Genomic DNA, 72,089 nt, shown 5'->3' with positions numbered 1-72,089 from the left:
AAATTGAATTCTCAGATTTATTAAAATCAGTATCTACAATGCACATTGAACCACTACACTAATCTAACTTTAGGTTTCTATTTTTGATTTATAATATTTTTAGGCTGCTTTTCTGTGCAAAGGCCCATCCAAAGCAACTTACAAGAAAAGAGAAAGACTATATTTATTTATTTATTACATTTATATACCGTCCCATAGCCAAAGCTCTCTGGGCAGTTTACAGAAAAACATTAAAAACAAATATACAAATTTTAAAACACAAAAAACAATTTAAAAACATGATTTTAAAAAAATTAAAAACAAATTATAAGCTTCAAAATACTACATATCAGCACTTAAAATAAAAAGTACAGAATATAATTGCATCAGACTCTCACCCAGTACTCGGAATTTGACCTGGAAAAACACTGTAACCAGCGCAGCTCAATCTGATTTAATAAAGGTGCTGCAGCTACTGACCACCTTGCTGACAATAAGTTTCTGGCAGTCGCATTCTAAATCAGCTGATGTTTCTATAGTTTTCAAAGGCAGTTCCTCATAAAGTGTGTTGCAGTAGTCTAATCTAGAGTGACCAGAGCATGGATCACTGTGACAAGATCAACCCTCTGTAGTTAGAGACACAGTTAGCATATCAGCCACAGCTGGTAAAAAGCACACCTGGTTGCTGATGCCTCCTGAGCTTCCCCAATCAGCGTCAAATTCAGGAGCTCTCTCAAGCTTTGTATGTTTTCTGTCAGGGGGAGTGCTACTCCATCCAACACCAGCTATAAACCATTTTCTGAAGCTGGGGATCTCCTACCCACAGCACATCCATCTTGCTGGATTCTGCCTCAGCTTATTTACTCACATCCATCCCAGAACTACCACCATGCACCAGTTTAGGATTTTGACAGCCTCCTTGAGATCTGAGGATAGAAGGAAAAGATAGAGCTGAATCTCATCAGCAAACTGATGAATTGCAGCCCAAACCTGATGACTTTTCCTAGTAGTCATATAGATGCGGAAAGCATGGCCAGATAGGGATCTGACCATGCCCACAGAATCATTTCTGGCTCTTTTCCCCTATATCCATGCAAAAGACCAGATCCAGAGTATGTCTTGCCATGCATTGGACCGATAATTATTTGAGACGGGCCTATGGTGAACACGGTGGGCATGAAGGCCGAAGATGCTCCAAACAAGGAAATTGTCCTGGCTCACCCCATCAGAATCAGACTTGGGATCACTGGTGTGCTTTTCTCCATTATTTTTATTGCAAAATTTAACTCTACAGTGGTACATAGATTAGATTACAGCTTACACGGGTCTCTGGTTCTCTACAAGACATCTCTAGGCATGGCTACTCAAGCAAAGACATTGCTGCCACAATGTGACATGCCTCCTGAGACCACTTAAGGAGAATTGGGGTGGGCATACTACTTGTGTGAGAACTGTCTCCCATATCGGGACTGGGACAGCAAGTGACGACTCCTAAAGATGGGCTGATGAATGGGCTCAGTCTGTTCACTGACTGTGCAGACGGCAGCACATCCTTGGTGGTGGAAGAGGAGACGCTTCAACCAGTTCTTCTGCAATCTCCTCCTCCACTCGCATCTCTGATTCCAGCTCCGGCCCATTCTTGGGGGCTGATTGGGAGGCAGCTTGGGAGGCAAAGCAAGTTGTTCCTCTTTATCTGGCCCACACTGCCAGGAGTTCTCTTGCAGGGCGCATGACAGAAACCCAGGCCCGGTGCTAGCGGGCAGCCAGGTTGGGCACTGGCCGAGGGCCTCTGTGACTGAGAGGGGCTCCTGCTGCTGGGGATGAGCATGTGTACTTCCCGTTCCATGATCTGCACTAGGATGGATTGCGTAGTATGCATCTTGTAACCTGATGTTGGCGCAGATCATGGAGTGAGAGCCACACTCCCTGGCAACACCCCTTCTGCTACTGCTGGCATGGGCTGGCCATGCCACTTCCCACATCGCACTACCACCACTGGGAGCTTAAATAGGACCGGCCACGTCAGCACACTGCATGAGCGTGCTTGCCATCTTGAGTAATGGCAGGCGTGAATGCACAGCAAGTTAACATGGCCAGGCCTACTGCTCATGGGAGCAGTAGTGCTGCTGCGGTGCACAGCTGCTGCCTTTGAGGGCCTGCTGCAGACTGGGCCCAGCCCTGCAGAAACCTCAGTGTAGATGTTGAAGTCCCCCAAGACCAAACGTCCTGCAGTAATTAACACCACACATGACACTACTTACATCAGCTCAGGTAGTGAGAGTAGGCTTGCCAGATCAGAAGCATCCCAAACCCTGAGATTTCTGGGGCAGGCACGAGTGACATCATGGGGTGGGTCCAAGTGATGTCATGGGGTGGGTCCAAGTGATGTCATGGGGCCGGTCCAAGTGATGTCATTAAGCCGATACATTAAGCATCAACTACAGTTACTTGGTGCATACAGTTCATACAAAAACATTTATCTGATTGGAAATTAAGATCCTTGGTGTATGCTGCATGAGCTAGAGGGAGCCCCCAGCTGACAAAGAGTCAAGGCCCCAGCTGGCAAAGTGTCAAGGCGAGTTAAGCAGCAGAGCAAGTTCGGCACCAGGGCGAGGAGGGCAGGGCCCCCCACTCTGCCTGTCTGTTCCCTAACCTCAACTAAACCACAGTCCCCAACCCATTAATGTAATAAACCTTAAAACTATGCAGGTAAGAAGCCAGCAGGGGTGTGGGGGCTTTCCAGTGTTCTGCACTGCCTGCAGCATGTACGACTATCTGCCTGTTGGACAGAAGTCGTGGGTGTGCTCTTGGTGCAATGAGCTCCTGGCTCTCCGGGAACGACTTCATTTCCTTGAGGCCAAGGTGGCTGACCTGGAAAAGCTGAGAGAGGCAGAGAGGTGTGTGGATGAGGCCTTCAGGAACACTATAGCTGTGTCCCACTCCAAGGATGATAGCTCTCCTGCTATCATGGAGAATGATGGTCTCGGGGAAGGACAGCATCCAGGCGAGGAAGAGGGAAACGATCCCTTAGAAGGGACCCATTCCTTGGGGGATGAGCAGCTATCCTCTTGTGCCGAGGATATATCTCTGGGGGGTGGAGGGATCCTTGTAGTGGGTGATTCGATCATTAGGAACATAGACAGTGGGGTGTGTGATGGGCGTGTAGGCCGCAAGATGATTTGCCTGCCTGGTGCGAAGATTGCGGATATCACCCATCATTTAGATAGTTTGGTAGACAGTGCTGGGGAGGAGTCAGTGGTCATGGTGCACGTTGGCACCAATGACATGGGGAAATGCAGCCGTGAGGTCCTGAAAGCAAAATTTAGGTTGCTAGGTAGGATGCTGAAAGCCAGGACCTCCAAGGTGGCTTTCTCTGAAATGCTACCGGTTCCATGCACAGGACCAGCCAGACAGGCACAGCTTTGTAGTCTCAATGCGTGGATGAGATGATGGTGTCGAGAGGAGGAGTTTGGATTTGTTAGGCACTGGGGAACATTTTGGGACAAGCCGGGCCTGTACAAAAGGGATGGGCTCCACTTGAACCAGAATGGAACCAGACTGCTGGCACTTAAAATTAAAAAGGTGGCATAGCAGTTTTTAAACTGACTGAGGGAGGAAACCTGACAGGAGCTGAGAAAGGTCCAGTTCAGAATAAACCTGCCCCCTGGGATAAAGACCAAAGAAATGATGAAATTTTATAAGGGGTAGGCCTAGAAGTAGGCATTGTGAGAGCAGGGGCACAGGATATCAATTCAGAAGGGCAAAATTACCACAGGCCAAACCACAAGTGCCAAAGACACTTGAAGAGAGACACTGCTTACAAGTGCCTGTATGCTAATGCTAGAAGCCTCCGAACCAAGATGGGAGAACTGGAGTGCTTGGTCTTAGAGGAGAGCATTGATATAGTCAGCATAACGGAGACCTGGTGGAATGGAGAAAACCAGTGGGATACGGTTATCCCTGGATATAAACTATATCGGAAGGACAGGGAAGGAAGTATTGGTGGCGGAGTCGCTCTATACGTGAAAGAAGGCATTGAATCCAGCAAGCTCGAAACCCCAAAAGAGGCAGACTCCTCCACAGAATCGCTGTGGGTAGTGATACCATGCCCCAGGAGCGATTTAATACTGGGAACTATCTATCGTCCCTCTAATCAAAATGCTCAGGGAGACCTGGAGATGAGATATGAAATTGAGGAAGCATCCAAACTAGGAAATGTGGTAGTAATGGGTGACTTCAACTACCCAGACATAGATTGGCTGCATATGTGTTCCAGTCACGACAAAGAAGCAAAATTTCTAGATATTCTAAATGACTATGCCCTAGACCAGTTGGTCATGGAACCAACCAGAGGGACGGCAACCCTGGACTTAATCCTCAGTGTGGACCGGGACCTGGTGCGAGATGTAAGTGTTGTCGAACTGATTGGGAGCAGTGACCATAGTGCTATTAAATTGAACATACATTTAATAAACAATTAAATGGCCAATTGCCAAGAAAATCCAACACGGTCACCTTTGACTTCAAAAGAGGAAACTTCACAAAAATGAGGGGATTGGTAAAAGGAAAGCTGAAAAACAAAGTCCAGAGGATCACATCACTCGAAAATGCTTGGAAGTTGTTTAAAAACACTATATTATAAGCTCAACGGGAGTGCATACCGCAGATCAGAAAAGGTACCGCCAGGGCCAAGAAGATGCCAGCATGGTTAACGAGCAAAGTCAAGGAAGCTCTTAGAGGCAAAAAGTCTTCCTTCAAAAAATGGAAGTCTTGTCCGAATGAAGAAAATAAAAAGGAACACAAACTCTGGCAAAAGAAATGCAAGAAGACAATAAGGGATGCTAAAAAAGAATTTGAGGAGCACATTGCTAAGAACATAAAAACCAACAACAAAAAATTCTATCAATATATTCAAAGCAGGAGACCATCTAGGGAGGCGATTGGACCCTTGGATGATAAGGGAGTCAAAGGTGTACTGAAGAACGATAAGGTGATTGCAGAGAAGCTAAATGAATTTTTTGCATCTGTCTTCACAGTGGAAGATATAGGGCAGATCCCTGAACCTGAACTAACATTTGCAGGAAGGGATTCTGAGGAACTGAGACAAATAGTGGTAACAAGAGAGGAAGTTCTAGGCTTAATAGACAATATAAAAACTGACAAATCACTGGGCCTGGATGGCATCCACCCGAGAGTTCTCAAAGAACTCAAATGTGCAATTGCTGATCTGCTAACTAAAATATGTAACTTGTCCCTCGGGTCCTCCTCCGTGCCTGAGGACTGCAAAGTGGCAAATGTAACGCCAATCTTCAAAAAGGGATCCAGGGGGGATCTCGGAAATTACAGGCCAGTTAGCTTAACCTCTGTCCCTGGAAAACTGGTAGAAAGTATTATTAAAGCTAGATTAGCTAAGCACATAGAAGAACAAGCCTTGCTGAAGCAGAGCCAGCATGGCTTCTGCAAGGGAAAGTCCTGTTTCGGTAACCTATCAGAATTCTTTGAGAGTGTCAACAAGCATATAGATAGAGGTGATCTAGTGGACATAGTGTGCTTACACTTTCAAAAAGCTTTTGACAAGGTACCTCACCAAAGACTTCTGAGGAAGCTTAGCAGTCATTGAATAAGAGTAGAGGTCCTCTTGTGGATAAGGAATTGGTTAAGAAGCAGAAAGCAGAGAGTAGGAATAAATGGACAGTTCTCCCAATGCAGGGCTGTAGAAAGTGGAGTCCCTCAAGGATCGGTATTGGGACCTGTACTTTTCAACTTGTTTGTTAATGACCTAGAATTAGGAGTGAGCAGTGAAGTGGCCAAGTTTGCTGATGATACTAAATTGTTCAGGGTTGTTAAAACAAAAAGGGATTGCGAAGAGCTCCAAAAAGGCCTCTCCAAACTGAGCGAATGGGCGGAAAAATGGCAAATGCAATTCAATATAAACAAGTGTAAAATTATGCATATTGGAGCAAAAAATGTCAATTTTACATATACGCTCATGGGGTCTGAACTGGCGGTGACCGACCAGGAGAGAGACCTCGGGGTTGTAGTGGACAGCACGATGAAAATGTCGACCCAGTGTGCGGCAGCTGTGAAAAAGGCAAATTCCATGCTAGGGATTAGGAAAGGTATTGAAAATAAAACAACCAATATCATAATGCCGTTGTATAAATCTATGGTGCGGCTGCATTTGGAATACTGTGTACAGTTCTGGTCGCCTCATCTCAAAAAGGATATTATAGAGTTGGAAAAGGTTCAGAAGAGGGCAACCAGAATGATCAAGGGGATGGAGCGACTCCCTTATAAGAAAAGGTTGCAGCATTTGGGGCTTTTTAGTTTAGAGAGAAGGCGGGTCAGAGGAGACATGATAGAAGTGTATAAAATTATGCATGGCATTGAGAAAGTGGATAGAGAAAAGTTTTTCTCCCTCTCTCATAATACTAGACCTCGTGGACATTCAAAGAAGCTGAATGTTGGAAGATTCAGGACAGACAAAAGGAAGTACTTCTTTACTCAGCGCATAGTTAAACTATGGAATTTGCTCCCACAAGATGCAGTAATGGCCACCAGCTTGGATGGCTTTAAAAGAAAATTAGACAAATTCATGGAGGACAGGGCTATCAATGGCTACTAGCCGTGATGGCTGTGCTCTGCCACCCTAGTCAAGGCAGTATGCTTCTGAAAACCAGTTGCCAGAAGCCTCAGGAGGGGAGAGTGTTCTTGCACTCGGGTCCTGCTTGCGGGCTTCCCCCAGGCACCTGGTTGGCCACTGTGAGAACAGGATGCTGGACTAGATGGGCCACTGGCCTGATCCAGCAGGCTCTTCTTATGTTTTTATGTTCTTAAGATACAAATCTCAGCTAAAAGATGGAGCCTGGGTAGGGAACATTTAATCTAGCCAATTCGCTTCTGACAAAAAGGGTTCAAGTGCCCCCAGGTCAGGCCAGTCACCAGAAGGCCATTGTAGGAAGAAAAAAGCCTAGTGTTGTGGAGATGTTAGATGGGAGCACTCAGGAGTAAAGATGGATGCCCCCAAAGAGCTGCAATTCTAAACACACTAAGGGACTGAGCCTCATAGAACTCAATAGGACTTACTTCTCAGTAGATATGGTTTAGATTGTGTTGTTGGTAAAGTTTGACTAGGGATCCTCTGCAAAGATACTCATATCCAAGTAGGGTTGGCAACCCCCTGCCTGGAATGTTCTGCCCCTACCTTTTAACATCCAAATTTCTTTACAGATTTGACCCTTCACTTCAGAAAGAGTTCTGAGTAATGAGTAAGAAGATTCTCTATCCTTTTCTGTCTCCCCTGTGGGCTGCTATAAACTCATTTCATCAGCCAACCCAATTGCAATAAATATAATTGACAGAGAGAAAGCACACATGATTTGTCTACTTTCATAGGCAGCAGCTTGGGAACAACAACAACTGCAGCCATGCTGCCTGGTATGTGAATTCTCTTTTACCACTATTGGACAAGAAACAAACAACAAGGTGCATCATCAGTGGATTTAAAAAGGTTGAGCAGAGCGCATGGAACCACTGTTGTTGCTTCTATGGATGAAAGGGAGTGAGGATAAAGGTAAATAAAATGCAAATAGAAAAACAAAAACAAAAGATAATTTCTTAAATGCAATACCAACCACAACAAGATTCCTACAAGTAAGGCAGAAAACTAAGCATCTCACAACCAGTCAGGATTCCTAACCAAAAACCAAAAATATGACAAATGAAGAAATATTTGTATAAGCATGACTATCAAATATGTTTATTATTTACACAACCTGTAAAGATATTTATAGTGCAATCCTACGTTTATTTATTCAGAAGCAAGTCCCAATGTATTCAGTGGGGCTTACTCAAACAGGGACAGAACTGCAACCTCAAGTGATAAGCAACTTCATTCACGCAACCCAAAATGCCACTTTACGCTGTTTTGCAACTGTTTATACTAGTTTTTATGGTTCTTGGATTTTGAAGGGATTTATTTCTTATTGTGAGCTGCCTTGGTTTCCAGACTGCAACCCTATCTCACAGGGTTGTTGGAAAGATTCCCATATATACACACACACTGGAGATGTAAAAATACATACAGCCCAAATAATAGTTTATTGTCAACATCAGTTGATCATTGCAGAACATTAAAAAAAAATCAGGATTAGTTTCCTACATAATAAAAACAGTGATATCTAAGTAAGCCCTGCCTAATTGCTTTAAAATAGGATTAGAGAGGGAGAGAAAGATATACAGCACAAACACAATTTCCCCCTACGTTCACTCAAAAGTCCCATCAATTTACAGTGCAATCCTAACCATGTCTACTCAAAAGGAAGTCCTATTGAATTCAATGGGGTTTACTCTGGGTATGTTTACTCTGGAAAAGCAAGTACTGGATTAAAGGTTCATATTGGGAAGTTTGCAAAACACTGCCCTCTTCAAGATTTAAACCTGTCTGACTCCTACACACAAGAGAGAAAAAGACTAAAAGCTTACTTATTCAATCTGTGAGATGTAAAGAAAAGCAAGAAAAAGCACATTTTCTGAGCCTTGGGCCAGTCACTGCCTCTCAGCCTTAGAGGGAGGCAATGGTAAACCCCCTCTGAATACCACTTAACATGAAAACCCTGTTCATAGGGTCGCCATAAATTGGAATAGACTTGAAGGCAGATAATTCAATTTGACTCTTTTGTTTTTTTTGGTTCTATAATCCCTTGTCAATCACAACCCTGACTTCTTATTGGCTAAAAACCTGAAAGGGCGGGGATTAGAGCAAAACTTAAAGCAACTAAGAAGTTGTTGGGGGGGGGGTCTGACATTTTGGTGTATATCTCTGGGATCAGACCACCTAGAAACTTTTTTTAAAAATGAAAGCTGAAAATCCGGGGATTAAGGTGAGTCAGCCGGGGGGGACCCCCAAAAACCTGAGTCTCTGCCTGAAAAACAGAGATCTGATAACCCTAAGTGAGAGGCAATGGGGTGGCCGGTACATTAGCAGAACTCAGGTGGGCATGATGTTCCAGTAACAAGTCTGATGATTAGCAGCCTTGCCACATGTCAACTTCACTTTTATTTCACTTGCAGGTTCATTCAAGGCTCATAGGAAGAACAATGGTAATGATGCATTTTTACTCAACAAGACAACCATTGCTAACTTAGTAGTACTCCAATTTTTATCCAGGCTGTACCATTTCATACTGTAGGTGGAAACTTAAATGGCTGTATGATCTTCAATTTTAAACAAAATCCATCCAGGGAAGCTAGGCTAGAACCCTTGTAATAACAAGTGGTACAGACAAGACATATATTGACTACTTCCATGAGATGTAGGCCTCTTGATGAACTAACCTCTCTTTCAATTGGATCCTTGACAGGACTAGCTGAAGGAAAGCCCCACCCAACATATAACCTGACAGTGCAGACGTTGTTGGCTACATGAATTGGAACCAAGAATTTTTCCCTGTTTACTCCAAATTGGCCCAAGAGGAAAACAGTTTTTTTCTACTCCTCTGTACTGCCTTCTTCTTGGTCTGCCACACCTCAACACAAGATAATTCAAGAGGGCCCAGCCCAAGGATTGTTGAAAAACAGAACTTATCATCCTAGTTTAAAGTAGTTTTGTTGTTGCCATGTTTTTTTCCTTGGGCTTGTTGTTTCCTCCTCAGTTTTGAGGCCAGTCTGTTTTGTAGTAAATGTTTATTATTGTAGGACTAAAACCATTGAAATTAAGTTAACTGCAACTTAGGCCCCATCTGCACTATACATTTAAAGCAGAATAGTACCACTTTAAACAGTTATGGCTTCCTCCAAAGAATCCTGGGAACCAGGGCTGGAGCCAGGCATGCCGGGGCCCTTGGACACCAGCCCGCCCTGGGCCCCGGCACATGCATGCACACACACCCATCCTTCCTCTCCCTAAAGGGCCACTCCTTAGGGTGGGTAGGTAGCTCTCCCCTTCCACGATCCGCAATGCAGATTGTGGGAGGGAGCTCCCATGCACCCCCCCCCACTGCCATGCAGGCCTGTGACAGCCGCCTGCAACATGCTCCACCTACCTCTCTCTCCATGTCAATGCTGGTTGCCAGGGCTGGCGCCAGGCATGCCAGGGACTGTTGTGCTGTGGGCGCAAGCCTGCCATCAACCAAGATGGCGGCTGAGGCATCAAACCCTTAGGGAAACCTCAGCTGCCATCTTGGTTGATGGCAGGCTTGCGCCCACAGTGCAACAGTCCCTCGTATGCCTGGCGCGGGCCCTGGCGACCAGCATTGATGTGAAGGGAGAGATAGGCAGCCGTCATGGTCCTGTGTGGCAGTGGGGGTGCATGGAAGCTCCCTCCTGCAATCTGAACTGTGGATTGCAAAAGGGGAGCGCTACCCACCCACCCTAAGGAGGGGCCCTTGAGGGGCCCTTGGCCAGGGCCCGACCTCACCGCCCTCTGGCCTCAGCCCTGCTGGGCACTGTAGTTTGTTAAGGGTGAGAAGAGTGATTAGGAACTCCTGTTCCCATCACAGAGCTACAATTCCCAGAGTTCCATGGCATGAGGGATTGATTGTTAAACAGCTCTAGTAATTGTAACTATATGAAGGGAATAGAGCCCCCCTAACAATTCTCAACACCTTAAAAGTTTTGGTTTTAAATTTAGCAAACAAAGACAGTGAATGCAAAGAACAATTTGTACATAGGTCAAAACAGCGACTGTCAAATTTATGAACAAATAAAATACATGTCACTAGTGAAAACAGCTTCACTAGCACAGGAATATTGGAAGTCCAACTTCTCCAGTGCTGTTGGATAATACAGCTTACCATTTTAATTTTGATGTAAGTTATCCCCTATTGCCCCTGCTATAAGATAATGTGACCATATACTTATTAGCTATGTATATGTTATCTATGTATATGTTGATGTTAACTCTCTTGATCTGAAAACCTTACATCTAAAACCATTGCCAATGAAGGGTAGAGTTATATGCATTAGTGCTGGTTTTTAATAAATTCTTCCAGTCAACAGTAGCATACAAATTTGGGAACACACCTTCATAATAACTCTTCTAGAAGCAGAAGAGGAGTCCCATAATCATAGGGTTTCATTCCAATATTTATTTTAATTGTTCTCTGGTCTTAAATCTCCAGATTTACTCAATGGTCTGCTAGTTTCCATAACTGCATATCAATTATGAGGAATCCCTAGTATTGTGTTATAATAATGTATTCTTTATATAGATTTATGCAAATATAAAATGATGTTTTCCTTGAGGATGTTGCCAGGTATGAGTTAGGGTGGATAATTATTATGGTTATGTATTGTTAGGAAACAGCACTTATGTCAGATTTAACACTTCGAGGAAAACCTACAACTGTGAGCATTTTACATTTATTTTTAGTTTGCTTTTCACATAGAATTGAAAATGAATGAATGAATGTTGGTTGGTTGGTTAATGAAAAATGGCTGCAGGTGATAACAGCAGATGGTGTTTATAACAATTTGCTTTTTAATTAAGCAAAATATAGGATCCTGTAAAATATTGTGAGCCTGAAAAAAAAAATCTCATGCACAACAGAGATCCCCCGTCACACACATAGATTGTTCTCACATAGGGCTTGATATTCCTACAAAGTAATTGCTAAAATCTGATTTAAATAAAGCAACAGAATTAATAATTTATTATTTATTTGATTTATATTGTGCCCTTTCTCCCAGTAGGAGCCCAAGGCGGCAGACAAAAGCACTAAAAACACTTTAAAACATCATAAAACAGACTTTAAAATATATCAAAACACAACAGTCATTAAAAACATTAAAACAAAACATCTTTTAAAACATTTTTTAAAAGCTTTAAAAAACATTTTAAAAGGGTTAAAAATACATTAAAAAGCAATTCCAACACAGATGCAGACTGGGATAAGGTCTCTGCTTAAAAGGCTTGTTGAAACAGGAAGGTCTTCAGTAGGTGCCAAAAAGATAACAGAGATGGTGCCTGTCTAATAGTTAAGAGGAAGGAATTCCAAAGGGTTGGTGCCACTACACTAAAGGTCCATTTCCTATGTTGTGTGGAATGGACCTCCTGATAAGATGGTATCTGCAGGAGGCCCTCACCTGCAGAGAGCAGAGATCAACTGGGTATATAAGGGATACCAGGTATCCTGGTCCTAAGCTGTATAGGGCTCTGTACACCAAAACTAGAACCTTGAAGTTAGCCTGGTAGCTAATAAGTAGCCAGACCAATTATTTCAGTAGCAGAGTGACGTATTGGCGATAACCTACTCCAGTGAGCAGTCTCTCTGCCACATTTTGCATCAGATGCAGCTGTCAGAGCAATCTCTAGGGTAGCCCCACATAGAGCACATTATAGTAATCCAGCCTGGAGGTTACCAGTGCATGGACAACAGTGGTCAGGCAGAAACAGCCGCAGCTGTCTTACCAGCCGAAGCTGGTAAAAGGCACTCCTATCCATTGAGGTCATCTGGGCCTCTAGCAACAAAGATGGATCCAGGAGCACCCGGAGACTACAGACCTGCTGTTTCAGAAGGAGTACAACCCCATCCAAAGTAGGCAACTGACCAATTATCTGAACTTGGGAACCACCAACCCACAGCATCTCTGTCTTGCTGGGATTGAGAATCCAGTTTATTGGCACTCAACCAGCCCAGCACACAGTCCAGGGTTTGCATGGCCTCTCCTGATTCAGATGTTACAGAGAAATAGAGCTGGGTATGATCAGCATACTGCTGACACCTTGCCTCAAATCTTGTGATGACAGCTCCAAAGGGCTTCATATTGTTGCGCACCTCCCCAATCTCCGAGCGGTGAAATTTCAGGGGTCCCTGCGCTCATCCAGGGTTTGGTTTCATTTAGGAAGGTCAGCGGAGACTGTGATGTCTTTATGAATCATGATTTATTTACACACATTCCAACGTGAGCTTAGGATGGAGGGGTTCAAGGCATCAGCAGTCCGATATCCAGCTTTCCCATCGGGGTTGCAGGAGGCATCCTATAGCCATGATGCAGACAGCCAGCATCTCTGCCTGCCTCCAGTTCCCAGGCATTCTCAGACCACCCTAAAAACACTCAAAGCACAAACCTCTGCTAGCCGCCAGGAGGGGGGAGAAGGCTCTCCTGCAAAGTTTAAATGACAAAAGGCTCTTCCTTGCTCATTCACCAGTTGCTGGGCACCTGAAAGACCCATTAGCAACTTGGCCACACTATTAGCTTAACAAAAGAAATTCATCTGGTCAGCAGAGCCAGCTCCAAGGCACAGGATTCCAAAACAAAGGCTGGAAAGGGACTCAAAGGGATACTCCATTCCAACCCTCATACTCATAACACTATAGATGCTATGAGCATGGGGGACAAGATGGTACCCTGTGGCATCCCACAGCACAACTGCCAGAGGGCCGAGAGATAATCGCCCAATACTATTATCTGAAAACGACCCTGGAGATAGGATCGGAACCACTGTAAAACAGTGCCGGCAATACCCATCTCACCAAGTTGGTTCAGAAGGATACCATGGTCAATAGTATCAAAAGCCGCAGAGAGATCAAGTAAGAATAATACAGTCGCACTCCCCTGTCCTCCTGATAAAGGTCATCCATCAGGGTGACCAAGGTCGATTCAGTCCCATAGCCAGGCTTGAACCCAGACTGGGTCAGGATAATCTGTTTCATCCAAGAGTACTTGTAATTGCTGCGCCACAACCCTCTCAGTCACCTTCCCTAAGAAGGGGATATTTGCGACTGGGAGGTAGTTGTCGCAAACCAATGGGTACGGGGTGGACTTTTTCAGGAGCGGTAGAATCACTGCCTCTTTCAGGGCAGCTGGAAGTTCTCCCTCCCACAATGATGCATTGATCACACCCTGGATTCACTCGGTCACACACCCTCGGCAAGTTTTAATAAGCCAAGAAGGGCAAGGGGCGAGAGGACACGTTGCTAGCCGCATTGTTGTAAGCACCTTGTCCACGTCATCAGGCCGCATCAACTGAAACTGTTCCCAAGAAGTTGCAGCAGATGTTGCACTGGACACCTCACTGGGAACTACAGTAAATGTGGATGAGGCAACAAGATTAATCATGTGAGTAGTCTTCGCTACAGTAAAGCTAATTGTTAATATGTTTGTAATTTATCATTCTGAAAGGCTTTCCTATGTCAGTTTGTAGTATGCTTAACAGAAGAAACATTTATCTTGATTTTTAAGTTTTCAATTATGTTTTTATTCTTTGGTAATGAATCACTATTTGGCAGGGGATAAAAAAAGGAATAAAATAAATAAATAATATTGCATGAATTACTGAAGTCAGTGTCTACAGTCACATTTATCTTCTGCTGCTACCAAGCTGCTTGATGACGTAGATGGGATGCTATAATCAGGATTCACTGTTTCTTCTGCAATTACAGCATTCTCACTCTCCACAACTTGGCTTTTTGAAGTAGGAACTAATAGGTACTCTTTTCACTATGATTGGCTCCACTCAGCAGGAAATAACAAGGAAGCAAGTTAGCCACTGAGAAGAGTCTTCTAACACTCCCCTTTCATTCTGATTTGCTCATAGGATGCTGGAAACTTAGGAACCCTGCTGGGACCTGACTCCCAAAAAAGGAAAGGGTCCCAGACTCCCTGAGACCCTGGATGACTATACACCAGCCCTTACTTCTTTCAATCAGCATTCTTCTCCCATCTGGACCTTTTTTCTGTGTAGAATCATTTTATTACAGCAATACTGCTCTTGGAAACAAACATTAATTAATTACAATTATTTGTGCTCTGGTATGTTAGGAAATCTCTGCTACTAAATTTTGTCTTCCGTCCAGAATATGAAACTTAAGGAGCCACAGTCCTTCTAAGAAGATAAGTGAAGGTACCTGCAATGCATCTATGCATACCTTAATGTTGTCTGGTGAAGGATCATCCCCCAGTTAGCATAATAATTAATAAAAGGTTTAAAACTGAGTGAGTATTGGTCTTATTTTGCATAAATACTTTTTTTGATTGATTTTATACAGTTGAAATCCCCGTCTTCCCTTTTCCGCATAGCTTTTTGTAATCTAAAAGCTAATTTTTGGTTGGCTTTTCTCTTGGTTTCTGATAGCTTTTAGAAATTTGAGTGAAGCTATGTGCGTGGCTTCATACTTAAACTTCAAGAAATGATGGAAACAGATCATTCTAATAATACAATGTTATTAATTGCTATTTTAACATAAGGAATTCCTTGGCCTTTCATGAGAAGTACAAGTTAACAACTCTGTGAAGCTTCCATACTGCAGTTTAATTGTGGATTCGATGCTGCTCAGCTTGCAAATATGCATAGCATCCATGCAACATTTCATAAATGGGGAAAATAAGGGATGACATTTTGATAAGGACAGTGTCATGTGGACACCACATGAATATGTGAGCAGTGCCAAGCCCACACTGAACTGTTTTGTGGAAGTGTCCACAATCTGTAAAGGAATCCCATATCGTCAAGAAAGTGGCGTTAAGGTTTTATGTACTTTAGCAATCTGAATAAGAGCAGAAAAAAGGCTTTAACTACTACTGAAAATGCAATCTTTTCTCCACTGAGGTTAAAAGTCTCAAATGGAGACACAGTCAAAAATGTCCAGTTTGGCATATCAGGATTCTGTCCACAGGTGTTTTACCAATTAGTCAGTAATCTAACCCCAAAGAATCCTTTCAATCTGGATGAAAAAAAGTGTAGTACCTGACATGTGTTTAAAAAGCCTCCAGTTATTTAACGGGGGGGGGGTGCTTTTCTATAATGCAAAGCAGTGCCTGTCTGGCTTTGGAAGAGTTGTCGGGATATAGAAAGTATTTAAGATGTTTATAAAATCCCCGTGAAGAACAATGAAAGATGCAAAACCGACCTTTACTTGAACTTCTAACATAATCTGGAACAGGAACCTGTGACTCTTGCTTTGCCACTATATCAATCTTACTGAAGCCAGAGAAGGATTCATATCACTGAGCAGGTAATAGATCTATATAACACATAAATGTTGATGTAAAACTTCTTTCAATGGCCTGCACTACCAGATTTCAAGATACCTTGCATTTTGTGATACACCCAGACCAAGAGTTTCATATGAGAGAGAGAGAGAGAGAGAGAGAGGCTGATCTTGTTGCTGCTCTTGAGGTGCAAGAACCCCCTGCTGGCATACTCATTGGATACAGATAAAGCATTCAACAGACTCCAGTGGCGCTATCCCTATGAAGGCCTGTATGAAGGTGCAGAGGCTTGCAAAATCTCTATAAGAAGGCATACATATATCTGTATAGGTCAGTTTTGTAGCTCACAACACACTTTGATTTGGGGGGGCTGAGGGAGAAGATTAAAAGGATATAAAAATACATGTTTGGTCACAAACTGAGTGTCCGTTGTTCAACACTGTGTAAGTGTTCCCCAAGGAGATAGGGTTTCCAGTCCACTCACAGAACTATAAATACATGCTCAGTGGATGTTGGCCCATAAAGGTGAGTCGGGCACTGCCCCACCAACTTCAAGTCTGCCTTCAGCCATCCCCCACCTGTCTGCCTTCCCACTTACAACCAGCCCAGGGGGTGGCCCTGGCTGTCAACTTCCTCCTCCTCAGTCTCAATTTTGCCCTTGTGGAACTCGGAGGAAGTTGAGAACAAAACTAGAATGAGTTGGCTCTCCCTGTCATTGGTTCTGGCTCCACCTACTGTTGATCACTATGCCTTCAGCCCTACAAGCCAAGCCACCATTGCACATGCTTTTCTTCCGGGTTCAGAAATGCCCCTTTTTTGTTGCTCTTCTGTTATTATCCAGTGCTGTTATATCCCACCAAATAGCCTTTCTAACATTTATTCTAAATGTTCCAATAAACATTTTGCTCAATGGGCACTGTGAATACCATCCACAGTGTTGCCCTCCCTTTTGTCTTTGCCTTGTGAGGATTATTATTATCTCTGTATATCCTTTCAATGTGTGTCTAGCTTTGTATGTTAAGAACACAGGGAGGTACGCTATACTGAGGCAGACCCTTGGTCCATCGAGCTCAGTATTGTGTACACCAGCCTTTCCCAACCGGTGTGTCTCCAGATGTTGTTGGACCACAACTCCCATCAGCCTCAGCCATTGGCAATGCTGGCTGAGGCTGATGGGAGTTGTGGTCCAACAACATCTGGAGGCATACCGGTTGGGAAAGGCCGGTCTACACTGACTGGCAACGGTTCTATAGGGTTTCAGACAGGGAGGCTCTTCCTGGGGTTGCCAGGGATTGAACCTGGGATCTTCTGCATGCTAAGCATTTGATTTACCACTGAGGTACGGCCCTTTCCCATAAAGTATGTAGAAAGGTGTTTGTACACTTTTAACACAAAGGTATATGGAAAACAATAACAGTGTGAACCGATTGTTCTGTGTGTTATTTCATCTGAGGCGCTGGAAATTTCACGCTGCTTGACATAAAGGGACTGAGCCAATCCAGAAACACTTCTCCGTGGCCAATCAAAAGCTGCCTTAGACAGCGGTCTTAGAAAAAGGAAGCTTAATAATACACAAGGATAGGTTTTGGATTTTGCCTGCGTGCTGCCTGCAGACGCTGCGTTCTGCTGCGTTCAGGGCACGCGCTATATGAAAAACTGGAATAGTTCCACAGAAAGAAAAAGTTATAGGCAAATAGGCTTTCTCTCCCCACTTCCCTCCCCCCTTTTCTCCATTGTTATTTGCTTGAAGGCTTCTTTGCTCATGTAATGCACTCGCTCACCCAGGAAATCAAATCCTTCTCCAGGACTAATCTGAGGAAACAATGCACCCGAGTAACGACTCTATCTGGGAAAAGAATTATAGAAACCTTGAAGGATGCACGGATGCAAGTGGTGGAAGTAACTGATTGTAATGACGAGAAAGCCTGCGGTTACGTGCAAGACCTGAGCCTGGATCTGCAAGTCGGTGTTGTTAAGCCCTGGCTGCTGCTGGGTATGTAGGTGGAGCCAAAGCAGCACGATCGTTAAGAAACTTGATGTATGCCGATGTTAACAAGCCTGCATTTATATATTGATCTGCTTGCTTTAATAGGCTTCAAGATATGGCAGGGTTTATTATTTATTTCTTGGCTGTATACAGCATTTTGTAAAATGTTAGAATAGGATACGTAGCCGGATGCTCTGCATATTATTCCTTTTCCACGCTGTGAAATAACATGTCTTCTCCCGTCCTCACAGGATCACAAGATGCTGCTCATGACCTGGAGACAATGAGAAAATACAGGGTAATGAAGTTTTATTGGGTTTTTAAAATGTTATGAAAAAGCTAGCCCATATTAAACAGATCAAACTTTTCAAAGGATCATATCTAAGTCATACTTGAAGTACACCCACTGTAACCAATGTAATTAAGTTACTTACACCCATTGATTTCAATGGTCTCCTAACTCATGGTGTGACTGTTGGATATCTCCAGTAGGATTTTAGGTTTCTGAGTGCTATCCATCAAAAATATGTTGCTCGCCATTTAAAGAAACTGCATAATGTATGACTGTCTGATTCCTTACTTAAGACAGAAGGTAACTGAAACGGATTCTACGCACACTTACATGGATGTAAATTCCGCTAAAATCTTAAATCCTATGCATATTTCCGCTGAGTTCAGTAAGCTGTACGGAACTCAGTGGGCTTTATTTTTGTTTAAATGTGCTTAGGATTGCCACTATAGTCTTCGAGTAGTATGCTTTGGATTGAGGTGACAATATCTACAATGGACTAAGTGTGAGCTGAAGTGGGCTGGTTATATCATTCTCTATCTCCATTAGGTAATATTCATTACATTTTGTAGGCCCTGGTTTAATATTTGTGTGCTGAAAAAAACTGTTTCTTCTCAGTCTTGACCTTGGGTGCATGAAATAATATGGAAGCAAGTTAGCCTTTCTGAAGGTTTTCTCAGCTGTTGTGCACTGAAGTCCTCAACCATACCAGAATATGGAGATTACAGAGCTGACTTTGCCGTGATGAATTTTATCTTCTGTATTTTAGGTTACCCATGTTCTAAACGTAGCCTATGGAGTAGAGAATGCCTTCACCAATGACTATATATATAAGATCATCCCTATTCTTGACCTGCCAGAGACTGACATTGTCTCCTATTTCCCTGAATGTTTTGAATTTATTGAGCAAGTCAAATTAAAGGTAAAATATTGTAATGTGTGATTACTGACTGTGGATGCATGAAAGTGGGGAGGGGAGGCGGAAATGAGCAAATGCACATTTTTAACACTACAGTGTTGAGGAATTAGGTTCTTTTAAATATATTTTTATACTAATTTTTTTATATAAATTAAAATATTTGGTCTCCCACTCTTAAATACTGAACAATATATAAATGGCATAATTCACCAATAGTAAGATTATTTGGTTATTGTAATTTCTTTGATTTAGAAGTTTAAATTATCTGTTCATTTTAATATAACCAAGCAAATAAGCAGATCTGGAGAAAATTTAGAAACTTTATTTGAAAGTTTGGGGCCTTTATTTGAACATTTTTAGTTAACAAAACAATTATTTTTAGTTAAGAGCACAGTCCTGTACCTGTCTTCTCAGAAGTAAGTTCCACTAATTACTATGAGGCTTACTCCCAGGTAAGTTGGTACAGGATTACAGCCCAAGACAAATGTCTTGCCAAGTGTTGTTAAATCTTACATTATACTCTTCAAACTAGTGTAGCATTGAAATACTTATAAGAATAATTCACTATCTATAAAGCATTACAAGTCAGGCACACTTAAGCTGATAGATTTCATTGGGTTTAAGCATACCAAACTCTGTGCTAGATTGTGGCACTGACTGTGCGATCCTATATGTGTGTACTTAGAAGTAACCTGCATTGAACTCAGTGGGATTTACTTATGGGAAAATGTGCATAGGACTGTAGCCTGAGTTGAATATGAGGGGAAAATAAGATGGTACCCAATGAGGTAGTTCAATTAGTGCAAGCAACAGAACTTTGCCTGCATCTCCTCTCACTGTTGCATCCCTGCATCCTCTCCAGATTTGCTTCAGAGATTTGGGGAAAAACCCAGAACAGATGTGTGTGTGGGGGGGGGCAGTGTTCCAGAGTGGCCAAGGAGAGGGAGGGGAAGTTCTGTTGTACAGCCAGAAGCCCTTGCACTACTAACAGAACAACTTCATTGGATACCACTGATAGGTTTTTGGCCCATTGTATGCTTGATGGGGAAAGGTAGAATAATATATAATTTAGAAAGGTACCTCTTGTATATCACTACTTCTGCAAGGAAAACAAAACTTGCTCTATTTCTCATAATCTGCTTATTTGAGCATATCTTGACTTTTCAAATCCAATTCCAGATGATTCTATGAGATTTTCATTATTTACATAGTTTGGAATTGAGGAAGACAATACTGCTCCATCAAGCTTTGTGTTATTTTAGAAGGAAAGAACCCAGCATATTGTTTACATGATACATGAACCGTGTGTTCATTCCATGCCCTCCTTGAAGTTTCAAGTTACTGTTTCCACTTCATTCCTAAATTAGATTTGCCATTCTAAGTAGCTTAGTGTCAGTGTTCTGCCTCAGAAGTTTAATTGTTCAGTTAAGTCTTTATACTCGAGAGCACTCTTATAATCTTTTCTGACTGTACTAATACTTCCTACTGCAAGATGTTTTTCTTACACTGTAGGAAAAATTAGATAATTTATTCACTTCTCTAGAAAACTCCCCAACGGATAAAGCAGGACAAATTAATAAAGATGAGAATCTGAATTACCTCAGTAAGGCAAACAAACCTATAATTTAATGCTATATGAATAAGCCTGTGTCAGCTTCAGGGTCAAGCCCCTTCCCAATCCTCTGGTGTGTGGCTGGGGAAGAGATTGGAGGAAACATTGGCTTCCAGGTTTAAACTAACTGGTTTGTTGTTACATCCAACAAAGGCAAACAGTGGTTAATTTAAACTCTGATTTACTAAAACAAGCAAAGATCAAACTGCTTTTCGTTCCTGGCTTGTTCCAGTGAACCACAGGTTAAACTAACAGCAATTCCCAGTTTGGACGTTATTACAAACTGTAGTTAGCTTAAACCTAGAAGTGAATACTCCCAGTCTCCTCATCTGTTGTGCGTCAGAGGAGAGCAGGGAGTGCTCAAGCTAGGGTTACCAACCGTACTCTTTTAAGAGTACATGCACTCTTTTTGAGATGGTGCAACAGGATACTCTTACTTTTCACTTATAGAAGCCAAATGTACTCTTTTTGAAATGACAAAATGATGGTAACCCTAGCTCAAGCCTAAAGCTTGACTTAATGTTAACAGCCAAACAGAGCCAATTGTTCTACCAAACATAGATTTAATGGTTTGTATCTACCAAAGTTGTCTTGTTAGTGCAAAGCCTTCCACCTGCACTACAAAACTTCCTTTCCCTGTATTATGCCCCCCCCATCTATTGTGAAAGTTTCCTTTCCCCAGCTACAATTATTGCAATTCTTGAGAGCCCCTCAATCCTCAGGAGTGGTTTTTCAGGGGGTGCAAGGTTCTGCAGTGGAAAAGAAGCATAGGATGTAAGAGTTCCAGTTTTGGAAAAAGGGCGGGGTAAAAATAAAGAGTAATAATAATAATAATAATAAGAGTCCTAGTGCATATCTATTTATTTGGTTATAAAATCATTTATATCCTGACTTTCAGCCCTCAAAAGGGCCTTCTCATGCGAAACACTGCACACCATGACCTTTTGATCTTGACCATTGTCTTGAAATAGCAGTATGTAATGTTTTAATTCAGTATTCTAGTGAATTAAAAAAAGTGATAGCATAAAGTTTCACAGAGATCAGTTTGGCTAGTAGTTTAATAGACAACATTTTAATATGAGGAGAACCTGTCAGTAATTCCCAGTTCAGTGTATGGTTCTTTTAAGATTAGGCTTGTCCGTCCTATCTGAAATACCTGACCTGAAATGACTAGGAGCACAATCCTATGCATGTCTACAGAAGTGAGGCTGCAATCCAATACATATCTACTCAGAAGTAATTGGGTTCAATGGGACTTACTTCCAGGTACGTGTGTATTGGATTGCAGATTAAGACTCACTAAATTTAGTGGGACTTGCTCCCAGCTAACTGTGCAGCCTAACAGGGAAATGATAAAACCATTTACTTAGAATTTAGAACAAAACTATATATTGACATGAATAGTTCTGCATCTCAGCCTTAGAATTATGTCCCACAGCTTAGTTAAGATCAGTGGGACATACAGTATTTCTAAGACTGAGATGTAGAACTCTTCATATCAATATATAATTTTGCTCTGTTTGTAACTGAAAATGTGGTGCCTTCCTAACAAACCTACTTGAAAAATATTTGTGCATTTAGAGAAGATCCCCACTTTTACATAGAAATCTACCCAATAAAAATTATAAGGTTACATGACTTGAAGTTTTGTAGCTCTGTCAGCATATGTAAACTCTGTTTATTAAGTTTGCATATTATCGGTGATCCTCAACACTGATCCTATTCAGAGTAGGCCCATTTAAACCAAGATCATGGATCTCAGTGCATCTGATCTGAATATGACTTAGTTGGAGATCCTTCTATAAGTATAGTCACATTATTTTATACGTTCACTTATGGATCTGAATGTCCCTAATTTTGTGTGGGTGATAAATGTTCATTTTAATACAGATGGGAATATGAGGGGGGATTTATCCTGGTAGTTTTGATAGTATTTATTCAATTTTTTTACACCACCCTTCAATAATGCTTTAAGGACTGCTTTCAACAGAGTAATCAAACAAAAAATAAAAATTAAAAAACATTTGTATAGATAAAACAGTAAAAAGCATCAATCATGTTACTGGGCAGATAGGATGTCTGAAATCAATCCTCCCTTCATCTGTATTCTCCCAGCGGGTGATTAGTTCAGTGGGAGGATTCTTGAGTGCATGCTGCCTACCAGGCAAGTTCAGTATATGAAACAGAAGGCAAACTTGGTAATATTATAAGACCTTCATTTGATGAAGCTATTTCTGATTACTTTGTAGAACAGCTTGCTTGGATTGGTGCTTAACGTGCCTGTACTGGAAGAAAAAATGGCATGAAATCAGTTGTTATTGGTAATGGTTTTCTAAATGTGTGTTCTCTCTCATTTTGAAGGATGGTGTGGTGCTAGTTCACTGTAATGCAGGAGTCTCCCGTGCGGCAGCTATCACTATTGGCTTCCTAATGCACTCAGAAGGACTCAATTTTGCCAGGGCTTTTTCTTTGGTGAAAAATGCAAGACCTGCTATCTGTCCAAATCCTGGCTTCATGGAGCAACTCCACAAATACCATCAGTGCAGCAATAAAAACATGGAAACTTAAACAATATATAATGATGAACCAGGAAGAATTAACCTTTGTACTTGCACTAAAATGAGAGAAGCAGTGAACTTTTTTGACTGCATTGTTAATAGGAGATGCCCAGAACTACACCTCTAAAATGGTAGTTGTAAACTTACCTTCACTCTATTTAATGTATAATTTTAAATTCACCTCACCTCAAATTAATTCTTCTGCATTTTTAATTTTCAAAACAATGAATTATAACAATAAAGAATCAACATGGATTTGCAAAGCCTCCTTTGTTTGGTGGTTGTTCCATCACTTATAATGGCGTTTTACCGATGAAAGTTTCTTTAGGATCTGTGGGGGGAAGGTGGCCATTTCTTTGCTTATTCTATTAACAAAACCCAACTTCTACTCCAATTTTTTTCTAAACCCATACTGCTACTACAATTTAATACCACTTATACATTTTGAACCCTTAACTTGCCTATAAGCCCTGTACCTGTGGGATATAGGGATAATATGAAGCCAGTCAGATATAGTTACTCTTTTCAAAAAAGATGTTAATGTTTATTACAAGATTCTCTGGTTATGTGGTGAATTTAATACAGTACTGTCTCTTTAAATAGGTATGCACTTTGTTAACTTGTTACTGTCACTTTAAATACCAACAGTTTTACACTACTATTACTAAACGAAGGCAGCTTTGAGAAGACAGTTACCTTACTAAATCTCATTTGCCAGATTGCCCTTTTATACTCCTCCCCCGCCCCCCAGTTAAGTCTAGCTAACACTATAACTGAAATGTCTGTTTCATCCCCTACTGACCTGTTGAAGCGGAGATCTGTTTTTGCTGTCTTGCCCTGGAATCTTCTTCTGGCTCCCCTACCAGATGCACGAGCCTAGCATTCCAAACTGCCTCTCACTTCTCCCAGGTTGTCTCACAGTCTTTTCTGCCTGAGCCAAGTGATTTGGCTACCCTAGCAAGTCTTTGGCCACCAAGCCACTCTGCCTTCCTTTCAAGTCTTCTTTCTCCTTCCTCTGTCTTATTCTGTCTGTCTACATGAGCACTAACCAACTAACTAACCCACTCTGCTGACCAGCACCCAGCCATATATACCTTTTTGCTAGCCCTCTAGTCCAGCTCAGCCAATCACACTGTGAAAATTGTAAACCTGCAACCACCAATCAGAATATTCATCAATTCTGTCCTCCTTTTGCATATTGAGAGTTCTAACTCACAGCTATCAGTTTAGGTCCCCCAGTGAACCAACTTTCACCTGACCAGACAGAAGACTTCTGCCATCAAATATGTTACAATGTACATTATGATTATTCATTCATTTTATTGCATTTATATACCGCCCCATAGCTGAAGCTCTCTGGGCAGTTACAATAATTAAGAACATTAAAAACAAGTATACAAATTTAAACCATTAAAACCCATAAAAACCGATAAGCAAGTTAAAAACGCATGTTATTCAAATGCTGTTAAAATGCCTGGGAGAAGAGGAAAGTCTTGACCTGGTGCCGAAAAGATAACAGGGTTGGCGCCAGGCGCACCTCATCAAAAAAATTGTTCCATAATTTGGGGGCCACCACTGAGAAGGCCCTCTCCCTTGTTGCCAGACTCCCAGCTTTCCTCAGAGTAGGCATCCGAAGGACTATGTTGAGTGTAGTGTATGGGTAGGTTCATGTCGGGAGAGGCGTTCCATCAGGTATTGTGGTCCTAAGCCGTGTAAGGCTTTTTAGGTTAAAACCTGCACCTTGAATCGGGCTCCAATGCAAGCGGGCCAGAATCGGTTTTATATGTTCGGACCGTCTGGTTCCTGTTACCAATGTGGCTGCTGCATTTTGCACACGCTGCAGTTTCCAAACCGTCTTCAAAGGCAGCCCCATGTAGAGCGCATTGCAGTAATCTAGCTTGGTGGTTACCAGACCATGGACAACTGAAGCCAGGTTATCCCTGTCCAGATAGGGGCATAGCTGGGCCACCGACTGAAGTTGGTAGAAGGGACTCGATGCCACTGAGGCTACCTGAGCCTTCTAGGAGAACCCCCAAGCTATGAACCTGCTCCTTCAGGGGGAGTGCAACCCCATCCAGGACAGGTTGGACACCTACCATCCGGTCAAAAGAACCACCCACTAGCAGCAGCTCAGTCTTGTCTGGATTGAGCCTCAGTTTATTAGCCCTCATCCAGTCCATTGTTGCAGCCAGGCACTGATTCAGCACATTGACAGCCTCACCTGAAGAGGATGAGAAGGAGAAATAGAGCTGCGTGTCATCAGCATACTGATGGCAACACACTCCAAAGCTCCGGATGACCACACCCAACGGTTTCATGTAGATGTTGAACAGTATGGGGGACAGAACTGACCACTGCGGAACCCCATACTGGAGAGTCCAGGGTGCCAAGCAATGCTCCCTGAGACCACCTTCTGCAGCTGACCCGCCAAGTAGGAGCAGAACCACTGCCATGCAGTCCCTCCCACTCCGAACTCAGCCAGTCTTCCCAGAAGGATACCATGGTTGATGGTATTGAAAGCCGCTGAGAGATCAAGGAGAATCAACAGAGTCACACTCCCCCCATCGCTCTCCCTACAAAGGTCATCATACAGGGCAACCAAGGCTGTGCCAAAACCAGGCCTGAAAACCGACAAATGGATCCAGATAATGGGTCTCTTCCAAGAGTGTCTGGAGCTGGCCTGCAACCACTCGTTCAAGGACCTTGCCCAGGAATGGAACATTTGCTACAGGTCTATAGTTATTAAGATTTTCTGGGTCCAGGGAGGGTCTCTTCAGGAGTGGTCTCACTACCGCCTCTTTCAGGCAGCCAGGGACCACCCCCTCTCGCAGAGAGGCATTAATCACTTCCCTGGCCCAGTCGGCTGTTCCATCCCTGCTAGCTTTTATTAGCCAAGAAGGGCAAGGATCCAATACAGAAGTGGTTGCACAAACCTGTCCAAGCACCTTGTCAACATCCTCAAGCTGTACCAACTGAAACGCGTTCAAGAAATCAAGACAAGGCTGTGCTCTGGATACCTCGCTTGATTCACCTGCTATAACACTGGAGTCTAAGTCGTGGCAGATGTTAAAGATTTTATCCTGGAAGTGCCTAGCAAATTCATTACAGCGGGCCTCAGATGGTTCTGCCATGTCCCTGGGGCCAGAGTGTAATAGCCCCCGGACAATTCTGAAGAGCTCTGCTGGGCGGCAGAGTGATGATTTGATAGTGGCAGCAAAGTATTTTATTTTTTTGCTGCCCTCACTGCCCCTAAATATAGTTTTCCATAGGCACTTACCAGTGTGTGATTGCATCCACTAGGAGTTCGTCTCCATCTGCACTCAAGCCGTCTCCTATATTGTTTCATCGCTCTCAGCTCTGGGGTATACTATGGAGCCGTATGAGCTCTACCCAGGAGAGGGCGCTCAGGAGCAATCATGTCAAATGCCCGGGTCATTTCTGTATTCCACAGTTCAACCAGGGTTTCGACAGGAGCGCCAGCCCTATCAGCCGGTAAACTCCCCAGAGCCCTTGGGAAACCATCCGGATCCATTAGTCTCTGGAGGCGGACCAACATGTCAGAATACATATAATACACATGTCAGAATACAATACATGACACCCATCAAAACTTAATTCAAACAAATAGGATTCCTTCACAGGTTCACAGTCAGGTGTCCCATCTGCAGTATATATTTAAAGTAGTATCATGCCACTTGTAAACAGTCATAGGTTTCCCCCCAAAATCCTGGGAACTGTAGTTTGTTAAGAGTGCTGAGAGATATTAGAAGACCCCTATTTCCCTCTCAGAGCTACAATTGTCGGAGTAGTTTAACAATCCCTCTTCCCAGGGAACTCTGGAAATTGTAGCTCTGTGAGGAAAATAGGCATCTTCTAACTATGATACTTCTTTATATGTATAGTGCAGGTGGGACCAGAATTACAACTTTCACGTTATTGGTGTTATTAAAATGTGTATAGCTGCCCATCAGTAAATATTCCCTGGGCAACTTACTAGCAAAACAATGCTAAAAACACAATATATCATAATCAAGAAAAACAAAAGACAGAGACCGCATAAAACAGGCTGGATTTAAAACAAAATATAAACGTTTAGATGAATAAAAAGGTATTTGTCTGGTGCCAATAAGACCATAGAGAAGGCACCTAGGAAGCCTCTCTAGTGAGACTATTCTGCTGCCAGGTTGCCACTACCAAAAAGGTCTTCGTATCCACCAGTCTCACTTCACTTATCTGAGGGCACCTGGAGTAGGTGGATCTTACAGCTCAAGTAGACATTGATAGGAGGAATCAAATTTTTCATGTGATCTGGCTCCTAGCCATTTTATCTGTATCACCTGTTTATAAAAGAATTTAGCCTCCTAGTAGGTCCTTCATTTTGTTCTGAATGTAGTTATCTCAAGAACTCATTTTTACCAAAATGGTCAATCATGCGGGTGGGTTAGGCCTCAGTGGGGTCAGGCTCTAGGCTCTTGGGCTCCAGAACTCAAGGTGAGGTCAGCTGGCAGTCCAAGCAGGTTAGACAGACTTGTGGTCCAAAACAGGCAGGGGCCAGGTTCCAGAACAGGCAAACAAGGATCAGTAAGGCCAGAGGCAAATGCATAGTCAAATACAGACAGAGGTCAAGATCCAAGGCACAAATCAAACAAAGAAAGTAGGAACTATTTTTTTATTTTATTTAAAATATTTCTATCCTGCCCCTCTACCCTATAATAGGGCACTCAGGGTGGCTTACAATAAAACCAAACACATACATAATAAAATTGTACACAATAAAAATCACAAAAACATTAAATTAAAATACATAAAATGCAATTAAAATGCAATTAAAACACATAAAATAATATCTATACATATATACACACATATATGCATATATAGGGAGTGGTACTGAAGGGACTACTGAGGCAAAAATTAACATAGAAGGCATGAAATCAGTGTTAGGCTCTACCTGTAAGGGAGGGAGGAGGCATGCATGTTTCAAAGATGGCTTTTACTTAGCAAATACAAGCTATATTTAAAAGAGGTGTCCCACTCACCCCTTGCCTGGATTGCAAGTATTTTGTAGGCAAAAGCCACGTTTGAAACAAGCATATGCCCTTCATAAGAGGCACAATTCATTGGGTATGTATTTGATCACTCCAGCCAAGGTCCAAACAGGAAAGAGCAAAATTTCTGTGCGGACTAATTCTTTTTACACCATTTGTCATCTTGTCTATGAAGATGGCTTTAGAAGGAAGGAGACTGTTTTCTAAATTAGCTCCCATTACATAACGGACTGACATTTTGCATCACTAGCAATGAAGACGTGGGAAGCTTCCCAGTGTGGGCATATGCCACTTCAATCTGACGTGCCTAAAGGTTGGGATCCTTGTCTTGAAGGCCCTCCGAACGCATTCCTACTTCCAAAACCACTCCCATCAATGGACCATACGACATTTTCTATCAGATGACCCAGGCTTTCTTGCAAAGCAAAGTTTCTTGAAGTCTAATTCTCCCGATCAATCAAGATTCTCCCACAATCTGCCAATAGCACGTGTAGAGTTCCCTAGACAGAGTTCTCATACTAGCGACAGGTTGTAAGGAGTATGCTCTGAGCCCTGGGCTTTATGTTAGGGGTTGGTAGATCAGAACTGGTCCTTGGAGTCAGCTGACATCCTAGATGCTGCCCTTGAATCACAGGGCTCAGTTTGCCAAGCTTGTGTTGCAGTGAGACCAGAGCACTGGTAATAAAGTGGTGGAACATGATTGCTGAAAGCCTCGGTACCATCACAGTGCCCTTACAGTAGGGATGGGAGGAGGAGGAGGTGTGACAATCCCACCTGCTGGCTCTACCTGTGATACTCCCACCAGGGCCACCACCTGTCAGGATCTGTTTTTATTTGTTCTCTCACACACTCTAGCACAGATCTCACAAGATCCCACTGCTAGGCTGCACCACCAGCCACTCCCTGTAAACAATACTGCTAGAGACTTCGCCTTAGTCTCCCTATGGCTTGTTGTTACTTTGTGTCTGGGTGCCCTTGCCGTCCACAACCCCCTTGTATCTTTGTCTATAAAGCATACAATGCTGAGTTGCTCTGGATACTTGACGATGTTACAATATCACCCTTCACCGCTGCCACCATTTATTTGATACTGTTTCCATCCAGCCTTGGTAATTACCCTGCCCTCCCTTCTGGTCTGTGTATCCCCAGCCAAGGATCAGACTTTTGGTAAACCAATAAAAGTATTTATTTGATAACACCAGGAAATAACAAGATTACTTTAGGAATGTTCAACAAGCATATGGTTTCATAGTGTCACTCTTTATGTTTCCAGTCTTATATATTCTGCCTAAATACCAGCCAAATATAATCCAAACCTCCCTCAGAACTCTGCCAATCACTCCTTTCAACAACTCTCCTCTCCAACAACTCCCCTCGAACTCAACTGTCATCCTCTCATTTATACCTTCAGCCATTCAAACGCTCAGCCAATCATCATCCAAGATTCTCCAGCATTCTAGCCCATGTACTCCCCCCTCTTACTCAGTCACTTACCATATCATGTCACCTCTTACCTTCTCTCTAAACTAAAAAGCCTCAAATGCTGCAACCCTGAACTGGTCTTTGAAATTCCTTTCAACAAATAGTTATTGAGTACTTAATAACAATTACAGTTTAGAAAGCTTCTGTTCAAGATGCCAGCCAGCCAACTACATCATTTTCCGGATACTCCATTTCCCTACCAGACACTCAGCATTCTGTGGCCACTGAACATGAGCTGTTTTGAGGATTTTTTTACCCCCTTCCCAAAAAAACTCCTTAGGATTTTTCCCCAAAAGTTTTCCCCCCTGCTTTTGCAAACGTTGGAGTTTCCTTGAGCATGCTGATAGCTCTCTTGTTTTTCAGCATCCCTGCATTGGCTACATAGCTATCGTAACTCAGCACCTCAGTTTGCTTTCAGTACATATGATGATGATCAAATGAATGATGTGTTCTCACAATGACTTAGCCTGTTTAGGATCCTTCCCTGGCATCTCAGTTTTTTATGTTCTGTCATACACTAGTTAGCCTCTTATGCAGCCACAGTAGATCCTCACACAGTCAACAGCCAGAACTGACAAGTTTAAGCAAAATTATCTTTATTTTTAAACATCAGCATCACAGGATTTGTACAATGCATTCCTGGGTTGTCCTGGCAACCTGGCCCTTGCTTCTGTGTAAGCTAGAAAGAAGACATGATGAATATTCTAGACAAACTGTTCAAATTATCATTACAAGTGAGACCTGCAACAAAATGTTGCAGTGTATTTCCATCTTCTACAAATTCTTTGGGTCAGGGTTCCAGATAGCCTGGAAGAGGAGCCATGCTAGAATCCACACCCTTAATTTTGGGTAATCCCATTTCCAAATAAATAGGCATTCAGTCACCCAAATTTACTATCAGAAGGAATAATAAAACTGATTATGAACATGATAAATGATTATGTTATGTATGCATACTAATATGTATGCAGATACCTATACTTGTGCATACATATGAACATGAATATGATGCCATGCATGGTGTTATAGCTATTATAAAAGGCACAATTAAATCCTTGCTAGGTGATTTAAAGAAAAATTTAGAGCAGGGGTCACAACCTTTTGGACCAGTGTGCACATTTCAAACTATGAGACAGTGCTGTGGACACTAGTCACAAAATGACTGCCATTGGATGCATGGCATAATACAACATGGCAGCTGTGGGGACATGGCATAACACAAAATTAGAGAGAATATGGACATGGTGAAGCTTTTCCCATAATTGTATTTCCATACTAGTCAAGGTTCAACCTGATGAATTTCTGCCTGTCATACAGCTGTTAAAGGCACAAGAATCCTGTTTTTCCCCAATGCCAACTCTAAACCAAAGCCTAGGCTGCCATCCTATACCCGTTTACCTGGAAGTAAGCCCCATTAAACACAGAGACTTGCTTCTGAGTAGAAATGTACATATTGTACTGTAAGTTAATTGTACAATGAATCGTTAATGAGTCCCTAGTCTTTAGCATTTGCTGTACATGCTTAAGTCTTTTGCAAAATTTTCACATTTGCCTTTTTTGGGAGAGGGGGATATTTTAAAATCCAGCCACTCTAATTGTGTAGCAGTGTTCGCAGAATACTTTTAGGGATTACCTGATCTTAGACGAACCAGACACAGGAAAGATACATCCTGATTGGTGGGGCGGGGGGGGGAGCTCAAACTATGAAGATTCTAAGGTTTAGAAAATAAGACAGAATCAGGAAATGTGCACTAAAGAGTGGAGAACAGAAGCTCTTTGGACCCCATGGATTCCTACTGCCTGATGTCTAAAAACTCATTTATCAATTACAGCTCTGACTTCATTCATTGGCTATAAATACTGACAGGCAGGAGCACCCAGGCTTGATCATTTCACAGAAAATGCTTACTTGCATATTTTGCTTCATAATTTTCTTTCTAAGAGACTTTATTTTTTTTAATGAAAGCTCAGAGTCTAGGGCCAATGAAGACTTTGCCTGCAGGTGCTGCATTGGTGACCCTTGAATCAGAGTATGTTTTCAGTTAAGTTGCAGATGCAGGGAGTTATCTGGGCAGCTACATCAAGTGGACAGACTCCAGGCTTGTGGGATCTATTTTTTCTTGCTATAATCCTGTCATTGTACATCTATTTTGGCTGGAGAATTGCATCACAATTTGTGAATTTTGAAGGACAGCTGTGTTTTGCTTCATGTATTCGTTCACTGTAAAGTAATAAGCCTTAATGCAAATCAAACCGAATGTCTCCATAGTGTTGTAACAGCAGTGGATGTGGTGAAATTTGTCCTCCTATAAAACTCTTGAAAGATTCTCTTTTTCCCACATTACTGTAGCTTCCCTTGCCTATTTACTTCATTAAAATTCTGCTGAATCAGACCACAAGTCTATCGAAATCTAGCAGGTGTTTATCACAGTGGCCAATCTGAGGAATAACAAGCATGGTATGAATGTCATAGGCCCTCCTAACTATTCCTGTTAGTATCCCTAACAAACTTCTCCAGCAACTATATTTAGAGGTGCACAGCTTGCTTCCCTCCAGTGTGAAAACACAATCTCAGGGCATATCTCATGTCAGATAGAAATCTATACAGCTGACAGATACTCATAAATTTGCAGCTGGCCACCTTGATTCAACCCAAGGCCTCTCAGAGATGTATCTTCAATGACTGCTGAAAAGTAAATGGTGATGGTGCCCGTCATAAATTCAAGGGAAAGGAATGCCATAAGCAAGGTGCCCCCAAATATAAGACCCTATCGCATGCTACCACACAAGAGCCTTGTCCAGCAGATCTTATTAAATAGGCAGGATAGTTTGTATAAGGAAAAGTCCTCCTTCAAACATCTGGGGATAAATATGGGTATATTGCCTGGACTACATTATAGGGCTGTCATATGGCATCATCTTTCTGTTGTCCCTCCTCCCTCAATGTGCCAAACAGCAATGCCAACACTGGACTACATTAGATAGAAAATGGGTTGCCAGAAGTCACATGGCCTAAGACCTCACATCTCCACCTCAAAATGGGGACAAATAAACCTTTAATTGTAAGTAAAGTCCCTATCTCATCAGCCTCTCCCTCCATCCCTGCTGAGCATAATTCCCAATCTCACATGACTCGACAATGATTTACTTATCACATCATTAGTGAAGAAAGTATTTACAGCTTGATTTAATCATCATTATAGAACATACGTGAAATAAAATCCCTATATATAAAAACCCGAGTTTAAAAGAGAATGACAGAACAATCCCAATAAATGGGGACGGTGTAAAAGACGGAACAGAATGGAACAGGCCGGAACGGGCCCTTTATAAAAGAAATTGATGCCAAAAACACTGGGATGTGTTAGAGACACTTGAGAACAACATTTAGGAACAAAAACCATTCTGACAGGATTTTTATTAACCGTTTAACAACCAAAATGCCCTCCGGAACGGAATGAAACAGTCCAGAATGGCGACTTCCCACCGAGCCAGACCTCCCAAATTCACCAGTCCCACATGACTACATGGGATGCATGCAATAAGACACAAAACTTCCACGAAAACCACGTTCTGATACCGGTTCCGGACTATAATACATTTTTACATCAAACAGCCTGGAACGGCGACTTCCCAATGAGCCAGACCTACCAAATTCACCAAACATATATGTTGCTGCCTCTCCTTTTGTTGGGAAATGGAAGATAACACAGGATGACCCAGGAACCTCTGGGGTGATCAGCAATACCCTTTCTTGCTGTTTGTAGGTCCACTAAGCAGCACTATTGGTGCTGCTACCAGGTTGCAAACAGCTGGTGAATTGGGGAGAGAGAGAGAAAGAGAGATTGGAGGGGCAAGTCGACTGGCTTTTACTCATGGCTTTTCTGCTGTAGGTAATGAGAGAAGACACTACTTGCTGCCACTGAGCCACCTCCACAGTATAAATATAGCATACCTGGGCTGCTGCCTTTTTGGTCTGAAAAAAGAAGGGATCATCCTGTCTCTGCAGAGACCAGCAGATCTTATAGTGCCCCTAGTGGGAAGAAGAGTAAACTGCAGCTATTCTTTAGCGCCAAAAGCTATCTGTAGTTGCATTCAGTGCTAGTATAGCTTACTACAAAAACCTTGCTAGGAAAGAAAAACAACAATGTACTATATTGTTTTCACACACATACCTCATTAATCATTACTAGAGCTGCCAACTAAGTAATAATATTTATTGGAGCAATTTGTTTTGCAGTTAAATTTGCATGCTATCAACATTTCATTCAGGATGTTTTGTGTAGATGACTGTATAATTTATAAATAAACACTACCGCTCGTTGAAATGAAAGGTCATCTTTAATATATATTACAGTAACATAAGAGAATCAAAGTATTCACAAAAATACAGAAGTGTGCCCTTAACTTTCAGCAGTACCAATTTAAATTTCACATCAAATGAAATTTGTCTCTGTTGTTAAATTAACTGAAGTTATATCATTGAAAACAATTGGAGCGCATAGCACAAATCTTTGCTTGTGTGTATGCAAGTGAAAGTGGTTGTTGTGAAAGCTTGTGGCCCAGAGCATTGACTCATACAGTTATGCATGACTGGTGCATTTGATTGACTTGGCTGGTTCAGATGTTGTTCTGGGCTATGTTCAGAAAGATGTATTATTGCATGGAACGTGGCTTATGTGGAAGTTTTGTGTCTTACTGCATGAACCCCATGTAGTCATGTGGGACTAGTGAATTTGGGAGGTCTGGCTCGCTGGGAAGTTGCTGTTCCGGGCTGTTTTACGTAAAAGCCTATTATAGCCCGGAACAGGTATCGGAACATGGTTTTTGTGGAAGTTTTGTGTCTTATTGCATGCATCCCATGTAGTCATGTGGGACTGGTGAATTTGGGAGGTCTGGCTCGCTGGGAAGTCGGCGTTCCAGGCTGTTTTATGTAAAAGTGTATTATAGCCCAGAACAAGTATCAGAACATGGTTTTCGTGGAAGTTTTGTGTCTTATTCCATGCATCCCATGTAGTCATGTGGGACTGGTGAATTTCGGAGGTCTGGCTCGCTGGGAAGTCGCCATTCCGGGCTGTCCATTCCGGAAGGCATTTTGGTTGTGAATAAAATCCTATCAGAATGGTTTTTGTTCCTAAATGTTGTTCTCAAGTGTCTCTAACACATCCCAGTGTTTTTGGCATCAATTTCTTTTATAAAGGGCCCATTCCGGCCAGCAGTTGTGTAGACACCCAATGAAACAAACGTGACAGCTGTAAGCTTTATAACATTTGCTTCGCTGGGGGCTTAGAAGTAAATCCCATTGATTTCAACGGGGCTTACTTCCACGTAAATGGGTATAGACATAAGACGCCGCTACACTGCCCCCCTCCAAACAATATTACAGCTTCGTTAAAAGCCCTTGCTTTCTTCTTTATCTTCTATTAGTAACTGTCATTCTTATCACCCAAAGGGGAGACAAGTCTTGGCATCACCACTCCTCCCCCCAATCGGGGAAATCTGATCTTCAACGTCTTACAATGCTCAGTTGACTACCACGGAGATAATGTCAATTGGGAAAAGTACCATAGAGAAGAATCGCTAGAGGAGAGCAGATAGGTCTCAACTTTATGGTGGAAGTTGAGACATTCACTCCCGGAAGGAAGTGATGTATGCCCACCACGCGGCGGGCAAAAGCGGTACTTCCGCTATATTTGAAAGTCTCGAGTTTAAGCAGAAGGAAGAAAGAGCGGTTTGGGTGCGTGTTTCTTTGCTGGATTCCTCTCGTGTGGGGTGAATGGCTGCTTTCGCTATGGAACTGTCGCTGCCGTCCTCCTCAGTGGGTGAGTTCCTTCGGCCCTGCCTGGGCCTGTTACCTGATTTTGGCTTATCGTAAGTCGGTGGGTGGTGCCCACGGTGCCCGCCCTCTCTCTGCCCTTTTTCTCTCACGCCCAACGCCACTTGTTTGAGTCCTGTGAAGTTTGCGGCCGTTAAGCGATCACTCTCGGGCCTCCGCAAGTTGTCATTGGTGGTGGAGGGGGCTTCTAGAACGCGGCAGTGCAAGGCGCGGGGGCGGTGTTGCTCAGTTCTAACTTGGGACGGGAGAGGCGGCTGTGACGTCAGTTGGAACGAGAACGCGGAATTTTTTGACTCTAGCCAAGGGGCGGGGAGAGCGAGTGAGAGAGAGAGAGACAAAAACGACTGGAAGGCTCAGAGTCCCGGTTCCTGTGTCTTGTGTAGGGGGGCGGGGAGTCATGAAACCCCAAGATGCCTCCAAGCGCATTCAGGCGCCCACGTCAACCCCTGGTCGGGAAGTCAGGTTTGCTTGTAGACCTGTTGGCTTAGGTATGCACTTTTTAAGGGGAATCAGAATCGGAGAGTTGGAAGAGGCCTATAAGGCCATCGAGTCCAACCTCCCTAAGTTACACCCCAGCCAGTACTTGCACTAACTGGGTACATAGTAGCTTTTGTTCATTCTGTTTCAAATGTCTCTCTCCCCCTTCTAAAGTATAAGAAGTGATGTTGGACTTGAACCACAGGGACTTGTGTTTAAATTCCCATTCAGTCATGAAGCTTATGAGTACTTTTGGCTTAGATCACTGTTATTTTAAGCTAAGCTACCTCGCAGGGCTGTTAGATAACATGGGATAGCCTCATTTGTGCTACTTTTGGGGTTTTTTCCCTAAAGGGTCTTGCCTGCTCCTTGTTTTTCTTCATGTGTTAATCTGTGGACACTTAGTTGAGTGCTCTGTCTAAATGCTTTTGGAGGTTTGGTTCACCTTTTGTAGTGTTTTTTTTAAGTTGTGTTGGGGCTAACTAGTGTACTCTACCTGTGGACACTTGGTAAGCCATTCTTATGTGAAATGTTTTCCAATATAGGTACTGAGCCAATGACACTGGGTTCCCCTACCTCTCCAAAGCCTGGTGCTGGTGCTCAGTTTCTCCCTGGATTTTTGATGGGTGATTTACCAACTCCTGTGACGCCACAACCTCGCTCCTTAAGTGGTCCTTCAGTTGGTGTAATGGACGTAAGGTCGCCATTGATTGCTGGTAAGTTGGCTCTGAGAAACCTCTGGTATTTGGGAGGCAGAGGAAGAGAGGAAGGGGGAGTGTAAAACACTTTATGCATTTAGCTCCAAGGATCAGAGGCAAAATGGAATGTCATCATTGCATGTTTTGTCCAGTTTTATGTACAGTGATTGACACCTCATTCTATTGCCAGCAAACCAATAAAAGCACTCGAATAGATGGAAGACTGCTGAGAAAAAAAATTAGATCCTGACTATCGTTTGGATGTGCTCCTGACCTGCAGAAGGTTGTAGATTGCATTATACAAGCTGATTTGGGGTAGCTCTTTTCCTATTGTGAACAAAGGAAGGTGTTGGAAATCCTCTAGTGATGTAGGTCTTCTGGAAAACTTTCTGATAACCTGAATCTATTTGGATCAGATTGCACATGTTTGACTTGTATTTTGTAAGCAAAACCTTAAAGTATGTCACATTAATTTCACATGCTGTATAAGTATTGTATTTTTTCCTCCATCGCCAGAAATAATTGAACTGAACTACTTGATCAGTAAAGTATCTGAATTTGGTGTAAAATGTTAAATTCAAAGCCTTATTTGGAAATTATTTTATTAAAATACTTGTGAATGTTTTCAGACATAGGTCAATAATGCATACTTCCTTATTGTTAAAATTTTAATAAAAAATAAGGCATGCGTGTGATGTCCCTGTGTATATAATACTGTAGATATGGTAAGTGCGGGTTTATTAGAGTATATGTGGTAAGTAGACTGAGTGAGAGGGGGGAGTACATGGGCTGGAATGTTGGAAAATGTTGTATTATGATTGGCTGAGCATTTGAGTGTCTGAAGGTATAAATGAGAGGATGACAGTTGAAAGGGGGTCATTGGGTCGGTTGGTTCTGTGGCTTGGTTTTGGATAGGGTGGATTGGATTAGGTGGGTAGTGAGGCAGGTAATTGGTGACTTAGAAACATAGAGTAACACATCTTATGAAACCACATGCTTGTTGACTAAACCTTTAAGTAATCTTGTTATTCCCTGTGCATATAAATACATATTTCTTGGTTTACCAAAACACCTGATCCTTGGCTGGGCTTTCACAGACCAGAAGGGTGGGCAGGGCATATACCAAGGTTGGGAAACCGTATCAGTGGTGGCAGCGGTGAAGAGATAGTGTAACATCATCAGGTATCCAGAGCAACCCAGGGCTGTGATTTTTATAGGCACAAAGATACAGGGGGGTTGAGGCCTGTAAGTGCACCCAGTCACAACATAGCAATAAGCCAGGAGGAGACGAAGGCACAGTCTCAAGGCAATATTGTTTACAGGGAGTGTCTGGTGGTTCTGCCTAGCAGGGGGATCTTGAGAGATCTTTGCTAGAGCCGGTGAGAGAACAGTTAAGAGAGCAGGACCCTGAGGCGGGACTGTGACAAGGCGGTGACCACAGGAAGGGGGCTGACAGTGCGCACTAGTGCTTTCACATTTGCAGGTATCAGTCATGTCCCCCCTTTATTCCCCGCCCTTCCCTAAGTACTGCATCTTGGGTGTTTGTTGGGGGGGGCAGCATAATGCAGCATAGAAGCATAATAGACTTGTGGTTCGCAACTGTTGCACTCTACCCAATAAACAATGGAAATTCTCTTGACGGTATGACCAGCAATTGATTACCTCATTAGCAAAGCATTATTCATTTAAATACTAATGTGTCTCTGTTGCTAATCAAGCTTTGTTTTGCAAGATTTGTAGACTTTGGGTGTAACAAGATGTTAAGGATCAGAAAGAATGACACATCAACAGTTTTTAATGTTATGCTTTATTTCACTTAGGTGGATCTCCTCCACAACCAGTAGTTCCAACACACAAAGATAAAGGTGGTGCTCCACCAGTTAGAAGTATATATGATGAAGTAGCTAGCCCAGGTATTGGATCAACGCCCCTGACTTCAAGAAGGCCCGTAAGTTACTGTTAAAGATGTTTCAAAGTTGAACGGAAACTTGCATGTGGTAACTGATACTCATTCTTCTCTAGATTGATAAATGAATGTTCCAACTATCATTAGATACATTTGCTTCAAAACACAATAACTTGGGATTCCAACAGTGAGTGATCTATGCATGTAAAGCAGTTTAGATTCTGTGGCATCTTGCATGTTTAGCAGGAAAAAAATATTGAAATGTTATTTTCTGAATTGATTGTCTAGTATAATAGACAAAGATAAGTTAACTACTCAAATCCTGAATATTAACAGAAAGACAACAATACAAATGGCTTCCTTGAAAATATAGTAGGACTGAGTATATATCTGTCATTTGTGCTCAAGTTGTACTCAAGGTATAAGCTCTCTGCCATGATGTTAATGACAACTATGTAAAGGGGTCTGCAAATGCACTTGCCAGTGGAGAATACACTTTTTATTCTGTCTAACAGTTTCTGTCTTACTCCAGACTCTGGAAAAGAAGGGTAGGATGTTCTGATACCTCACTAAGCCTTGGGGAAAAATACTGAAAAGTAGCGAGACCTCTGTACATTCTTACTGTCTCTGAGGCAAAATGTTCCTTCAGATAGAGTCCTTCCTTGGAGCTGGTGATGAGGGCAGAGCCTTGCATCTGTAGTTATGCAGGGCATTGGAGGACTTCTTAAGTTCAATTTGTTGTCGCAAACCCCTCCCCTCTCTTTTGGAGAAAGGCAGAGTTATTTGTTTGGGCTGGCTACTGGAACAAGACAAAAATTGTAGACCTCTGGCTATGTGGAAATATTGGCTTATACTGCAGTTGTGCATTTTATTGGTTTACAACAGTTTAATGCTTAACTGGAAAACTCTAAATCAAGGCAGAGAAAGGTGTACAAGCAATCACTTAAAATACCATTCATTTTTCTTGGGAGCTGGAATAGTTCTGTCAGCTGGTTACTATTCCCCAGCCTGGCAGCTGAGAAATTGATAGATGTGCTAACACTAGAATCTCCATGTTGCCTGAAAAAAACATTTTTATCCCTTGTAGCAGCTGGCAATTCTTTATTCCAATCTGATCTTCTTAATTTTTATTTATAAATAATTGGACTACCTTTTGTTTCATTACCAAAGTCAATTTTTGTATTCTGGAGTGGACAGTTCTTTGGTCAACTTACTGTGCACTTCCACATTTGTAGGTTGAAATAAGCATGTTTTACTTATGCCTGACTTTGTCCTTTACGGCTGGCAAACCTTCCCTGCATCTGTCACAGTACTGCAGAAAAGTGGTGCTTCAGTTGTGCCTATTCATGGCTCCCAGGATGCAAAATGGGTATTTGGAGGTCATGTGTAAAAGGAGTCCCAAGTACCATATTTCATGTCTTATACTTTCAGTAGATAATCCAGTTGTTATAGTTCTAGTAACTAGAAGAAACCCACTTTCATAGCAATTCAGTAGATACATACACGCATGTTCAAGATGTGCAACTATAGTACTGTCTGATTTTACTGTGGAAATATCTTACACGTTTTGAAGCACAGTTGATTCCTGACTTTGAAAACACAAATTCAAGCTAAGTTCTTTACACTTATGCAGGCCAGCTTTTCTGTAACACACAGTCCAGTTGTTGGATCTATGCTAATGACTCCTGGAACAGGTAGGAAAAACTTCAGTTATTCTGCTACATATAGTGCTCTAGCACACTAACCATATTCTGTTTCTACATATAAAGCCAGACATCTGGAACTGACAAAGGCTGCAATCACATATTCACTTCCCTTGGAGTAAACCTCATTAAAATAAAATGGACTTAGTACTTAAAAGACATATAGGATTGCACTGTAAAATGCTGCTGTAGCTCTGACATTCTAGAGTATTTCGGATGACTTTCTGCTTCTGGCATAAAACAGGCAGAGGGTAAGAAGCAAAGCTTCTGTCATGATGTCTGATACGGTTTTGTCTTATGAAGTAAAAATACTTTGTCTGAAATTCTAGTTCTGTATTAGTCACTTCGTTTCTGCTATTCTTGCTCGTGAGGACAGGCATTAACAGTATATGATCTGCTTAATAGATCATTTCACTTCCTGTGTCTTATATCTTCCACCATAAGCAGTGATCCAAGCTATTTGCATTGATGGATTTGAAATGAGAAATTATCTCATTTTTGTTGCAGCAACTCTGAGAGCCAGAGAGACTAGCTTGCTTATTAAACCCAATGCATAGTTTGTCTCCTCATGGTAGGACCTGCTGTGGGGAAATGGTCCAGAGTTCTAGATATGCCTTTGGTTCTTGTCTGCACATACATATATGTTGTTTGGATTTTGTGCCATAATCTTTTAAGGTTAATAGCAAAATGTTCACTATAAAATACAGACAGCAGTTCTTAACTCATCTTAGAGGAGATATGAGTGGTAACGGCATTCTAGCTACACAGTTTTAAATTTATAGATTCTGGAGATGTTTAAAAAATATTTAATCAGTATACTAGTTTTTTTGGGGGGGGATCTTCCCAAGGCAGTTTGCAAGCCATATACCAAACATACAATTCAAATACAATTTAAAACCATGAAATGCAACAGATCTCAAAACAATATTTCAAACATGGCTGTAAGCCAACAGGATCAACACTAATCGCTAATATAAAATTATCAAAATCAGATGAGAATTGGGAGTTCTGCAACTTGAATCAAATTGGTTGCTAAAGGGAGTGGTAAAGAAGTAAGCCTTTAAAGGCTGTTTAAAATCTGCAAGGGATGGGGCTTGTCTGATAAGCTGTGGAACTGCATTTCACAGTCATTCAATGGGATTTCTATTTAGCCAGTAAATTCCGAATTAGAGTTTGGCTCTAATTTCACAGAAAATGAAAAAGATTGGCAATCAGATAGCTACCTCTTAGAACTTTGCCTTTATAAAACACTCAGGCTGCAATCCCGTACGTATCTACTCAGAAATAAGCTCCATTGGGTTCAGTGCCCAGGAAAGTGTGTATTTGATTGCAGCCTTAGTCACAGAGGGGAGGTCAAGCTAGTTTACTGGCCTTGAGATAGCATAACAACGCCAGCTCTTCTTTCTACCATTCTAACATGTTTTGCAACTTCATTAATATGAATTCAAGCAATCTCTGGTATTTGCTTTTTTTTTCATATTATACTCTAGTTCGACTTTAACTATAGTGTTATTTAAGGTACATTTTATTACAATCTGATAGGTGCCAGTGTGTTCAGTCCAGCAAGTCTTGCACAACCCAGAAAGTCCACAATGTCTCCAGCTCAACTAGATCCGTTCTATACTCAGGGAGATGCCCTAACATCTGAAGATCATCTTGATGACACTTGGGTAACAGTGTTTGGGTAAGGGAACTGCAGTTCTGTAAGGCTGAGAGGTGGTTATGTTGCCACAGATGACCATGTGTACATATTTAAACATAGGCCTCAGCAGGCTTGCCTAAGCTTTTCAGTGCATAAGATATGAGCTCTGTAGGAGCATAGGATGAAGATATAAAATATAAAGGATAGGTTAGATAAGATATGAAGATTTCTGCAGTTTATACAACTTGGATAACCTGTGTGCAGATCCCTCTTAATCTCAGTAGTTGATCTTGGCTGTCAGTATTTTTTATCTTTATTTTCTATTTTTTAGGATATTTATTGCTTTTTAAAGTTATCAAAGTTTGTATAATATAGGCCAATTAAAACATTATAGAAATCTTAATTGTGCGGTTTTCATTACAGTTTCATCTGCCCTCTTCATTGCATTCTGGTCTATAATCAATGCTAAACAGAAGTATTTCTATTTAATATTGTAGTACCTGGGCCTGCCTAAACTGTACTGTTTTGATCTCTCTGGTCTTGTGTCATGGAGATGACTGCATAAAATGTAGGGATGGTAGATGGGTAGCAAGACTGGCAGTGTTTGAAGATACAGATGATACACTGATCTGCATTTCTGGAGACACTACCAATGGCAGTGTTGACTGAATATTGAGAAGTTTTGTTTCTGATCTTTAAATGGTGATGTAAATCTTTCCTATTGAAATTTCAGGTTTCCTCAGGCATCTGCTTCATATATCCTATTACAGTTTGCACAGTATGGAAACATATTAAAGCATGTGGTAGGTCTAGATATGTGCATTTTTGTGAAAATAAAAACCAGCCATTATGTTCATCTTGGTGTCTAAATCTTACTTCTCACTAATCTCTACAGATGTCCAATACAGGAAACTGGATGCATATTCACTATCAGTCAAAATTGCAAGCCCGGAAAGCCTTGAGCAAAGATGGGAGAATTTTTGGTGAATCTATCATGATTGGAGTGAAACCTTGTATAGATAAAGTAAGTTATATGGTGTTGTCTGTGAATATGTGGAGTAACTGTTTGGAACTCTTGTGTAATATATTGTTGAGCAAGTCATGGAATGGAGCACCCAGTTTACCACTGCTTATGAACCAATGTGTGTTAATGGCTTATGAATGGAATTGTTTTAGTAACTTTAGAGTTGTTTCAGACTAAAAATTGTGGACTTGTAATGTGATTTAGAAAGTGCCACAATAAATGAAGCATGGAATATGACTTTGGCACAAAATATGGATGTCTCTTAATCCCATGAGCCCACCATTTTTGTCCTGCTGAAATCAGCATTTTGCCTTTTACATTTCTGTCAGTATACTTTTTCTGTCAATATATGCTTCAGTAATATTAATTTGAGGTGTGACCTAATATAACTTGACGTATTATTGATACAGGACATGGTAGAAATAACAATGTGGGGAACTGGGCAGATAAGCTGACTAAAATGTTTAGGGTGCTGTATTTAGTATTATACTCCCATTCCAGGATAGCAGAATGATGGACTATCTTGATGAGGACTAGACTAAAGGAAAATCTACTTTACAGAATAAGGCTGCAATCCAATACATGTCTACTCAGAAGCAAGCTCCATTGGGTTCAGTGGGACTTACTCCCAGGTGAGTGTGTATTGGATTGCAGCCTAAGTGCCAAACACAATGTTTGGAGTAAAACAGTTGTTCCCAGCAGCATAGCAGATTTTTCATTACAAACGTAAAGGTAAAGGTGTCCCCACACTTATAGTGCAAGTCGTTTCCAACTCTTAGGGTGATGTCTTGCAACGTTTACAAAGCAGACCGTATATATGGGGTGGGTTTGCCAGTTCCTTCCCCGGCCTTTCTTTACCCCCCAGCATATGCCGGGTACTCATTTTACCGACCACAGATGGATGGAAGGCTGAGTGGACCTCAACCCCTTTTACCGGAGATTCAACTTCCTCCTTCCGTTGGAATCGAACTCCGGCCATGTCACAAAATGTGAACTGTTACACAGAAATCTAGCTTTTAGTCTGTCATCCAACATCAAAATAAATGCGAATAACCTAGCTTAGTTTTAAACATCCTGTATTCCTTTGCCTCAACAATGCCTATATTTGGTTGCATGCTCTCATGGCTTGTTAAATCATTGCTTGTCAGACTTTACTAGTGCACTCTGATAATCGGACAAGTTCTAGTAAGCAAACACTATTGTGCACTTGAAGGAATAGTTTTTCAGACTAATTCTAATGATGAAATATGGTATCTTGCACTCCTGAAAAAATGCTTGGACTTGGATAAATTTAATGTTGTGTCTGAATGGAATACTTGATCTGTTTGTAGAGTGTGATGGAAAATGCAGATAGAGGCTCTATATCATCCCCATCTTCAGCCTTCCCACCACCAATGAAAACACTAGGCACACCAGTGCAGCCTTCAAGTACTCAAAGGATCTCTACTATGAGACCGCTTGCTACAGCATATAAGGCTTCAGCTAGCGACTATCAGGTATTTAGAGATAATATAGTGAAATACTCACCTTAATGAATAAAAGGAATTGATATTTGTTTGTTCAGAAGGCAGAAATCTGCTACTTAATGTTTGTGTCAATGTTAGCGCATTGCTAAACTGTGGGATTCACTCCCCCGAGAGGCAGTGATGGCCACCAACTTGGATGGCTTTAAAAGAAGATCAGACAAATTCATGGAGGATAAGGCTATCAATGGCTACTAGCCATGATGACTGTGCTCTGCCTCTATAGTCAGAGGCCGTATACTTCTGAAAACCAGTTGCCGGAAGCAGCAAAAAGGGAGAGTGTTATTGCACTCAGGTCCTGCTTGCAGGCTTCCCATGGGCACTGGTTGGTCACTGTGAGAACAGGATGTTGGACTAGATGGGCCACTGGCCTGTTCTTGCAGGCTTTTATGTTCTTATGTGTCTTTTTTTTGTTTTAGGTAGTTTCTGACAGACAGACTCCAAGGAAAGATGAAAGCATTGTGTCCAAAGCTCTGGAATACATGTTTGGCTGGTAGCAAGCGAAACTAAACCTGGCTAGAGCTTGTAATAGACTGTCAGTGCTTCTGGTTAGTTGTATAACCATTCATGGCAGCATTTCAACATCACCTCTGCCTTCTAAAAAGAACTTGGCACATACGTAATTTGCACTTTAACCAGCAGCTGGATATACACTTGACTCGTAAGATGTTAAACTGTTGCAATCAGTGTTTAATAGTCTTCTATTGTGAATGCATGCTTCAAATAAAAATTGACTTTTACCTGGTGCACAGGTCTTGGTTTCACGGCATGGTAACACTGTTCTTAATTTCCCAGTGGTATGATTTTATTTCTTGCCTGGAAAGATGGGAAAATTTTACAGATTACTGTAGGAAATACTGGGATAGAGCTTCCCAGTCTTAAACCAAATGTTTTAATTTGAATGCTGTTTCAGACATAATCAGTGTTTATATAAAACTTTGGGCAGGTTATCTCTAAATCTGTGTCAAACTTTTAAAAATCTTTCTTAATAAAAAGTTGTGGTGCTATAGACTTGTGAGCTGTTTTTCGATTATGTAAGTTATTATTAAAAACTATAGCTTTATACAAATGCCATTACAAATTCACGTGTGAAATTTAGGGAGCACTCCTATGCTCACCTAGAGGCTGACTGAGGGTCCTTGGAAAGCATTATAAGTGCTGCTCTGTCAGTAGAGAGGGAAGATTGCTGATGAGATGACATGCCACCATAATCAAAGTCCCTTTGTTTTTCTGACATGTCCGTAGAACTGGCTAAACACTATACCCTGGAACTGGCAATGCAAATTCCTGTTAATTGAAGTTAACAGGAGGGGAAAGGTTAAGTCAGACAATTGGTCCATCTAGCTCAGGATAGCCACGTGTGGGGAGCCTTAGGTGTTGCCGAACTGCAATTCCCATTGTTTCTGGCTACTGGTCATGCTTGCTGGGGCTGATGGAAGTTGTAGTAAGTAGCATCTGTAGGGCCAAGGGTTCCCCACAGCTGGTGTATACTTGACTGGCAGCAGCTCTCCAGGATTTCGGACAGAACTCTCTCTCAGCCCTTAAGTTGAACCTGGGACCTTCTGCATGCAAAGCAGATACTTTACCACTGAACTATGGTCCTCCCTACCACCACTGAACTGTTTCTCTCTTGTCTGTGCAGCAATAAAACAGCATGGCACAGGATGTGGCAGTTCTTCCATGTAATCTCTTTTCTCCTCCCAGCCCCAGGAAACCTAGGTTTGATCTGTGTGCATATGGACTCATTAAGTTATATAGATATTTTTGAGCAGTGTACAAGGAAACAATTCCTTGTATACAAAACAATTTTGTCCGATAACTCTGGAGAATGTCTACCAGCAGGGGTGCCTAGAATTCAGTCCTGACAACTAATTCCACCTCCAGATTCTATAGCACAATATGGCCTAAATTCTACAGCTTCGGTAAACTATGTACTAAAGCTGTTCAAGGCACCCTAATTTGGTAATCCTGACTGTGCCGCAATTCTGGCTGGATTTCTCTAGACCTAAACCAGGTCCCAAACAGAACTGGGGCCTTGCACAGCCCTAGGGAGATTCCTCCTCCCTCACCTGACGGCATGCTTGATATCCTTGCCCCTACTTTTCACAGCTCTGGATCGCTTGGGGTGGACTTGATCTGGGGCTGCATTGACCCCATCTGGACGAGCCCCAATTCGGCCCAAATTGTCATGCTTTAATTTTGAAATTCACCCGGATTGGTTGCACAGCTCTATTATGTATCTCCAGTTCTGCAGTTAGAAAATGGTGTAGACTTAATTTTCTCACCTTTAATTTTTTTTATAAACTATTGCTTTAAAATAAAATACAGAGAGGTCACAAACATATTCAGAGTTAAGCAGTTTCACATCAATTTTTAAAACAATTTTAATAAATGAAAACAATAAAAAACATTTAAATTATATGAAACAATTAGCATTTATGTCGCATCTACTATTATCTTAATCTTATGGTGTCATAAATCTTATCTTCCAATATGTTACATTATATTGCTACTAGGGATGTGCTAGAATTCCATTCAATTCTGATTTGGTACTGAATTTTCCATTAAGTTGCTTATTTGCCACTGTTGTGGATCAGATTTTTATGTAGTGATTTTCTGCGGCTGTTTTCAGAAATGGATTGTTAAATAACTGCATCTAAAATATGGATAGAGAGCCAGTGTGGTGTAGTGGTTAGAGTGTTGGACTATGACCTGGGAGACCAAGGTTCGAATCCCCACACAGCCATGAAGCTCACTGGGTGACCTTGGGCCAGTCACTGCCTCTCAGCCTCAGAGAAAGGCAATGGTAAACCACCTCTGAATACCGCCTACCATGAACACCCTATTCACAGGGTTGCCATAAGTGGGAATCTACTTGAAGTCAGAATCGACTTGAAGGCAGTCTATTTCCATTTTTCAAAATATGGATATTATTTTTATTTCCTTCAATTTATATTCCTTTCAAAATATATTTTTCCTTTCAAAATACCAATATTAATATATATTTTTCTGACAAGGGGAAAAAAAACAGACCTGTAAAAGCAGTGGACAAAGGCTAGTGGACAAAGAAACTTGAATCGATACCAGTCTGTTAGGTTGACAGAATTCTTCTGCGTGGGCCAATGGATTCCTTCCCTATTATATCACAATATATGCAGCAGTGTCTGCAGTTCTGTCTGTTCCTGTACTTTGTTTGACCAGTACATCACTAACAGTGCCCACCTTTTTGTGAAGTCATTGTCTTTTTGGCACCTTGTCTTGTTCTGACGATACTAATTTAACATTGAGACATGCTCCCATAATTTTGCAATCCAGTCTTTCAGTGATAGAGGGCTCATTTTCTTCCAGTGTGTGAGGTGATTATAAGTCTAGCAACTGTTAATAAATAGGTAACCATCTTTTTGTCCTCCCTTTTTGTCCATCATATTTACTATTTCTCTATAAGATTTGAATATTCCATTACTCAGCATTTGAATATTCCATTACTCAATTATTTTGTATGAACAAGCATAGCAACCTCAAAATATTTCTGAACGCAAGGAAACACTACCACGCCACCATCCAGAGGCCCAAATAATGTTCTTTCAGAGACTGGACTTCTTTCCATGCCACAATAAATTGGTTAATAGCTTTTGATACTTTACCAGAAGATGTGATAAGTACCTACAATGAGATATTAAAGAACACAAACAATTTTTTTGCAATATTGCCCTTTGACAGTGGCAATCCATCCTAATCAGGAAATTGTTATGCATGTCCAAACTTTCAAATTTTTCATAACTTCTTGCATGAGTTTATGATGGTTATATTCTACATTTTTTTAGGTGTTATCCATACACCAAGATATCTGACTGGTGACTTTCCAAGGTATACCATACTGTTCTGCTATTTTATCTTTTTTTTGGGGGGGGGTTAGATTATCTCCCAACCATTCTGATTTCTTCAGGTTCAGTTTATATCCAAAGACTGCTAAATATTTCCAGTATAGGTAGAAGTTTTCCAACGTTCTTTTCAGGATTAGCCAACTAAATAGCTATATTATCTGCATATAAGTTCAATCTAAATGCTTTTTTGGCTCTTTTAACCCTGTTTATTATGGTAGAGGTTCTGATTATTTCAGCTAATGGTTCTGTAGATAGGGCAAACTGAAGAGGTGAAAGAGGGCAACCTTGACAAGTTCCACAGTTTAGCTTGAATAGTTCTGACATTACCCCATTTACTAATTCTGTGGCTCTTCTCACTTTTCTATCGCAGAGGATATCTAAACTATAAATGCATCATATTGAAAAGTAACTTGAGCTATTTTTGGTACAGTTGTCACTAGGTACTGGGCCAAAGAGGTTATTCTCTATGCAAGAGAGTGGAGAGCAAACATTAAAAAGTGGTAAAACAAAAACCAGTGGCAAAGCAGTTGTAGGCAAATATAGAGCGCCTGTGGCCCTCTAGATATTGTTGATTCAAACTCCCATCAGCCCCAGAGCCCATGGACGAGGGTCAGGGATAATAGGGATTGTAGACCAGCAACATTTGGTAGGCCACAGGTTTCCCATGTCCTCCCTAGGGTATTTGTATTGGATCTTTAAATTGCTATAAATGTAACTGTACTGCTCTCAAGTCAATTCCGACTTATGGTGACCCTATGAATAGGGTTTTCATGAGGCTGAGAGGCAGTGACTGGCCCAAGGTCACCCAGTGAGCTTCATGGCTATGTGGGGATTCGAACCCTAGTCTCCCGTAGTCCAGCACCTTAACCACTATACCACACTGGCTCTCATTCACCAAAAAAATGAAGTAAAATAGATTCCAGTTTGAACATGCTGATATAGAATTCCATTAGCAAATTGATATTGGGAAACTTTGACACGATAATAGCAGTGACTATCTTCTGTTGAAATAAATGTTCTTCTTTGGGGAGGTGCTTACACTATTGATCTTGCTCTATCTACTCACCGCTAGTGGTGACACCAGTGCTGACAAGATTATGTTTTCATTTGTGTCCTCCACAGCAATATGACACACTAACTTTGGCCTCATTTAATATACTAATACATTTTTCTTTGTGCTTGAGATACATATACCTACCTACTTCATGCATTGGAATTTGATTCTGGCCCATGAACACTTAATTACAAAATTAATCTTTGAGGTACAACAAGACCTTTTTTAAATTTTTATTTGGTTTTCCTACATTGTGTGTGCTGCAGCTGGCACATGCATACGTGGAATTATTAATCCCCTGATATCTAGGTGTTTGATGCAGGTTAATGTGGGAATGAAGGGGTCACATCTCCTTCTGGCTCTAATTGCTGCTTGACATTGATCTTGAGATCATAGATAAAATGTGACATCAGTTTTCACTGAAGAACTTTTCCTGTGTGCAGAGTGAAAAGCATCAGATTGACTGATGTGCCTAAGGAAAATCATCAATATTTAAAGTATTCATAAAATAGTAACATACTCTGCATAGTTAATGAACCTTTTTCTGCCATTGTAACTCACCTGCCCCTTCACTGACAGTTTTTGCAGTATGTAGTGTGCTGTTTAAGATTCCTTTCACTTCATAATAAATGGATTGCATCTACAGAGTCACAATAATTACATGTACTAAATCTGTTCAGCTTCTCTCTGTCAAAGCTGTGTGTAACATGTAGGTTTAAAGCAGTTTTGTGCTCATCCTATAAATCCTAGTATTGTTGAAATGGAACTTAAGATGGTCGCAAAAATACTGAAGCACTGGTAACAAGGAAGCAAGTAAAAATATACTACTTGACATGCTGCATGTGTGTATGCATGCTTACACACATAGACAGGCTTCATTTGGTTTCTTCCACTTAATTTGGCATTAGTAAGAATTCATGAAAAGAACATGCAACACCACAGTGGTTACTTGCAACAAGTGCATTTCTGGCTCATGAACTTGGAGGAAAGGCAAAATATAAATGTATTATTTCTCTGGCCCTTGGTGTTGCATGGATTGTCCATGAAACAAAGTGCATCTGTGAAGTTCTGTTTGTTTCATTGGCTTACTTCAAGATCAGTAAGTATGGACATACTTAGCACCACTTCAGTAGAGGCCAGTTTAGTAATCTCATGCAGTGAGAAGATTTATTAGTGCTCATCAGTTTAATGTGGTGAAAAGCAAGCATGCTTAATTTTCTGTGTTCATTTACTCATTTTTCACTTAGTTCTTTCCCGTCACAATGCCCATATTAATGTGTGGACCCCTATGGTCCAGTGTTCACTGTGCAGTTGATGTAAATATTTAATGTAAATTGTACTTTGATAGAACTTGCCTTAAATCAGTGTACACACGAGCTGTGAATAATATATACATTGTTCGAAATGGAAATGGACTGCCTTCAAGTTGATTCCGACTTATGGTGACCCTAAATTGGTCTGAAAATTATTCCTTCACGTGTGTTCAAACTATAGTTGACTGCCATCTTGTGGTGTCTTACCGAAGCTTTTTAGCTATGCAAGTGAACTGAAGCCTTGGAAACTGCAATAGCAGCTCAGTAAATGAATGCTGCTGTTTAATCCATTTGGAGCAGCCTTGTATTTAAGCACTAGCCCAGCAACCATAAGGAACAAGAAATTACATGTCAATGAGAATATGGAATTCATGGCTGAGTGAATGGTCTGGTGGAGGGATAGAACATTCTGCCCTCTACAGAGAAATCAAGTGTGCTGCCCCAGGAGAGAAGAAATGTAGAAATGCTGTGGGCTGCTGGAGGAAGGAAGAATCTTTGCCTGTCATCTGTGATACTCTAACAAATTTTGTTGGCTTATTTACAAGGCTGATCTGTAGTTGTGTCTGTGTTTAAGACTAACAGCATTTAATTATTTAATCTTTGCATATATTGCCTAGACTAGAAGATGTATAAAGATGGTTCTTGGGAAACTATTTTCAGGGCTTCATTTTAAGCAGTTCATGCATGGAGAACCTGAGATGTGGGAGTGAGTTTGTTTTTAAGATTTATTTTTTAAAATAGTTATAAACTGCTCCCTCCTAGAAAATGTCAAAGTAGTGTACAACTAAGTATACAAGAAAACATAAAATACCATAAAAACAACACAAAAGAATCATAAAAATGATTAAACATTTTCAAGATGAGTTCGGCAACTGAATATGCCTGTTGGGATGAAAAAGTCTTCAGGAGATGTCTGAATATTAGCAGGTGAAGATACCTGCTGAATATCTGCTCTGCAGCATGGGACCAGCAACACTAAATGTCCAACTTCTAGTTGAAGCTAGTCAGGCTTCTGAAACTCTGGCACCACCTAGCAGTACTCCACATGATCTCAGTGATCAAGCTGGGAGGGAATCCTTAAGATATCCTGCATCCAAGTTGTTAAGGGCTTTGTATATTTATACAAGAGCCTTGAGCCTGGCTTGGGCACATATGTTATAGCAGAGGTGCCACATACTGTTGGTTATAGGCTCCCTTCAGCAGTCTAGCAATTGTATTCTGTACTAGCTGGAGATTCCAGACCAGCCCCAAGGGTAGACCAACATAGAATGTTGCAGTAATCCAGTATCAAGGTTACCAACAGGGCTGTGCATGGAAACTGTGCTTAGAAAGTGTTTGTATTAGGGAGAAAGCTTGGCTAGGTCATGAACATCTAGTATTCTATCTTCAGACTGTTTTTATATCATCATCACTGTTTATTTGTATGCCGCTTTTCCATAACAATTTATGCACAAGGAGGCTCACAACATGAACAGAAAAAAGTAACACAACTCCCTTTTACAGCTGCAGTCAGTCAAAGCCCCACCCTTCCACGCCAGGTGGAAAGAGGCCAGCAAGCAGGGAGAGGGTCTTACAGCCAAGATGGTCTCATGGAGAAGCAATTGATCATGACCCCCCCCCTTTATTCTGAAGTGGTACAGTTCAGGAACAGTTCTACACCATGACCTGTTGTTTGTGAAGACTAGCTCACAATATAATTTACTAAAAGGAGGGCAACCGACATGCATAAACTACAGAAATGGGAATGGGGAGTGGTATCCAACACTGCACCGCACTGCAGGCATGCAGTTCCGCTCACACAGTCCTCTTCCTCTCTCCCCATATGCTTTCAAAATCTGCTCTAGAGAGTCCTCCAGTCCTCAGGAGCAGAATTTGGGGGGGGGGCTGCAGAGGAGAGGAGGGGAAAGTTTCATTGTGCAAGTAGAACTCTGCTGTGCTAGCAGAGCAGCAGCACTGAATACTCTCCTAAGAGTTACAAGGCAGGCTCTTGTGATGGGAAGGAATCCACCAAGTATAGAAACAAAAGTGGGTTTATTAAAAGTGGTTAATATTGCCTATAGGGGAGAAGAGGGTCAGAACCTTGAGAAAATATTCTTCTTACCATTTGTCTATTTTATTTTGTGCAGCCATGTAAGGATGTTCAAGGAATTTGATCTTTCCAATTTCTGATACAGACTGACCTGATCCACATGTCCTGGGCTGATGTGCGGATCGGAATGTAGCGTTCATTGGATGTAACAATGCAGTCCTGAGCTCAACAGCACAGCAAGAAATGCATTTAAAAAGACATATAGTAAGAAAATATGTTTAAAAATATGTATTTCGTAATTTAAACGCGAGGGTGTTTCTTTGTGCAAATCCCCCCCCCCAATGTATTGCAGAAACAGCATGCTTGGATTTATAAGTGAACACATGCAAAAGTGACATAGACTAGAAACAGAGAGATCCGTCCATCATTTGAAAATGACAGAGGGTCATCTGACCCAGAAAAGATTTCCTATCTGCTATAGATTACCTGATAAAGGGATTAACATCTACTGATTCTTTTGAATTGCTTGGAAACCACATAAGCCTCATGAGCTAGAGTTTGGCTAGCCTTCTTGGTTCCTGCAATGAGTGGAGCATTTCCAGTTCTTATGTAGGCTCTGGGAATACAGAGTTTCACAGACTCGGGTACTAAAAAGCCTATCTATGAAGTCAACAGGAATTTTCCTCTGGTACTTTGGAACTTCTAAGCACACAGTGTAGGCTTATATTTCAATAGACTAAATGGAGCTGAAATGACCTATCATTGCAGTACTGTAATAGGCTATTGATTTCAGGTACCATTTTCTATTTCTTTGTAATTGAATTGAGGACATAAACATAAGAACATGTTCATTTGCAGGATGAAGACGATAAAGAGAAAGTGGCATGTGGGGTCAGATTTATGTTGAGCACTGGAGAACAGTGAAATAAACATTAATTTTCCTATTGTTTTCTGAATGAATATTTTAAAAAATAGAATTTGTGTGCATTTTATAGGACCTATGATTTCACTTCCTCATCTTAAATTAGATGTCTTAAGCATCCAATTCAGTTTTATGGCATTCATATGTACACACTTACGTTGCTTTTTTACTGCTTATTCCTAATGTTGTTTTCATTTAGATTAAGGAAACATCAACCTCCGAGGTCTGAATTCTTGTTCCTTTGTTTTGCTTCCCCCACAGAAGGTGAATTCTTTGCAGTAAAAGAAAACAAACCTGCAGCGTTATTCTGAAAGGGAACCCAAGGTTGGTCATAGAACCTTTACAGTATTTGTTTATCCACCCCCACAAAAGCCTACAGAATTCTGATATGGTAAAACTCCATTAAAGTCATTTGGGTAACAGATGAGAAACCAGCCAATGAAATCATTGAGAAATAGGGAATTGCCAAGGACCCCCAAGGAGTTTGTGGTTGATGAGAGACTAAGAAAAACGAAGAAAAATCCTGAAAGTGAACTTGTAAATTGCACATTCGTTTTCAGACTCATAATCACACAAGTGGGGAGAGTGCAGTTACACTCGTATCTGCTTATGGATTTTCTATAGGCATTTGGTGGCCACTGTGAGAAGACAATGCTTGACTAGGTGAACTTTTGACCTAATCCAGCAGAGCTCTCCTCAATATTTGGTTTTCACAGAAAAAAAATAATAAAATGGAAGTTTATAGGTTCTGGCTATTAGGGTGTTTGTTTCTCATGTGAAGGAGAGTGGGGGTGTCTGGCAAACCCCACCCCCTGGCATGTCACAATCCTAGAGTTGCCTGTTGCTCCTACCTTAATATTATTATGAGGTGCCTAATACTGCTTTAAACATTTTTCCCCCAGTAGCTTCAAGACGGCTTCTCAATCTTCTGGCTTCCTAGAATGCCTGCTTGGAGAAATCTAGGATTTTGAAGGTGCATGGCTGAGCTCTGGAGGATTAAAAACAATATATGAGAGCAGTGGAGGATTTTTTAAAAAAAGTTACAAGCATAATTATTTCTTTGTTAAAACTATTTCTATTCCACCTTTCATGGAAACATCACAAGGCCGGTGTACAAAACTATGGCTGCATACACGCCATACATTTAAAGCATGTTTAAAGCATATCACTTCCCCCAAAGAATCCTGGTAGCTGTGATTTGTTAAGGGTGCTGGGAATTGTAGCTCTGTGAGGGGTAAACTACAGTTCCCAGGATTCTTTGTGGTCTTTAAATGTGCTTTAAATGTATGGTGTGTATTCAGCCATGTTTAAATTACACGAAAACATAAAGAATAAATAAAATGTCAGTTAACATTAGGCCAAAAACAGACATATTAAGTTATGGCTAACTGGTATCAGTACCCATAAAGACCTGGGAGAAGAAACAATTTTTAGCATACACCCAAATACCATTGATGTTGGTGCCTGCCTTGATTTGGGGGGGGATTCCAAAATGAAGGTGTCACTACTGAAAAGACCTTCCCTTGGATTGCTGCCAAATGGGTCTTGACAGGTTGTAGTACACCTAGGAGAGCATCTTCAGATGATTTAGAAACTAACACAATAAATATGGGGACCATGATGTTCTATGGGGGTGAGGCTTGCCAAGACAACCACCGCTCTCCCTCATGTAATTGTAATTGCGTGAGGGAAATGGACATCTGAATAGGGCTTATATATTTTACTGGCTAAGCAATAATACTTAGCCTTTATATATACAGTAGTGCTTTTGAGTGCATCACATACATTATCACAATAATCCTTACAAAAAACAGTATAGGTTCACTGTTCTTCAGGGAAACTGGTGGAGGTGGCTGAGACTGGGAGATAATAGAATACAAAAGGTCTAAATTGGAGAAAATCCTAGAAAAAACTTTGAAATGTACATGTTCTTCATTTGCCTTAACATATTCAGAACATATTCTGGGTCTTTAGAGCAAGGGTTTAGGAATATCTGAGAAAAAAGTATATTTGCTCAAAGTCAAGCAGCATGTTATGGAGGATAACATGACTGGATCTTGTGATACATTTATTTGAATTTTAAAAGCATCAATGAGGAGCTCCCTTTGTAATCGTAACAGCGGTACTGAGGGTGCATGTGTTTTAACTTTCCCCCCATGTTGGGTTCCTGATTTAAATTGGACCCACCCTGCAGTTACTGGTGCAGGCGGAAAGGTAGGGCGCCTGTGTTTTCTCTCTCTCCTGCAGCTGTGTGTAGAGTAATTTGGTAGATGAGGAAAACACAACCACTGGCTTCCCCTTTGCCTGCTTTTATGTGGAAATAAACAAATTGGAGATCTAAGGTGCATCCAGACTGCCATTATTTTTGGGTGGGATTCATTCATATACCACCAAATTCAGGTTGAGTGATTAAAATGGATTTGGCACTCTTGCGTAACAAGCCTCCCTACCCCCCAAACCAGACTTTTTGATAAGGAAAGTGACAAGAAAAAGTGGAATAACCAACATCGCATAACCGCCCCTCAAATAAATCAGGATAAATAGCTGGTGCTGTCTAACCTCCCTGCAAACGTTGTGCAGACAAATCAAGATGAATGCACAATAAACAGGTTGTCTGGAAGTGACTTTTTTCACTGCTTCTGCATAATGTGTAGTTCAGCGCTGTAGAGATGACAAATAGTCTTCCTTTGCTCTGGTGATTTGGGTTGTATAATCTCTCAGGAACAGGGTAGTAAAACACATGCATACAAAGACCTAGGTATCAACATATTCTCCCATTCCCTAGTTAAGTTTGGAATTTGCAGGACTGTTCTAAGGTACAGAACAGCTATCAAAACACCCGAGGGTTGTATCCAGTGCTGCAGCTCTGCTAGCACAAGGGACTTCCATGCACACCAAGGAATGTGTTCTTCCTTCCCTGTCCCCTCCAGACCCCTGTGCACCCTCAAAATCAGTTCTGGAGGGCTGGGGACCCTCTAGAACAGGTATGGCAGGACACACAGGAGGAGAGGAGGAAACGGAAATCCCATTGCACCAATGGAACGCCATTGGTACAGCACAGGATACAACACCCTGCATAGAAAGCTGAAGCTGCACTGAGCACGTTAGATAAAGAGTCCGCTGAGGCCCGATTAAATCAGGTGTCTCTGGAGATGGAGGGTAGGGATGGGGGGGGAAATTCAATTCAGTTCACATTTAAATCCTAATTGATCGAAGTCGCACTTTCTGAAACCAGATAAGAACCAAAACACAGCCATCCTTCAGAATTTGTAATTTGAATTTTTCAATGCAGTTCTCCCAACAACATTTACAAAAATGCATATATTAAGGGAAAATGTGCTCTAAAATGAATATATTAGTGAAAATAAGATGTAAAATGCTCTGTATTTGGAGAAATTGCTTGAAAACTGTACATTAGTCAAAACTGCATGCAAAAGTGTATAATTTTTTTTTTGCAAAGTGCTGCAGAGATGCGAAGAACTGAATTTAAGATTGGAAAAATGAGAAACTGACAGAACTAAAATTGACAGATCCTTCCATCCCTACTGGAGGGCAGTATTTCTCTTTTATATTTAGATTATTCACATTTCATCAGTTGTTTCAAAGATAGTTCTAAAGAAAGGGATCCCCCCCCCATGTTAGCTGAAGGTAGGTACAACCAGGTGTGTAAGAGAGAAGACTGCATCAATCTCCTTACTATAAAATGCATGTGTGCTTTTCTTAAATGAATGATGCTATTAAAAGCTTCACTTATTCCACTAGCAGATCAATCCTAACATGTGCTGGTAAGAGCACCAGATTCCTGGTGGCTTAAAGCAAAGTTTCACCTAATGCAGCATTTTATTTCCAAAAATAATCAGTCAGATGCCCCTTGAGAAGCTCATAAGCCAGGCATGTAGGTGATAGCTTTGTTATATTTGGAGATATACTGCTTCTGAACATGAAGAAGTCATTTACCTATTGTACCTAAGAGCTATTGTTAAATTGTCCTCCCTCCTTCGTTAAAGCCTTCTAAGCTAGCGACCAAATTTGAGTCAATGCTGGAGTTTGGGTGAGCTAATGAATTGCTATACTAGTGCAAACTTGCAAAATAAAATTAAAATTATAAAGACACCACAGTTACAAAACACTACAGCAGGGCTATATTTTTATTAGGATTAACAAAAATATCACAAAGTAGTAAGCTTTTGGGCTGGTTGTTAAGCAAAATGGGGGGGAGAGTTATATTATTTTTGCAAGGGTAGCTGAGGATAGCTCTACCATCCCCCCTTATCATTGGCTGTGCTAGCTGAGACTGATGAGAGTTGGAGTCCAACAAAATTTGGCAGGCACCACATTGGCTACCCTGATTTACCATGATATTATGCTGGCACTGAAGGAATATCTGTTAGACTAATGGCTATATCCTATGAAGTTGTCCAGTTTGTGCAAGGATTTTGACGTGCAGTGGAACTTCTTGCAGCTTCCCATGCACATCTTGCAGCCCTTCAGATCTGCTCTGGAGGGCTGTGGGAACCTCCAGAACCGGCTTCAAGGGCAAGCAAAAGTCCTTGAGTGAACAGGACAACCCAAATGTTTAGGATTTGGGTGCTGGAGGACTGGTCTTACCATTGAATGAATGTGAGCCCAATGAAATGAGCAATTCACCCAGGAATTTTTTTAATAGTTCTCCATCAGATACCACACATTAAAAATAAAGAAACAACAACAACTGAAATAACACAAATCATGCTTTGTTCCTGCCACTTTCTCCATGACAGTCAGTCATTTTTATCTACTATACAGTGACAATTCATTTAAGAATCTGCCTTCATTCTGTAACTAACAGGTGCAAAAAAGGGGACTACTTTAAGGGTATTTACAAGCATGCAACAAAACATTACCTACCCAAAGATGAACAAGAGGAGGTTCCGGCTAAAAAGAAGCAGTTATTATACAGCCACAAGAGTGGCTGTATACTATAGCCAGTATGGATTTTTCGCATACCGCAGTGTTAAACTGAAAATACCCCACCATGCCATCCTGATGCTTCCCATAAGCTCATTTCAAAACAAAACCTTACAAAACTTATAGTCCTGAACTCAGAAATGCTTGCTTAACAACTGTCTAAATTTTCATGGCGATACACAAAACAGTCAGAGAGAATTGAGAGTGTAAAAGTGTAAAAAGAGAGGAAAAAACCAGACCCCTTTTGGACTTTTTTCGGTCAAGAGTTCTCACAATCTCTTGAAATTAGTTAAAAACCAGTCATGTTCACAGAGTACCTGTAATCCTATTACTGACCTTGCCCCATACTCTGACCTTCATCTTCTGCCGTTTAAAAGTTTAAAAAGTGCATGGCTGAATTTTAATTAATTTAAGAAATTTTGCATTAAGAACATAAGAAGAGCCTGCTGGATCAGGCCAGTGGCCCATCTAGTCCAGCATCCTGTTCTCACAGTGGCCAACCAGGTGCCTGGGGGAAGCCCGCAAGCAGGACCCGGGTGCAAGAACACTCTCCCCTCCTGAGGCTTCCGGCAACTGGTTTTCAGAAGCATGCTGCCTCTGACTAGGGTGGCAGAGCACAGCCATCATGGCTAGTAGCCATTGATAGCCCTGTCCTCCATGAATTTGTCTAATTTTCTTTTAAAGCCATCCAAGCTGGTGGCCATTACTGCATCTTGTGGGAGCAAATTCCATAGTTAAACTATGCACTGAGTAAAGAAGTACTTCCTTTTGTCTGTCCTGAATCTTCCAACATTCAGCTTCTTTGAATGTCCACGAGTTCTAGTATTATGAGAGAGGGAGAAGAACTTTTCTCTATCCACTTTCTCAATGCCATGCATAATTTTATACACTTCTATCATGTCTCCTCTGACCCGCCTTTTCTCTAAACTAAAAAGCCTCAAATGCTGCAACCTTTCCTCGTAAGGGAGTCGCTCCATCCCCTTGATCATTCTGGTTGCCCTCTTCTGAACCTTTTCCAACTCTAGAATATCCTTTTTGAGATGAGGCGACCAGAACTGTACACAGTATTCCAAATGCGGCCGCACCATAGATTTATACAACGGCATGATGATATCGGCTGTTTTATTTTCAATACCTTTCCTAATTATCGCTAGCATGGAATTTGCCTTTTTCACAGCTGCTGCACACTGGGTCGACATTATCATCGTGCTGTCCACTACAACCCCCAAGGTCTCTCTCCTGGTCGGTCACCGCCAGTTCAGACCCCATGAGCGTATATGTGAAATTCAGATTTTTTGCTCCAATATGCATAATTTTACACTTGTTTATATTGAATTGCATTTGCCATTTTTCCGCCCATTCACTCAGTTTGGAGAGGTCTTTTTGGAGCTCTTCGCAATCCCTTTTTGTTTTAACAACCCTGAACAATTTAGTGTCGTCAGCAAACTTGGCCACTTCACTGCTCACTCCTAAATCTAGGTCATTAATGAACAAGTTGAAAAGTACAGGTCCCAATACCGATCCTTGAGGGACTCCACTTTCTACAGCCCTCCATTGGGAGAACTGTCCATTTATTCCTACTCTCTGCTTTCTGCTTCTTAACCAATTCCTTATCCACAAGAGGACCTCTCCTTTTATTCCATGACTGCTAAACTTCCTCAGAAGTCTTTGGTGAGGTACCTGTCAAACGCTTTTTGAAAGTCTAAGTACACTATGTCCACTGGATCACCTCTATCTATATGCTTGTTGACACTCTCAAAGAATTCTAATAGGTTACTGAGACAGGACTTTCCCTTGCAGAAGCCATGCTGGCTCTGCTTCAGCAAGGCTTGTTCTTCTATGTGCTTAGTTAATCTAGCTTTAACAATACTTTCTACCAGTTTTCCAGAGACAGAAGTTAAGCTAACTGGCCTGTAATTTCCAGGATCCCCTCTGGATCCCTTTTTGAATATTGGCGTTACATTTGCCACTTTGCAGTCCTCAGGCACAGAGGAGGACCTGAGGGATAAGTTACATATTTTAGTTAGCAGATCAGCAATTTCACATTTGAGTTCTTTGAGAACTCTCGGGTGGATGCCATCCGGGCCCGGTGATTTGTCAGTTTTTATATTGTCCATTAAGCCTAGAACTTCCTCTCTCGTTACCATTATTTGTCTCAGTTCCTCAGAATCCCTTCCTGCAAATGTTAGTTCAGGTTCAGGGATCTGCCCTATATCTTCCACTGTGAAGACAGATGCAAATAATTCATTTAGCTTCTCTGCAATCTCCTTATCGTTCTTTAGTACACCTTTGACTCCCTTATCATCCAAGGGTCCAATCGCCTCCCTAGATGGTCTCCTGCTTTGAATGTATTTATAGAATTTTTTGTTGTTGGTTTTTATGTTCTTAGCAATGTGCTCCTCAAATTCTTTTTTAGCATCCCTTATTGTCTTCTTGCATTTCTTTTGCCAGAGTTTGTGTTCTTTTTTATTTTCTTCATTCAGACAAGACTTCTATTTTCTGAAGGAAGACTTTTTGCCTCTAAGAGCTTCCTTGACTTTGCTCGTTAACCATGCTGGCATCTTCTTGGCCCTGGCGGTACCTTTTCTGATCTGCGGTATGCACTCCAGTTGAGCTTCTAATAGAGTGTTTTTAAACAACTTCCAAGCATTTTCGAGTGATGTGACCCTCTGGACTTTGTTTTTCAGCTTTCTTTTTACCAATCCCCTCATTTTTGTGAAGTTTCCTCTTTTGAAGTCAAAAGTGACCGTGTTGGATTTTCTTGGCAATTGGCCATTTACATGTATGTTTAATTGAATAGCACTGTGGTCACTGCTCCCAACTGGTTCGACAACACTTACATCTCGCACCAGGTCCCGGTCCCCACTGAGGATTAAGTCCAGGTTGCCGTCCCTCTGGTTGGTTCCATGACCAACTGGTCTAGGGAATAGTCATTTAGAATATCTAGAAACTCTGCTTCTTTGTCATGACTGGAACACATATGCGGCCAGTCTATGTCCGGGTAGTTGAAGTCACCCATTACTACCACATTTCCTAGTTTGGATGCTCCCTCAATTTCATATCTCATCTCAAGGTCTCCCTGAGCATTTTGATCAGGGGGACGATAGATCGTTCCCAGTATTAAGTCCCTCCTGGGGCATGGTATCACCACCCACAACGATTCTGTGGAGGAGTCCGCCTCTTTTGGGGTTTCGAGCTTGCTGGATTCAATGCCTTCTTTCACGTATAGAGCGACTCCGCCACCAATACGTCCTTCCCTGTCCTTCCGATATAGTTTATATCCAGGGATAACCGTATCCCACTGGTTTTCTCCATTCCACCAGGTCTCCGTTATGCTCACTATATCAATGCTCTCCTCTAAGACCAAGCACTCCAGTTCTCCCATCTTGGTTCGGAGGCCCCTAGCATTAGTGTACAGGCACTTGTAAGCAGTGTCTCTCTTCAAGTGTCTTTGGCACTTGTGGTTTGGCCTGTGGTAATTTTGCTCTTCTGAATTTATATCCTGCACCCCTGCTCTCACAATGCCTACTTCTAGGCCTACCCCTTTTAAAATTTCATCATTTCTTTGGTTTTTATCCCGGGGGGAGGTTTATTCCGAACCGGACCTTCCTCAGCTCCTGTCAGGTTTCCCCCCTCAGTCAGTTTAAAAGCTGCTCTGCTACCTTTTTTATTTTAAGTGCCAGCAGTCTGGTTCCATTCTGGTTCAAGTGGAGCCCGTCTCTTTTGTACAGGCCCGGCTTGTCCCAAAATGTTCCCCAGTGCCTAACAAAACCAAACCCTTCCACCCGACACCATCGTCTCATCCACGCATTGAGACTACAAAGCTGTGCCTGTCTGGCTGGTCCTGTGCATGGAACCGGTAGCATTTCAGAGAAAGCCACCTTGGAGGTCCTGGCTTTCAGCATCCTACCTAGCAACTTAAATTTTGCTTCCAGGACCTAACAGCTGCATTTCCCCATGTCGTTGGTGCCAACATGCACCACGACCACTGACTCCTCCCCAGCACTGTCTACCAAACTATCTAAATGACGGGCGATATCCACAACCTTCACGCCAGGCAGGCAAAACACCTTGCGGTCTACACGCCCATCACACACCCCACTGTCTATGTTCCTAATGATCTAATCACCCAATACAAGGATCCCTCCACCCCATGGAGATATATCCTCGGCACGAGAGGATAGCTGCTCATCCCCCAAGGAATGGGTCCCTTCTAAGGGATCGTTTCCCTCTTCCTCAGCTGGATGCTCTCCTTCCCCGAGACCATCGTTGTCCATGATAGCAGGAGAGCTATCATCGTTGGAGTGGGACACAGCTATAACGTCCCTGAAGGCCTCCTCCACACACCTCTCTGCCTCTCTCAGCTTTTCCAGGTCCGCCACCTTGGCCTCAAGGAAATGAAGTCGTTCCCGGAGAGCCAGGAGCTCATTGCACCGAGAGCACACCCACGACTTCTGTCCAACCGGCAGATAGTCGTACATGCTGCAGGCAGTGCAAAACACTGGAAAGCCCCCACACCCTTGCTGGCTTCTTACCTGCATAGTTTTGATTAAGGTTTATTACGTCAATGGGTTGGAGACTGCGGTTTAGTTGAGGTTAGGGAACAGACGGGCAGAGTGGGGGGCCCTAGCCTCCTCGCCCTGCTGCCGAACTCGCTGTGCTGCTTAACTCGCCTTGGCGCTTTGTCAGCTGGGGCCTTGATGCTTCGTCAGCTGGGGCTCCCTCTAGCTCGTGGAGCATTGAACTCAATGATGTCGGGCATGCTCAGTAAAAACCAACTGTCAGTGTTCTAAAAACCAGACTCACAGCTGCTGGGCTTGCCTAATCAGGGGGCCATACCCACACCAGACCTTGATTTCATTTTAGACAGTCATGGCTTCCCCCAAAGAATCCTGGGAAGTATAGTTTGTGAAGGAGGCTGAGAGTAGACTCCTATTCCCCTGACAGAACTCCAGGGGCCAGTGTGGTTGAACAGTCAGCTGCTCTGATTGAAGCTCTGTGAGGAAAACAGGGCACCTCCTAGCAACTCTCAGCACCCTTCACTAACTACACTTCCCAGGATTCTTTGGGAGAAGCCATGACTATCTAAAGTGAAATAAAGGACTGGTGTGGATGTAGCCAGGGACAGTTTTGGTTTAAATTTGGGTGGGAGGCTACATGTGCCTGCTGTAGAATAAAAAAGGTGGGGAAAACCCTGAAAAAGAATGATACCTTTTCCAATGTTTTCCTTTTGGAATGAAAAAGGGCTTCCCCTCTGCCCAATGCCCACCCATCCAATCTCCTCCCCTCCCCTTCTCCTTCCTCCCTCCCCTCACCACCCTCCTCTCCCCCTCCCCTCTCCCAGGTCAGTTTCACCTATCCTAAGTATGATTGCACAGGAATAAATCCCACTGAAGTAAAAAAGCACGCAAATGATCAAGCCTGTCCTCCCCTCCTCCTTCCTCCTATCCCATCCCTCTTGCCCCTTCCCTCCCCCTTCCTTCACCCATCCCCTTCCACTCCTCTCCGCCCTCCCCTCTCCCCTCCTCTTCCCCCATGGTCAGTTTTTCCTATCCTAGGACTATGACCTGGGAGATCAGGGTTCAAATCCCCACACAGCCATTAAGCTCAGAGGAAGGCAATGGTAAACCACCTCTGAATACCGCTTACCATGAAAACCCTATTCACAGAGTTGCCATAAGTCGGAATTGACTTGAAGGCAGTCCAATTCATTTTTATTTATTTATTTATTTATTTATTTATTTATTTATTTGTTGAGTTTCTATACTGCCCGACTAGCATAGCTCTCTGGGCGGTATACAACAGAAAAATATAAATATAGACAATAAAAATCCAATAGTTCAGTATAAAAACATGTAAATGGGATCTAAAATCAATTTAAACACATTAAAACACATTTTCAAGCATGATTGCACAGGAGTAAATCCCATTGAACTCAATAAGCATGCAAATGATCAGACTTGCCTTTCCCCTCTTTCTCCTCTCCTCTTCCTTCTTTCTCCTCCCTTATTCCTCCTCCCCTGGCCCTGCCCACTCTAGGCTTCCCTCCCCATGGTCAGTTTTACCTACTCTAAGCATGATTGCACTGGAGTAAATCCCACTGAACTCAATAAACATGCAAATGATCAAACCTGCCCTCCTCCCCCTCCTGCCTGCCCTCCTCCCCCTCCTGCCTGCTTCCCTCCCCTTCCTCCCCTCCCCATCCCTTGTGGTCAGTTTCACCTATCCTAAGTATGATTGCAGAGGAGTAAATCCCACCAAAATCAATAAGCATGCAAATGATCAATCCATTCTCAGCAAACTTGCACAGGATCCCATTTCTTACCTCCTGGATTAAAAAGCAGAGAAATTCACTAATAGGCAAAAAACCTTGCAGTTTAAGAACATACCTATAGCCAACAAATATTTTTATCAAACTTTAAAAAGCAGGGAAATTGGGCAGCTATAGTGAATGCACCAGGGGAGCAGGAGACCTGACCTCCTCTCTGCGATACTGTACTACCCTACAAAGTGGTAAAAATACAAACACAATTTGGCTTGGTCTTTCACAGTCCAATCCACTTCCTGTGTAGCTTGGAAGAATTTGGTAACATGTGTCTCTGAGCATATGGTGAGTGGTGGCAACACTGCAATCATCCCAATAACAGAAACAAGACATGTGCTGTGCTGAGCTTGTTTTAGCAGGGAGGAAGCAACAATATTAAAGCAGTTGTTATAGTTCAGATAGTCACTTTAAATACATTTGATTTACTTTGTAATTTTAGTGAAGTTTCCTATAGTAAATCATTCTCTTTTGCTTCTGTTCCTGTGAAAATCCTGTGAAGTACAGCAACACTTTCCAACACTAAAAAAAAGCTCCAAAAACAATTGTGGAATAATGGCACTGACTATTCTGTAGAATAGTTTCCAATGGACATGAGTAGTGTCTCAGTTTGCACAAAACAGTGGGAGGTGAAATATGTACTAGGAAAATTTTAGGAGTGCTCTATGTTTTTAATTGACCATACCCACATTTCCTTAAGTGGAGTAGTTTAAGCATAGCAGTATCTTGGGCATGCAAAATTTGTTTTTTGCAACAGCTAGAGTCATTGCTTAAGTAGCAACATATTGTAATCAGTCTGATTTTTACATCAAATTGCAGTTTCAGATTCAACTGTTAATGCGCCCAAAATAGAAATAGAACATAACCTCTAAATCTGAAACACAAAAGGCTGTCTTCACCATCATATGACATTGACCAATAAAAAGGCTTTGAAATTAATAAAAATAAATTTGACAGATTTCTACGATGAATAATGAGAGAAATATAATTGTCTAGGTTAGATTCTCTGTAGAAACAGCAGTAACACAGAAAAGAAGTGAAGTAAGAAGAAGAACAAACATACAAAAATGTAATTTGCCATCTTTGGAGATGGCAGGTGTTGCCACCACTCACCACATGCTCAGAGGTACATGTTACCAAATTCTTCCAAGCTACACAGGATGTGGATTGGACTGTGAAAGACCAAGCCAAATTGTGTTTGCATTTTGACAAATTTGTAAAAAATGTAAATGTACTGCATTCAAGTCGATTCCGACTTATGACGACCCTAAGAATAGGGTTTTCCTGAGGCTGAGAGGCAGTGACTGGCCCAAGGTCACCTAGTGAGTTTCATGGCTATGTGAGGATTCGAACCGTGGTCTCCCAGGTCATAGTCCAACACCTTAACCAATACGCCACACTGGGCAGTACAATATCTCAGAGAGAAGGTCAGGTCTCCTGCTCCCGTGGTGCATTCACTATAGCTGCCCAATTTCCCTGCTTTTTAAAGTTTGATAGAAATATCTGTTGGCTATAGGTAAGTTCTTAAACTGCAAGGTTTTTTGCGTATTAGTGAATTTTACTATGGTTTGGGCAGTAGGGTTTATATTCTTTGTGCACATGCTGCCCCTGACATTGCCTGTCATTTAAGTGCTTAATAAACACATATGCCTAACATGTCTAATTCTGTCCCCACCTTTTTCAAACTACATGTTAGCAGCTTTCCAGCTGCAGTTTTTCCCAACTCCACATTTTGCGTCCAACTACACACTAAAACAACCACCATCACCCTTGCGTCATGTGGCAGAGGCTGCGCAGTGGGAAGCACCACAAGGTGCTGAAGGACAGAAGTGTGTGTGTCATCATGGCTCTTGTCCTCACCACCTAAGCTAGCCCTCACGTGTAGTGGAGGACTGTCCTACTACTAGTAAGAGTCTGTTCTCAGCTCTGTCAGCTTTTGTATGTGGAACGCGGCTAGGGGGAGGCACCATCTTGTCCTTTGCCTCAGGTACCAAATATCTTGGGCCAGCCCTGTCAGCAGCTCTTGTATGAAATCTTGAAGGGGGGGGGGAAACCGGTGAGAGGGAATGAAGGTGTGAGAGTTCCTGAATGAGCTTTTAAGGATCCCTCAAACTATTTCCCTCCAAGGCAGTTTAGCATTGCGAAAGCAGATGTGGCGCTAGGCTACTTTGAAAAATGAAGCTTGAAGGCTCTCTGAATGTACGTGTGGCAAGCCCTAAGATGTTCAAAGTGAACTTTTTACAAACCCCCAGTATATTCCCTGGCTACTTTTCTTGGTGCCCTGCCACGAATTGATACTCTGGATGCACATTTGGCTAGGATAAAAAACTTTGGGACAGAATTTTGAATGACAGATTGGAATAAGATTCACCGGCTGTAGCCATCAAAGTTGGAGCCGTCGACTGCCAGTAGCAGACTTGAGGCAGCGGCTGCCCTTTCTGTGGCCTTTGTCAAAGATGTTTCAAAGTGTAAAGCTTTTCCCTTTGTCTGGTGCCAGAGTGCTTGCAGAAACTTCACTGTTTGGCTGACCTTGGCAGAGCAGAAAGAGACAAGCTTGCAGTTACAAAGATATCGGGCTTAGAATTTGAGGCGGTTCACTTCCTGTGCTGCTAAGCATCGACTGAGAAAGAACAGGCACTTTATAAATGATGACATCAATAACTGGTCGGTCCTGGTGGAAGCTGTAGGATCTTTAAAACCAAAACCAAACACCCTCCTCATTTAAAAACAATGGTAGCAGATTTTCTGCAATGCTGAAAATAAATCAGCAGCTGCATTTGACCAATCTGAAGGAAGCGGGGCTCTGGCTTGACTGGAATGCAGTTGTTTTTCTGGTAGGGTGACCAGGATATTATCTTTTTTTCTTTCTTTAACAAGATTTATAAACTGCTTGATTGTAGAAAACCTCTCTCTCTCTCTCTCTCTCTCTCTCTCTCGTGCCACTTAGCATTCATTTCACATAAATCATTTTAGTAATACTTGCAACGAGCCTGAAGAGTAGGCCATTCATTGTGCTATATTGCAGTTGGGTTCTGAGACTGCAAAAATAGTGTCTTGCCCTAAGGTTACCTGTGAAGTGGAGGAAAGACTTGAACCAGGGACCTCCCCATTACTTGTTCACATTCTTAGCCATCTTACTGAACTGGCTTCCTTATAGATATGCTTTCAGACATGGTTTATGTGGAGAGGCTCTTGCTCAGTGATGGACCACATGTTTTGCATGCACAAGGTCCAAGTTTCAATCCATGGCACCTCCAGGTAGGGCTGGGAATGTTTTGTATCTGAGATCCTAGAGAGCCACTGCCAGTCTGTGTCGACAATACTGAGCTTGATGGACCAATGGTCTGACTTCGTATAAAGTCCTATGTTATTTTTTGTGGTTTCCACCATCCCAGATAGTATTAATTTAGTGAGTAAACCTTGATTAGCTGTCACTTCCCTTCTTCCCAGGTTTCCTAAGGGCTGCTTCACAAACTGAACTTTTAGCATGTACTTGCGACTGATACAGCAAAATTGTCATGTTTGGCATTTGAAAAAAACGTGTTAACGGCATCTGCACTACACTGCAAGGAACTGCAATTGACTGTGCTTCCTTATGACATACATGAGAATGTGTTTTCCCAATGCGATATGTGAAGTAACCCTTAGGGTCAGACAAGATGTGATATTGGAGATGTGCGAAGGCATCTCCAAAATCCTTTCTTGTGTATGTGTCTAAACCCAGTTGTGTGTTTGTGTGCAGGAGTGTAGTTGTCTGGGCTCTTAGGGGGTCTTAGACCCCTTACACTTTGGGGAGCAGGTTCCCTATGTTTCCAGCATGAAAGGGGAGTGTGTTAGCCACTGAGAAGAGTCTTCTAACTTGCTTCCTTGTCCTTTCCTGCTGACTGGAGCCAATCAGAGTCAAATGAAGTAAGTCAGCCATTGGGAAAACTCTAGCAACTGTAGTAGATAAACGTGTAGACATTGAATCCAATAATTCAAGCATAAGAACATAAGAAGATCCTGCTGGATCAGGTCAATGGCCCATCTACTCCAGCATCCTGTTCCCATAGTAGCCAACCAGCAATATGTCTGATGCTGAGAAAGGACAAACAGTGACAGTGAAGGAGGAACAGAAAGCAGTATTCAAGCCAGGTCAGATAATTCTATAAATTTAGAAGGTTGTATTATCTTAGAAGGGGGCGTAGCTGTGACTATTATGAAGGGAACCTGCACTCCTGAATTTGCCACTACACTACTGTGTGTGCGTGTGTATTAGGATTGGGGCTATTGCATGGAAGGGAAGGGTTTAACCCTTTCTTCATGCTGAGGCCCTGATCCAAATCTCACCCCTCCCCCAAGATATGATTAGCCATAGTCACAGATACAAATGCCTGCTCTGTTTTCTCCTTAACAGCTAATAGCAGCTCTGGTCTGGGGTTAGGGGTAAATTGCAGCTGGAGAATGGCATGGAAAAAATAATTAATTCCTTTCCTTCAGTACCGCAACCCAGATCCAAATTACACCCCCTATGGCTGCTTTTAGCACAGACAAAAAAAGAGTCAGTAACACAGATGCACACCTGACCTCACACCTAGTTTGGACCTTGGTGGATTTCTCTCCAAGTAGCACTTATGACTCCATCTTACAGTGTAATCCTATGCATGTGTACTCAGAGGTAAATCCCATTGAGTTCAATGGGACTCCCAGGTAGGTGCGTACAGAAGTGCAGCTTCAGTCATCCTGCAGTTGATCCCCATTTCATTTCCCATCTTCATTTCAACTCTGGTTGAAACCAGCTGAAATTCCTGAACCCGGTCCATCTCTTGAACTTCCTTCTTATAAACTAGAACTTTGAGGAAGAGAAGAAATTATGAGCCCCACCACAGGTTCAGTCTAAATATTTGATCAACCAGCTCTTACTTATGATGTCAAGAACAAACAAACTTCATAAACAGAATTAGGGCTGGCCCTAGGATAAATAATGCCCTGGGTGAGGAGAAACTTCGGCGCCCCCACCCTGATCAGCTTTGTAGAGCCGCCCATAGGGGTTATGGGACCTGGTGCAGGTGTGATGTTGGGTGCCTTCCTGCTGCCTCCTACAAGGACCCATGCATGTGTGTACAAAGCTGTGAGCCACATGTGAGAATTATTGCATGCAGAGCCTGTTTTTGAGAATTATCATCTGCAGCTCCTCCTTGCCCTGGGACCAAGCAGAATGATAGATGTGCTTCATTTTTTTCTTACATGAGGATAAGGGAATAGGGATCTGGTTGTGCTTCTTTTGAGTACGTCCTCTAAATTCCAAGCCCATTCTGGCAGAGCTTATTTCTGCTTCCCGGGGTTCAGTCTCACAGGTCTTCTGGTTGTGGCCTGCTACTGGCCTTCTCTACTATTCACTCAGGAAGGATTCCTCCCTTAAGACCTGGCCTCACAACACTCCTTTCCCTGTGGAAACTGCCACAGAAAATTGTTCTCCCGTGGCATCTTGCCTCAAAATCTTAGGTGGTATTCACTCACTGTCCTCTTCCCTTGGTGGGCCTGGAGTTTTTTCTGTGACAAGAACAGACCACCTACTCTGCCACAGGATCCCTCCTTAAAGGCTTCCCTGTTCCTCCTCTTCAAACAGTCTTTATAACTGGGGCTACTTGATCTGGGCCAATCATGAGCCTGCTTGACCAATCTTATCCCTGTTGCTGCTTACACATAAAAGAAAGAATTTACCTTAGATGAAATTTTGTTTCAAGATTTTACCTGACCTTGATTGGTTTAGACTCCCTTACAGCTGGGCTGCAGGCCTAGCTCATAAGCAGGCCCCTCCTTTCCAGCCTCCCAAGGATAAATTTTACAGACAGCTAAGGCCTCAAATTAGCATCTATTATGGAGGTTACCAACCCATTGCCACCTCCAGCAGGTAGACTCTGAGATTTTTTAAAGTAAGTCTTTAGCCCTCCTAAAAAGAAAGTTAAGGAGCAAAATGTGCAAGTACCCTTCTAAGTGATTTATGGGAAATGAGCCAGCCTGCCTGTTTCGACCTGTCACTGTTATTAGCCAATGAGTGAAGTGACAACTGTAATTGATAAGTAAGTTGTTTGGACACCAGGCAATAGAAATCCCTGAAGCTCTAAAGAGCTGCTGCTTTGCCCTCCCTTTTAGTGCTTTTTCTTGCTTCTGCCTTTTTTTTAGTGCTTGGAATCTCCATAGTTGCCCTTCCTTTCCCCCTAGCAACCAGGGTGCGTCTTTTCTGTGTTTGGGTTTGCCAGAGATCAGGTAGTGCCTAGAAGTCATTTTCTGCAAATACTACTTCACAGTGTGGGTGAATGTTAAAGAATCCTCCTCCGCAAGAAAGGCAAATGTGAAAAAATTGCAAAGAGTCTTAAGCATGTCTCTTGTTTTGCAGGAACTTAAAGACCAGGGACTTATTAAGAATTCACTGTATAGTTAACGTACAATACAATGGTAGACATGCCTACTCAGAAGTAAGTCTCTTTGTTTAATGGGGCTTACCCTCAGGTAAGTGGGTACAGGATGGCAGCCTGGGCTTTTGTTTAGGGTTGGCATTGGGGATAAAAAGGGCTCTTGTGCCTTCAACAGCTGTATGGCAGGCAGAAATTCAAACGATTGAGCTTTTCTATTATGGAAATACAATTATGGGAAAAACCTCACCATGGCTACTCTCTAATTTTGTGTTATGCCATGCCCCCCCATGACAGCCATTTTGTGAGTGGTGCCCCCAGCACTCGAAAATTGAAATGTGCTCTCTGGTCCAAAAAAGGTTGGCAACTCCTGATCCATTCTGTTTCATACACAACTAAGTAAAATATTTACTTCATGGCTGGGGAGAAGTCCCATTATGTCACAATTACACATTCAGTGTCATCTTACACTCTAACATACCATTTCATCTTTTTATGAAAACTTTAAACAAAATACCAAGAATTCTGGTGAGCAGTGTGACAGGGTCAGGGGTGGAGCCAATGGTAAGCATAGGAACTGAGACAGGGGACACTTTGTTTTGTGTGG

At 42.0% G+C, this 72,089-nt stretch overlaps 2 protein-coding genes across 3 annotated transcripts; both read left to right on the top strand.

Annotated features, from left to right (window-relative positions):
• The first annotated feature begins 17,445 nt into the window (after positions 1-17,445).
• On the top strand, positions 17,446-23,532 carry DUSP19 (dual specificity phosphatase 19). The gene is made up of 4 exons (XM_061612901.1): positions 17,446-17,905; positions 18,151-18,197; positions 18,958-19,110; positions 23,081-23,532. The coding sequence occupies exons 1-4, from the start codon at positions 17,680-17,682 to the stop codon at positions 23,285-23,287; spliced, it is 633 nt and encodes a 210-aa protein (XP_061468885.1). The 5' UTR covers positions 17,446-17,679; the 3' UTR covers positions 23,288-23,532.
• Positions 23,533-35,425: 11,893 nt separating this feature from the next.
• NUP35 (nucleoporin 35) lies at positions 35,426-45,617 on the top strand. Of its 2 annotated transcripts, none has more exons than XM_061608271.1 (9): positions 35,426-35,629; positions 36,666-36,836; positions 38,639-38,766; positions 40,358-40,418; positions 41,970-42,111; positions 42,803-42,872; positions 42,965-43,093; positions 44,425-44,589; positions 45,036-45,617. In XM_061608271.1, exons 1-9 carry the CDS (start codon positions 35,584-35,586, stop codon positions 45,111-45,113), a joined length of 990 nt encoding a protein of 329 aa, XP_061464255.1. In that variant the 5' UTR covers positions 35,426-35,583; the 3' UTR covers positions 45,114-45,617. The 2 variants fall into 2 exon arrangements, with proteins under 2 accessions (XP_061464255.1, XP_061464254.1); XM_061608270.1 differs by lacking the exon at positions 35,426-35,629 and adding an exon at positions 35,807-36,131.
• Positions 45,618-72,089: the final 26,472 nt, after the last annotated feature.

This window comes from Rhineura floridana, chromosome 2, assembly GCF_030035675.1.
Source record: "Rhineura floridana isolate rRhiFlo1 chromosome 2, rRhiFlo1.hap2, whole genome shotgun sequence".
Taxonomy (NCBI): Eukaryota; Metazoa; Chordata; class Lepidosauria; order Squamata; family Rhineuridae; genus Rhineura; species Rhineura floridana.
Note: the sequence above shows the minus strand (reverse complement) of the source record. Positions and strands in the feature narration are given on the sequence as shown.

Excerpts from the sequence above, each read along its gene's own strand:
- NUP35 (XM_061608270.1), top strand. The coding sequence starts at position 36,041 with ATGAAACCCCAAGATGCCTCCAAGCGCATTCAGGCGCCCACGTCAACC. Across the intron at positions 40,419-41,969 it reads GCTAATGACTCCTGGAACAG|GTGCCAGTGTGTTCAGTCCA; the intron begins GTAGGAAAAACT and ends ACAATCTGATAG. Across the intron at positions 42,873-42,964 it reads GAAACATATTAAAGCATGTG|ATGTCCAATACAGGAAACTG; the intron begins GTAGGTCTAGAT and ends TAATCTCTACAG.
- DUSP19 (XM_061612901.1), top strand. The coding sequence starts at position 17,680 with ATGCACTCGCTCACCCAGGAAATCAAATCCTTCTCCAGGACTAATCTG. Across the intron at positions 17,906-18,150 it reads TAAGCCCTGGCTGCTGCTGG|GATCACAAGATGCTGCTCAT; the intron begins GTATGTAGGTGG and ends CCGTCCTCACAG. Across the intron at positions 18,198-18,957 it reads AGACAATGAGAAAATACAGG|GTTACCCATGTTCTAAACGT; the intron begins GTAATGAAGTTT and ends TCTGTATTTTAG.